Source organism: Syzygium oleosum, unplaced genomic scaffold (assembly GCF_021117445.2).
Source record: "Syzygium oleosum isolate NSW1041296 unplaced genomic scaffold, Sole_v2.1 Sole_v2.54, whole genome shotgun sequence".
Lineage (NCBI taxonomy): Eukaryota > Viridiplantae > Streptophyta > Magnoliopsida > Myrtales > Myrtaceae > Syzygium > Syzygium oleosum.
Genome location: NW_026607538.1, coordinates 42932 through 115020, shown reverse-complemented (window position 1 = coordinate 115020; position 72089 = coordinate 42932). Strand labels below are relative to the sequence as shown.

General features: G+C 41.5%; 2 protein-coding genes and 1 pseudogene across 2 annotated transcripts; all 3 read right to left on the bottom strand.

The window, feature by feature from the left end:
- Positions 1-20471: 20471 nt before the first annotated feature.
- On the bottom strand, positions 20472-49138 carry LOC115693832 (disease resistance protein RUN1-like). Its single transcript, XM_056307471.1, has 7 exons — positions 48602-49138; positions 47266-48394; positions 46820-47116; positions 45860-46722; positions 44327-45455; positions 35221-35520; positions 20472-21415 (listed from the first exon to the last, which is right to left on the bottom strand). Exons 1-7 carry the CDS (start codon positions 49099-49101, stop codon positions 20540-20542), a joined length of 5094 nt encoding a protein of 1697 aa, XP_056163446.1. The 5' UTR covers positions 49102-49138; the 3' UTR covers positions 20472-20539.
- On the bottom strand, positions 21478-23755 carry LOC115693833 (disease resistance protein L6-like). The gene is made up of 3 exons (XM_056307470.1): positions 23298-23755; positions 21960-23085; positions 21478-21810 (listed from the first exon to the last, which is right to left on the bottom strand). The coding sequence occupies exons 1-3, from the start codon at positions 23717-23719 to the stop codon at positions 21478-21480; spliced, it is 1881 nt and encodes a 626-aa protein (XP_056163445.1). The 5' UTR covers positions 23720-23755.
- On the bottom strand, positions 35529-36896 carry LOC130136900 (disease resistance protein L6-like; annotated as a pseudogene).
- Positions 49139-72089: the final 22951 nt, after the last annotated feature.

Below are 72089 nucleotides of genomic sequence, written 5' to 3'. Positions count from 1 at the left end.
ATTAGGCCACATTAAAGTCTTAGGTTTTAAACTTGTTATTTTTACAAAATAAAAATACATATATAGCTTTCACTATAGAATAAATTCATAGATTTCCTTAGGTCATTCATGCATGTTAATTAACTTAGAATTACATGCGCGCATTAACTTAGAGATAAAACTAAGTTTTCTCGAAATTAGGATTTAGATTGAATTTTCTCTAATCATGTAGATACAGGATTATGAATCATTTAATTTGTCGACTTTTAGGGTCATTTTGTATTTTGTGAGCTAATAAAGAATAATATAAAAAATTGGAATTAGAGAGTCTCATATAGATTGCATAGTAGCTATTCATCATTTCATGCACAAGATTCTTACATTCTGTCTGCATATTTCTTTGAGTAATAGTTTGCAAAAACCTCATGGTAATGGATAGCAATATGCGTTGCTTTGGCTTAATGAGTCAAGGTTCCTTAAATTTCGGCAATCTATTTACTGCTTCGATTATTATGTGTTACTTTCGTGAGTATGCACCTGCATGATCACCCCTCACATGTTAGTGGAATAGGATAAAATTGGATAAAGACTACATGCAAAACATTTTTGAAATAAAGATAAAAAGTACTAAAAGGGCGTTAGATTAATATAGTGTAACTAAGTTCCCGTAATCATGAATCTCTGGTTCGCGGAAGTAAAATGTACTCCCACATTTTACTTGGGTGTCTAATCGACCCATAACCGATTAGTGGCGGCTCCGAAAGGTAAGATAAATGTCATGATCGAATTGGGTGCCAAGTTGCGGTCGGATGGGCTTGGGAGAGTCCGCACTAAACACGAGTGATTGCCTCATTTAAAGAGTCTCTAGTAAATTCATTAGCCATCCCCTGGTGGTTCACCTCCGGGAAGGTCGCGACAACCCTTCGTTGTACTTGGGGTCAGTTCAACTGGTTCGGCGGGGCATTCCTTACAGGATGTCCTATCTGTTGCACTAGTCCTTGCGCTCCCGTGACTTGGCGTGGACAGTCCCTAATGTGGTGGCCGTGCTAGCCACATCCAAAGCAAGTTCCCGTCTTCATAGGGCACGGGGCTGATCCATGGTTCCTACGGCAAAAGTGGCACATACCGTTTGGATTGTATGCCAGCTTCTTCATGCCACCTTTCTTGTTAGGAGGGATAGAAAACGTACACCCTATCATCGATTTCTTCCCAAACCGATGATTATCCTTGTTCGGCACAAACCGCGATCCAGACGCGGTTGCCCTCTCAGCCAAGTTCCTCTCTATCAATTGCGCCCTCTCATATAGCTCGTCATAGTCTTTCAAATTCAGGGGTGCCAGTTAATCCTTGATCTCATGTTTCAGTCCATCCTTAAACCTCCTTATCTTATCAACCAGGTCTTCAACCAACCTCGGTGCATACTTGGACAGCTCAACAAACTTTGCCTTGTACTGGTCTACCGACAATTGGTTCTGCTAGAGATGCTAAAACTCGTTCATCTTCTATTCCCTAGCACAATCTGAGAAGCACTTATTGTAAAAAGCTTCCACGAAGGCACCCCACACCTGGGCCATACCTTCGGGAAACACCCTCCTTTGGGTAGCTTCCCACCAAGTACTAGTGTTACCTTGCAACTGGTAAACTGCCAGCATCACTTTATCTTCATCCGAACACTTCAGCAGGGCAAACACCTTCTCCAACTCCTTGATCCAGAGGGTTGCAGCCTTAGGATCACCTACGTCAATAAACTTGGGTGGCTTGAACTTTAGAAATTGCTCCACCAACTTATGCAAGGGCTGATTCCCATTTCTGCTTCCAGCCAATCGAACATCTATAAGGCAGCAGCAATGGCAGCAACTTGGTTCTGTGCTTGTTGCCCTACCAAAGTCTCTAAGGCCTACAGGATTCGGTCCAATCTAGGATCCTTTGGCACTCTCCTTCTAGCACCAGTCTGACTCGGCTCAGCCCTTCTCCTAGGGGCCCTTGGGTTAGGATTGCTTATCTCGTAGGATCTTTATAGAAACCTGTTTTCAAATTCCAACAAGGAATTAAAAACCATGAACAACTCGTTTAAAAACGAGAAACTAACAATCAAACACAGGTACAAAGTGTTTTCCTACTCACTATCCCAGAACCCCTCGCACCTTATCATTACAGGTCTCGACCAAACTTGGATCTGGCTAACCTTGCTCTGATACCAATTTTGAATGGAGATGTCACGCCCCGAACCCCATGAGCGCGCAACATCTCACAACGGTCGTTATTAATGATGCAATGTCCCAGGACTTCAGGAACATTTTTTTTTACAACAACAACAATAAATAGGGATAGGTAGGAAAACAAATCATAACAGTCAAACCAAAACACCACATTAGTTATTTACTTGATTAACCCCCGGGGAACATTTTTTTTTACAAGCCCACTTCGGGCATTCCACAAAAGCCTACAAAAAGATACCAGGCTGGGGCGAATCCACATGCCAACCTGTCAATCCAAAAAGTTGGGTTGTCTTAACCCATCACCAACCCCCATGTGGTCCCGGTGGCGACTCCGGATCAGATACTATGTAATCCGGCTCGGGATCCGAATCCTTCGAACTCGAATCAGACGGATCGGTGTCCAGATCGATCACCTCTCCATCCGGGGTATCGAGCTCCATGGGATCCAACAAAACCTCCTCGGTACCGCCTCCTGGGGGTCCATCAAAGCCACGGATCGGGCCAAAAATTTCATCACCCTCCTGAATATACCACGCTACATACTCATGAGCCTGCCAAGCGCCAAGACCTATATCTATCCAAATGGTAGACACTAGCTTTTGATAAACTCTGTCTGGACCTATTGAATACTCTGTATACTCCGAATGTATGTCCATCGAGGCGCCAAAATGTACGGGCAGACTATTCATGGTCGAGGGTCTGAAATGGTTAATAAAACAACAATGAGATAAAAAATCTCAATAAGTTAACAGCCTAGGCCCTGCTTATAAGGCCAACTTGCTTCAGGGTTCCTGTTGACACCTAATTTTTAGCTCATTTTTCTCATATTTTCAAAAATTTCAAAATTAGGTCTAGGGATCTTGGCCAAGCCTAGAAACCTATTTATAAACCAAAAAATAATTTTTTAGCATTTTTCTGTATTTTTTTCTTAATTTATTTTAGTCAAAATAACCAAGAAAATCAAGAAAAATAGTAAATGGAATCAGAAAATTCCATAAAAATAGTCACTAATCTTATTTTAAATAAAATTTCATAAATACACTGTCAATTTTAGAAAATCTCAATCGGGTATATGTTTTTCCCAACATTGGGCAAAATTAAACCCGAATTGAACCAAAAATGAAATTAAATTTTTTCTAGACATTTTTCAGTCATAGTGTCTTCACAACAATTGATTCTGGGACCTTTAATTGCATAATGGTCGGTCCAATTGCACAATTTTACATAAAAATAAAAAATCCCCAAAAATTGATTGAAAGTTAAGAATTTTGAACCCAAATTGGGAATCGTGCCCAAAATGAAATTACCGAAATGTGAGACTATCATTTCTAGGGTTAATCAAGGGTGGGTATTTCAATTTTGGCACCAATTTTTCCTAATCAGGTCATGAGGACCTCGAATTGAACAAAATCCTATTAATTCGAATATAAAAATGAGAAAATCTTGGGCACAATTATAATAAAAATTGGGGAAAATTATATGTTTGAGTTCGAAATATGGTGGGAAATTCAATTTTGAGGTTGAATTTAGAAAATTTGGTGGAAATTGGGTTTAATTCGCGAATTTAGGCAAAACCGGAACTTCCGGGTCGGGCGGGTCAACTCGACCCGACCCGAACAGTTCATCTTCTTCACTCGGCCACCCAATCCACGATAAACCCATAAAAAACTAACTCAAACCCGTGACTTTGTCAAACATTTCCAGCCATTTTAGCACGTTTTGATCAGCTTGGCCAGCTGGAAAATGTCCGGCTGGTACCGGTTAACGACCCCAACCGATTGGGAGTTGATTTCAACGAATTTTGAGCGGGAAATCAAAGAACAAAAAAAAGAGAAAAAATGGAAGAACAGTGAACAGAGGGTGTTTGAGAAAATTCCAGAGAAAGAGAGAGGAGAGAGAAAGGAGCGAAATTAAAGAGAGAGAACTAGAGAGAGAGGGTCAGAGGTCCCCCCGCGAGTGTTCGGCGCCGCCCTAGCGGGGTGCCGGCGAATCGCGAGTTGGTCGTGACCTCCCCTTGCCGTGCCAAGCCGGAAAATCTGACCGTGAAAGCTTGAAACCGAGTGCCGTCCGGTCAACTTGCACCTGTTCCGGCGAAACCAAAAGCACTAGGAGGAAGACTGAGAGTCGGGGAACAACCCTCGAGGCGCCGATCAGTTCAAAAATTTCATTTGATCGACGAACGAACCAGGTAAAAACTCTTCCCGATCAACTTTATCAAAATATTCCAGAATTTAGTTTTGTCCTCAATGTGCATGTTTGAGTGATTTCTTTGACTAATCTTGGTACTTTGATGTTCGAAACATGTTTCTGACCATGATTTATGTATTTGATTGCATTTGTGGATAAAAAATGGCATAAATCGAGTCGGCCACGTTTTAAAACCTCCTCGCCGGAGCTCCGATGACCTCGCCGGATCATCGCCGCGGCCATAAGGCCATTCAAGTTAGTTTCTCTGACTTTGTTTGATGTTTTGATGGTTGTTTGAACCGATTTAGATGGCTAGGGCGGCTAGTTTTAGGATTCAAGTTCTAAAAAATGAAAATCTAAACAGTGCAAGTTAGGTTTTTTGGACTGGTTTTTCTCCGTCCGGTGAACGTCCGCCGGCGTACCGAATAGGTTAGATTGAAAGTAGAATATAGAGACTCCGTTGTAGTGCAACCAGAATGGCCAAAAGGTCGCTGGAGGCTCGCCGGCGGTGAGCTCGAACCGGCAGTCTTGACAATTGAAAACATGGAATAATGCCCACCAGCCGTTTATGAAAATGCCTAAATGAAAAACACTTCAAACGACGCCGTTTTCGGTGTTGGGCTCGCCGGAGAGAACGACCGACGCCGGCACCGGCAACGGCCGGTTCTGCTGGTCCGGTCCGGTTCGTTCCCCTCGACGGGAAAAATTCAAAAAAATAAAAAATCAATAAATCAATAAATAAAAAAATAAAAAAGTAGAAAAATACTAAAAAAACTAAAAAATCACAAAAATTTAAAAAAATTAGATTTTCTTAGAAAATTTGAAAATTTTGCAGAAAATTCATAAAATTTCAAAAAATTACAAAAAATTCAGAAAAAATCAAAAAATTTTGAGAAAATCCATAAAAATTTCGAAAATTCAGAAAATACAAATAAAAAATTTCGAAAATTTTGGAAAATCAATAAAAAAATTGAAAAATTGGAAAATTCACAGAAATTTCCAGAAAATCATAAAAAATCATTTCTCGGTTTAAAGATATTTTTCCAAAAAACGTAAAGTAATAATAATAATAATTTCAAAAAATAAAAAAAATTCAAAAAATTTAAAAATTCACAGAAAGGTCCAAAATCATCGTGGCCAGCCATAAAAGATGAAATTTGAATTTTTGAAGTGTCCAAATGGCACTTAAATAAAAACAAAAAAAAATCAAAAATTTTGAAAATCCACAGAATGATTCAAAATCATTGTGGCCAGTCATAAAAAGTAAAATTTGAATTTTCCAAATGCCCAAGTGGCATTTTTTGGAAAATTCCAAATTTAGGGACAAAATCCCTAAAAATCCCTAAACCCTAAAAAATGAAATGAATAAGCTATTAGAGCTTCGTTAGGGTTTGAGTGTTCTGCTTGATTTTTATTTTCTAGTGGCCAAATTAGGGTTGCTGTAATTGATTTGCCATTGGTTGTGCATTTGATTTTTGGATGCTTAATTGTCTGTCTATGATTAGATTAGTGAATTGATCTTAGGGATCCGTGTGATACGTTAGACATGCCATATCGTTCTTAGGTACCGAAAGGGCGTTAATGGTTCCAATACGGGATCGTTAATGTAACCAAGTCCCTTATCTAGAATCTTTGGTTCGTAGGATTGCGGTACTTCTCCCGTACCTCAATTAGGTTTCTAGTCAACCTACCGTAAATGACTAGTGGCGACTCCAAGTTCAAATTTAGATCAAATAAACCCCGTTATCAAGTGAGGTATGGTTTGGGAGAGGCCCATATAGAAAAATGCCTTCATTCTAGCACGCGAGCACGTGGCACGACAGGCTTGGCAACTCCCCTGGGGATTCTTAAATTTCTAAGTGGACTTAGGCCTAGATAGAACGATATGCATGTGTTTGTGCTCGCAAGGACCCCAGGTACGTTCCACCAATGACGTGTTAAATGGTGATGCAGGTGGGAGGTATAAGGGGTGTAGTCCATGCTTACCTTTGTTTTGCAGGATGGTGTTGGGATTGAATGTGATTTTACCCAAATTTTAGAAGTGCTGTTTGGTTATAAATTGTTGTGCTTGCCTTTAAATTGCTTTAGCAGTTTACTTTTCGCACACACCACCCGTGGCCCAACCCCGGCTACATTTGGGATCACCCTTAGGAGGTATGTGTTTAGGCGAAACTATGAGCCGATTGCTCATGGGATCGTTTAAATACAATACCGACCACCGAGATGGAATAATATTTCATTACTTTAGGCTGATCGCCTATTGGAATGGAATCCCTTGTCCATTAAAGTGGTGACCTTGAGCCTTTAGTATATCCCACCCTTTTAGGTGTCAAAACCTCACTTGTTGCATATGTTTGTCTTTGTGGTTGGTATGCCTAAAACCAAGCAAAATGTGTCGGTAAGTAAGTGTCGTTCCACTTTTCTCATCTTTTCAATTATGCAATGTTAGTTGACACCATTTTGTTAAAAAATGCCCAAATGATAATCAATGTTTGATCAAAATATTTTTTTTATACTAGAATGAATGAATAGGGTGACATACTCCATTTGGTCACATTTTTCATTTCTAGATGGAATGTATAGGTCCATGATAATTTTCAATGTAATTCAAGTAGATTGAATGCTCAAGATGTGACAAGTACAATCCCATCTTGCCGAAAGTCTATTTTCGATGTATTCGAAGTTGTAAACCATAGGATAGGACTTTATGGTCAAAATGGAGCATGTCAAAAGGCATTTACATTAAACATTGGTTTCATTCACATTTTCAAGTATATGCTCTTTTAAGGCATAAATGGATTAAAGATGGCATTTGTATTATGTCATAAGTATGCAAATGTACTTTACCTCCATTTTTTCCATAAAAGGACATATAATTAAATGGGGGCATTTAAAATTGATGTGTAATCCATGGTGATTAATAATGAACTTTTTGCATGATTAGGCTCGATGGGAAAACTAGACATCCAAGTGGTTCCTATTCCACGAAAAGAGCTCATGGCTTGGTGGAAGGACATGACAAAAGATAACCAAGTCTATGTTCGAGATAAGTTGGGATACCTTCTTGACTTGATCCATGTGGAACATCAAGTCAGTTTGGTCCAAGCATTGGCGCATTTTTGGGAAATTTCCACCACCACCTTCCAATTTTGAGAGTATGAATTGACACCAACTTTGGAAGAGTACCAAGCCGCCATTGGAATTGATTCCAAGCCTAGGATCATAGAGCCACCCGTTGGACTTAATCCTATAAGCATTCTTGCAGAATTCCTTAACCTCAAAGCTTCTAAAATCGAAAAGCTAATCAAGTCAAACACTGGTAGATTTCCATTATCCTTTCTAATAGCCAATTTTTCCAAACTTCCTAAGGAAACGAGAAACACTTCGGATCGGGTCTTCATTCTAGCCTTCTTTGGCTTCGTTCTATTCCCCGTATCTAGAACATGATTCGACCCTTTAGTTGCAATAATCATGAGGCAAGCATGTCTCAAATGGGATTTTTCTAATATGCTTCTTGCCCAAACTGTCATCTCCTTAAACACATACCAAAATCGTGAGAAGGGTATCTTTCAAGCTTCTACTGGCCTTTTGTCATTATGGTTCATCTCACACATTCAACCTTGGTGTTGTTTCATGAACATTCGCGAAATTTGCTCGGCAATAAATCCAATTAAGCGATACATTCATATCCAAAACAAATTACCCAAACAATCTTTCTTAGATTGGGCCAACTTCATTAGGGCTTTAACTCCTAGTCAAATCCAATGGCGGATCAATTGGCCAAAGATTAGCAAGGCAAGGATTACAAGTCAAGAAGAGAATGCAGTATCATTACTCGAGTTGAATGGGGGAGCCGCCTATTGTCCCTTGCGAGTTGTCAAACAATTTGGGATGCTTCAACAAGTCTCACCGGCATGGAACCCTGAAGAGTTCGCTTTTGACATCCCAAATGGGATTATGCTCGAACAAGAGAAGAAAGACCTTCAAGCCAAGGTCCACAAAATCATCCTTTTTTTGGATAATTCACCTTCACAAGTAGTGGAATGGCCAAAGAACTTGGAAGAAGACATGGAGATTTATATGGCATCCAAGGAATACATCAAGTGGATGGAAAGTAAACGACCAATTGATGTAGAGCCATATATTCCATTGAGCATTATAACGGATCCCGAGGAGGAGTATGTCCCAAAATACATCGTCTCACATGTGCCTGGAGTTGAGCCTTACATCCCCGAAGAAGTCGTGATCGATGTCGAAGAATGGGAATCCCGAAAATCAAGTAGCCGATGCATTGAGTCGGAAGTCAAGCATCGCTCACTTGATGGTCAAGGAATGGACTTTATTGGAAGGAGTGCGAGACTCAGAGTTTAAGTTCGAAGTAAGTCAAGTCTCGAGCTTGTTTGCCATTTTAAGAATCGAACCAGAAATCTAGGCTAAGATTAGGGCTTTACAGTCTACGGACCAAGAAATTCAAAGGATTCTAGAAATGGATGCTACCAGGAGAAAGCCGGATTTCCAAATATCCGAAGACAGGATATTGAAGTTCCATGGACGATTGTGCGTGCCTGACGATGCGGAACTTAAGGAAGAAATTTTGTCGGAAGTACATCGTAGTAGTTATAGCATCCATCTGGGTAGTACGAAAATATATCAGAATTTGAGACAATACTATTGGTGGAATGGCACGAAGGTGGATATAGCTAAGCACGTGGCTAAGTGCCTGACGTGCCAACAAGTGAAAGCGCAACATTGTAAGCCCGGAGGATTGTTGCGACCTTTGGAAATTCCAGAGTGGAAATGGGAACATATTAATATGGATTTTGTAATGGGATTACCAAGGAGCCAAAGAGGCCATCATTCCATTTGGGTGATTGTCGATAGATTGACAAAGTCAGCACACTTCTTGGCCGTGCGAAAGGACTTCATATTGGATCGGTATGCTGAGTTGTACGTACAACAAATTGTTCATTTGCACGGGGTGCCAATGACGATAACTTCGAACCTTGATCCCAGGTTTACCGCCAACTTTTGGAAAAGTTTGCAGACGGCATTGGGATCCAAGCTGCAGTTTAGTACAGCTTATCATCCGCAAACAGATGGCCAGTCTGAGAGGACGATTCAGACTCTTGAGGATATGCTTCGGGCTTGTGTGTTGGATTTCCAAGGCAAATGGGAGGAACAATTGCCTTTGACGGAATTAGCGTATAATAATAGTTTTCAGCAGAGTATCGGGATGGCGCCATTTGAAACGCTATATGGCAGAGCATGTAGAACGCCCGTCTGTTGGGACGAAGTTGGAGAAAGGAGTATGACCGGGCCAGAATTAGTTCAACAGTCAGTTGAGGCAGTTAAAATAATTCGTGAAAGGCTAAAAACAGCTCAAAGCTGTCAAAAGAGTTATGTAGACAGAAGGCGAAGACTTTTGGAATTTCAAGTAGGGGATCACGTATTCCTTAAGGTATCACCCATGAGAGGATTATCCCGATTTGGTAAGAAAGGGAAGTTGAGTCCGAGATACATGGGACCCTTTGAGGTTTTAGAAAGGATTGGAGATTTAGCTTATCGCCTTGCATTGCCACCAAATTTGTCGCAAGTGCATAATGTCTTCCACGTATCGACGTTGAGAAAGTATGAACCGGACCCAACTCATGTGTTGAACTACGAAGAGATAGAGGTGGACGATAAGTGTCGTATATCGAAAGGCCAATAAGGATCGAAGATCGAAAAGAACGAGTTTTAAGGAACAAGACGATCCCGATGGTCAAGGTTGTTTAGGAACATCACGGGACAGAAGGCACGACGGGGGAAAGTGAAGAGTTAATGCAACGTCAATACCCCCACTTGTTTGAGTAGCTAGGTTGAATTATAAATTTCGAGGATGAAATTTTTATAAGGGGGGAAGAGTTGTGACATTCTGAAATTCGACCCACTTGGGATTTATGAAATGGATGATTTATAGACGTGCTTGTAGTTAGATCTCGCTTGGAATTGATCACTCCTGGGATACTAACCGTTAGAGAAAGGCTAATTAGGGATTTAAATTCGCGCGACCAAAGAAACTCGATTGTGAATCGACTTTCGACCATAAAAATTGTCGAGATGACATTTTGAGCTAATGTAAGCCGATCCAAGGATAGTTAGGGATCAATTCGCCGCTGTCATATTAGCGGATCGCGGGTGATTCCGCTTGACCACGAGATGAACTGACAAATGGCCCTAAACCTATACCAAACGATCGCGCCCGTCGGAACTAGCGATCGATCCTCGCGATTAAGTGACAATCGAGGTCGTCACGACTCGAGTGAACTTGAACGTGGCTTGATTCAGTATCGGCCACGGGTCAAATGTCGGAATTTTCCCAAAAGCCACCCGTTAGTTCGAGATATGCTCAAGTTACGTTAATTAAATTTGGTCATTAATTAACGACCAAGATTGGGCTTCGGAAATTATGAATGTCACGACAGGATAATTGGACAATGTTGTTATTGATTTAGTCAGCCTCATGTTTGTCCGGATTCTTCAGAAAATTCGAATTCTGGCGAGAAATGGAAAATGACCGTTTTACCCCTGGGATTATGTTAAGGCCAAGTATAATGTGAGAGGGGCATTTTGGTCATTTCACACCTACTTTAGAAATAGAAATTTTTGAACAATTTTGCCCTTCGGAATTTTGTAAAATTCCAATTTTGCCTATGGATATTTTTGGCAAGGATTAATCTAGACCGTCGATCTTAGAATAAGATCAAATTGTGGCCGTTGATTTGGAATATAGAGATAGGGGTATGATGGTTATTTTGCATGGGGATTAGATACCAATTATTGGCCTTGGACTATTTAATCCAATTTTTCTCTCTCTCCCCTCACTCTCTCCCACTCTCTCTCCCTCTCCCTTCCGGCCGAGCTTTTCCCTCTCCCCACCGTGACCGTGGCCAACCGCCTAGGCCAGTCGTCGCCGCCGTCCACACGCCGAAGCCGCCACCACCGTTGTGGTCGCTCACCATCACCACCACCACCGCCTCACGCCTCTTTCTCCCCTATTTTTGTCCCCACCAAAACACCATCATCCTCATTCGATCCTGTCCAGCCGCGGAAGACTAGCCGCCGTCTAGCCACCGCCGTCCACCGAGCCGTTCACCGTCGCCGTTTTCTGCCGTGTGACCGCCGGCCAGCCGCCCCTCCCCTTCAGTCGAGCTAGCCTAGATTTCCAAGTAAGTAGCATCCTAAACCTTATTTAGGATATCAGGTATCGATGGACTTGATTAGGGGCTGAATCGGGTTGATAAGTGGCGGTGTAGGGGTTATTTAGGGGCTGTTTAGGGGTTAACTTGGTGGAGTGATTTGGGGACTGGAATTGGCTGAATTGTGGATGAATTTGTGATGTTTCGGGACTGATTTGATGCTGAGTTGAATGCTGGAAATCGTGGATTGAAATGAGGAGCATACGGTCCGATTTAGGGACTATTTGTGTCGGTTTGGTGTGTTGTGATGTGGCTGGTTTGTGGTGATTGTTATAGCCGGAAATAGACTTGGAAATGCTGAATTTATATTCACGATAGTGGCTGTGGTTGTGGGCCTAATGGCAGCCTTATATGCTCGTTGAATGGTGAATTGATTGATTGAAATGTGGACCGTTGTATGCACGTATGGGCTGAATTGATTTGACTGGCAATTGGCCATGATTGAGTGTTAATTGAGCATGTGAAATGCGTGAGATTCGATGCGTGCATGGGCCGAATTTGATCGGCTGGTAATTGGGCATGTTGGGTGTTAATCAAGCGAGTGAATGAATGAGAAATTGCGTGATGTGTCGTGCGTGTGGTAACGAGAATCCCTGAGGCGTGTACTTTAACGCAGGGAATTGTGCCATCCTGAGGCGGTACTTTTACGCGGGACGATGCCCGATATTACCGGAAGATCGCCAACCTGAGGCGTGTACTTCAACGAGGGTTGTGCCGTAGGTGGTGGATGTTGAGCCTGAGGCGGTACCATTACGCGGGCAAGAGACATAGCCTGAGGCGGTACCATTACGCGAGCTAAGAAGTGTTATGAATATGAGATGGTCACAGTGGACCTAAGATGGTACTATTACGCAGGTCACTGGCGAGTTAAGTGAAAATAGTGTGATGAGGCATGAAGAGTGTGTGAAATGAGGAACTGGAAATGCCATGTGTTCGACTTGTGTTTTGGGCATGAAATTAATTTGGAATGTGCATGTGGTTGGAAATTGTATATTTGAGACTAACCTGCAGATTGCACGTATCAAAAGCCCAGGTAAGTGCAAATTGTGTGCTTATTATGTGGTTGCTGAGTGTTAGTGTGTTTGACTTGTCTGGAGGTATGTGTTAGCCTAGGTGGGGTTTAGGGTGTGTACTTGCTGAGACGTGTTCTCATGGTTGTTTCAACTAAACAATTTCAGAACCTCGACCTGAGCCATGAATCTACCACCGCTGCCACCCCAGCGTTTTGGGATTCCGATGCATACCGACCATAATGTTGTAGAGTATCCGATAGATGATAATATGACCCGAATCAAGCACACTACTGTAGTCTGGGTAGATATAGGGCTACCTCTTTGGCAGGCCCACACCTATACCGCATGGATGTTTAGAGACGGGATGGATGAGTTTGGCCCCGTCCGTGGCTTTAATGTCCCGTTTAACGGAGTAGGGGATTGGGATCCGTCAGCCATACCCCCTCCTGACGGTGAGATGACTAGTCTAGAGACTAGCCTAGCACAGTCCGGACATCAGCTCGCACCTGCAGCACCTAAACCTTCAGTGGCTGAGGCTGATCCGGTGCCGGAGGAATCATAAGCAGGGTATGATCCTATGGAAGTGGATCTAGGTGTAATACTAGAGGAGGAACCCGGAGAGGAAGAGCCCGAAGAAGAGCCTGAGGAGGCACCGGAAGAAGAACCCGAAGACGAGCCAGAAGAAGACCCAGGGATGGAACCAGAGGACGAACCAGAGGATGAGCCAGAGAATGAACCAGAGGAAGAGCCGGAAGAGGAGTCTGATAAGAAGGAGCGGATTGAGGTTCCGGTGGTGTCGGGTGATGAGGACAACCTGATTGAGATCGAGGCCAATTCAGAGTCATGAGAGGATCAGGTGGGTCAGGGGGATTCAGACTTGGGTTCTGAGTAGTTGGACTCGGAGTGGACGCCATCTAGAGGGCGTAAGGGCTAGTTTAGGGGTTGAGTAACGGATTTTGAGGTGTCCCATTTTTGGAATAGGGTATACCCAGGCTGCTGATCTTTTTTTATATCGGTGGTGTATAGTTTAGAAGTTCGGTATGCATGTATATTATGTGGATTGTATATGGTGGATATTGTATAAGTTTGAATAAGTAATGGATGTTTATTCTCCCTTGCACCCCTGGTCAAATATTGTCTGGGTGTTTGTAGTTTTCGCTGATGTTCTATATCTCTGATGAGTTAATTTGGGTCGGCGATATCTTAGAATATCGCGATATTCGACCAAAGAGGTGTATCGCGAGTTCGATGGGGTTCGGGGCGTGACAAAAGATCTTTCCCAGAATGGTACACCTGGTTCGGAATAACTAATGGCGCTGCAAATCATCTTCCTGTTTTGGGACCAACATCATCCTGTGCACCACACAGTTTACTTGCTCTTGTTCTTCATCTTCAAAATCATCGTCCTCACCATCCGGCGCACAGCAATATCCATCTTCCTCCTCTTCTCTCGCTGCTACATTTATGGTCTTTCTCTGAGGGCATTCATTAGATCGGTGCCTAGACTGATTACATTTGTAACACTTTATCGCGGCTAGTTTAGCATAAGGGTTAGGGTTTGCAGTTTTCTGTGCTTGCATTCCCTTATCCCTCGGCTCGTTCATAGGGCGTTTTTCTACCACCTTATCTTCCTGATTTCGCCCTAAGTTGTTGCGATTGTTGAAGCCGCTTTTCTCTACCGAACTGCTCGAACTGAAACCTCGATAATTTTTGTATGCTCTTTTTCCCTTGTCTTGCTGCATCAATTCTGCCTTCATCGCCATATTCTTTACTTCAGTTAAATTTCGTAGAAACTGCACCCCAATTTTATCTCGAATGAAGAATTTCAAACCATTGAAATATTTGGCCACTTGTTGTCCCTTCGTCTCCGATAGATTATTCCGCTCCGTCAATCTCATAAATTCGGCCGTATACTCATGTACAGTCCGATTGCCCTACTGGCAACGTTGGTACTGCTGGAACATAATCTGTTCATAGTCGGGTGAAAGGAACTCCTGTTTCAGCAACCTCTTCATCCTAGCCCAAGTTCGAACTCTATCTTTCCCTTCTCGCTCCCTCTTATTCTGCAATCTCTCCCACCATGCAGACGCACCCCCCTTTAATCTACAGGCTACTAATCGCACCATTTTCTCATCAGGGGTCTCCATATAATCGAAAAATCTATCTATATCAGCAATCCAATCCAGAAATTTTTCTATGCCCAGACTTCCATTAAAATAAGAAATATCGACTTTCAATTTAAAGTCGTTACCTTCACGATCGTCGTAACGTCATCTTCCATCTCTCCGATCATATCCTCTTTGAAATCCTCCATGACGACATCTGCTGCCATAATCAGCACGTTCCGCATCAAAATAATCGTTTTCTTCTTCTTCCGAACTCTCTAAAAACAGAGGGTTATTCAACCTGCAGATAGGAACAGTCATATCAACAGGATCACCGCGAGCAAGATCTGCACCCAACCTTCTGTCGTTCCGCCGATTCCGGTTCACATCAATGCCGAGACCTTCGAATCGTTCTATTAACTCGTCAAATCGTTCTTCGAAACGACGAAAACTTTGATCGAATCGTTGATCCAAGCGTTCCATTAAACGCTGCTCCAGACGTTGCAGCGCGTCGTCCCTAAGGGTTGGGGCTCTAGTCTCCTGAGCATCGTCACGAATACCACTGCCAGTTGCCATAGGCTTTGATACCACCTGACGCAGCTTCAGCGAGTAATTCAAGCAAAACCTTGCTTAGAGATAAAAATCTCGAAATTCAATATTGATGATAATGTTTTGTTCTTCAAAAAAACCCTAAAACAAGCTTCTATATCCCTAAACCAAACCCTACTAGGATTAGAAAACATAAAACATCAAAATTACAAAAACTGCCCTTAAAATTAAAGCCCATAAAAAATTATTAAAAAATAGAAAAACCCATGTAAACGATCTCGAATCGCTAAAATCCATCGTTAGTCACGGCCAAAGGTGGTGAGTTTTGTTCAGAACGCCGTTTCGCTTAAAACGACCTAATTTGAGCCCAATCTAATGTCGTCAACCGGGTCCACCAGCTCTAGTCGCATCACCGTTTCACCTTCCGTTTGGACTTCGGCCTATCCAACCGGTCCAGAAACGCTTCACTAATAGATTCTGCATCAAATTGCGGATATGGGAATTAGAAAACTCTAAGCTCCTGAGCTTCGGAAACGGTACAGGCCAAAGAAACTTCTGCTTTGTCGAAATGGATGCGGGGTTACGAGGAACTATTAGCTCCTTGGGATTCTCATCGTCGAAGCTCAATTCTTCCAATTCGACTAAATACTGAATGTTTAAGATTATGCTCATCTTCTTTGGGCTTATTCTCAGACAAGTCAAACCGGGGGAAGCATCCAACGTTTCAAGGTTGTCGCAAGGAAGTAAATTAAGGGCGCGCATGATAACTTGCCAAATAGTGATAATTTCTGTTTTTCTGTTCCCAGAAATAGATTTGGAATAGAAATCCGTTTGGTAACGCAATTTCATTTTTCTATTTCTGAAACAAATTTCTATTCCAGGAATAGGTTTGAAACAGAAATCAGAAGTTAAAAAAAATCTACTTTTCTATTTCTAAAACAGAAATTAGAAATTGGCAACTTTTCTCATCGCTCGCCTTCGCTACAAGCCGGCCACCCCCACCACCGCTCGCTATTGCCGCCAGCCTCCTCCTGCCACCGCCTGCCGCCGGCCATCGGCCACCTCCCGCCACCGTCAGCCGGCCACCGCCCAAAAAAAATTCCGAAAAATCCATAAAAATTGAAAATTTTCAAAAAAATTCATAAAAAATTCCAGAAAATAAAAAAAAGTCAGATTTCAGGAAAATAGGAAATTTGTCGAATTTTTTCCAAAAAAATCAAAAATTTCAAAACTTCACAGAATGGCTTAGAATACCTATGGCCACCCACTTTGAGTGAAATTTAAACTTTTTGATGTGCCAAAAAAAATAAAAAAATTCAAAAATTCAAAACTTTATAGAATGGCTTAGAATGCATGTGGCCACTCACTTTGAATGAAATTTAATTTTTTTGACGTGCCCAAAAAAATTAAAAAATAAAAAATTTCAAAACTTCACAGAATGGCTTTGAATGCATATGGCCACCCACTTTGAGTGAAATCCAAATTTTTTGAGGTGCCCAAAAAAATTAAAATTTTTTAAAAATTTCAAAACTTCACAGAATGGCTTAGAATACCTGTGGCCACCCACTTTGAGTGAAATTTAATTTTTTAAATTTTTTGATTTTTTTGGGCACCTCAAAAAATTTAAATTTCACTCAAAGTGAGTAGTCACAAGTATTCTAAGCCATTCTATGAAATTTTGAAATTTGTGATTTTTTTTGGAAAAAATTCAACAGATTTCCTATTTTCCCAAAATCTGACTTTTTTTATTTTCTGGAAATTTTTATGAATTTTTGTGGAATTTTTCAATTTTTATGGATTTTCTGAATTTTTTTTAGATTTTTAGGAATTTTCTAGATTTTCTAATTTTTTTATTCCATTTCTAAAAGAATAGATTTTTGTTCCGGAAACTAGAAATTTGTATTGTTATCAAACGAATTTCTATTTTGGAAATAGAAATTTTGTGTCGTTATCAAACACACATTTTTCTCAGAAACTCGTCCACGAAATAGAAATAGAAAAATCTATTTCTGGTCAGAAATTGATTTCTGGAATAGAAATGTTACCATGCGCGCCCTAAGTGTCTAGAGACGGTTTAGCGACTGGATTGACTGTGGTAGTCTGGAAACACCACTATGTCCTAGGATCGATATTTTCCAGAATTGTATATTGTGAATGTCATTAGGAATAATTCCCTCCACACTCGTACAATGGGAGGCATGGATCTCTTCAAGCTTCCTTAGCTCGCCAATGGCACTAGGAAACTCTTTCACAGGACAACGCTCCATCTTAAGAATTCTCAGTTGCTGCAGATTTCTCATGGAATCGGGCCGTTCCGAAATAGGTGTAGTTGGAGGAATCGAGAATTGGCCAGAATATGGCCACAGAACTAAGAGTCCTAGTGATCAGCAAAACGGGAAAGTACATGGGAATACCCTTTGACTAAAGGGTGTCAGAACCGAACCGGAACCGAACCGAAATTTCATGCATTTTCGGTTCGGTTCGGTTTTTGGTTCAGATAATGAAAAAATATCCTTCTTTTTTTTCGGTTCGGATTATTTCAGTTTGGTTTCAGTTTGTAAACCGAACCAAACCAAAAAAGTTGAAATCCCAGTCATTCTTTTTTTACGGTTCGGATTATTTCAGTTCGTCCTCGCCATCCAAAGCCCAATCCCCTTCCCTTTCCCCGTTCCTCTTCACCTCCTCACAAATCTAGAAACCCACAAACAGTTTTCCTCCTACCGATACCAGGTATACTAGCAACGAACCGGCGAGATGAGATTCAACGTGAAGACCTCTGCCCGAGCTCTCCTTCTGCTTCTTGGGTCAAAAACGAAGAGGAGAGGAGGCTTTAGTGTCTGCTTGTGATCTCAGTGGACCAAACAGGTGAGGATCTTGCCTCCGGTAGAGCTCAACCGAGCCCTAGATCTGAGAATCTAGTGTTCGAATCTAGGTCGATTCGGTGACGACGGGTCGTATCGACCCCGATCTGAGGTCGAAAGGGTAAGAGGAAAGAGAGGTACGACCGGGTCTCTAGGGGACTCAATTCTTACTGTCGAGTTCAGAGGTGGGCGTGGGGTCGCCGGCGACATTTGGTGCGAGGGACAACGGCTAGAGCACGGCAGATGATAGAGAGTAAAAGAGGAGAGAGAAAGGGGATGGTTTTCTGGGTTAAGAAAGGGAGGAGAGAGAAAAGGAAATGTCAGAGAGGGGTTTCGTGAGAACTGAGAAAGAAAGAGAAATAAAAAGAAAAATTGAAGAAAACTGAAAACCGAACCGACCCGAACCACTTTTTTTGTTTGGATATTTTCGGATCGTGTCTCGATTTGGTTCATAACAAACACTTGTCCTTATTGGTTCGGTTTGGTTCGAATATTACGGAAAACCAAACCGAACTAAACCGTTGACACCTCTACCGACTGGGGACAATCCAAGAAGCAAATGTTTGCTTGGAACCCGGCAAGAGTGAATACGAAGTTGGAGGGATGGAAGGAAAAGCTAATGTCCAAAGCCGGAAAGGAAACATTAATCAAGACTGTTGTGCAAGCCTTGCCTCAATACGCAATAGCCATCTTCAAAATCCCAGTCTTTGTTTGTAGAGAAATCGAGTGAAGGATAGCTTCCTTCTGGTGGAATCAGAATGACACGAACTCCGGGATGCATCGGAAGAAATGGGAGATTCTTAAAACCAGAAATGACAGTGGGGATCAGCTTTCGCGATCCTATTTCCTTTAATAAGACAATATTGGGTATACAGTATTAGAGACTTTCACAATCACCATCGGCCCTATGGAGTCAATTGTTCAGAGGAATTACTTTCCCAGAGGAGATTTTTGAAATACGAGGAAGGGTTCGCGACCTTCATTTGGTTGGCAAAGTTTGCTTGTTGGCAGGGAGTCCATTAGTGGAGAAATTAGATAGGCAGTGGGAAATGGAAAATCTATTAAGTTCCGAGAGGGCAGATGGCTGGAAATGGATGTCAATGGAGGACCGGCCAACCTAGGTGAGCCCCAAAGAGTTGAGGACCTGATTAATCAGGAAGACAGGGCCTAGAATGAATACGGGCTGCAGAATCTTTTTGATATGAATATAGCTAGCGAAATTCTAGCTATCGCTTTAATAACGAGTCTAGAGGAGGATAGGCTGGTCTGGATAGGGAATAAAGCCGGGACTTACATGGTGAAAAGCACCTACAATCATAGCGAACACAAGCTTCCTGAGTTGGACTTAGGGAGCGAAAACGAACAGGTTGCAACAAACTCAATTACTTTCAATTTGGCAACCACCGGCTAGAAGATCCCTCAAGATCAACATCGATGGCTCAAAATCAGAAGGCTTGCCGGAATGAGCAGTCGCCGAAGTGGTTCGTGACTCGAAGGGTGTGCTGATTCACGGCTTCGCGAATTCTGTTCATGCTGGTTTGGTGATGGCGGTCGAAACACTAGCTCCGCTCGGATGTCTGAAGTACTTGGAGGAAGTTTTGGACCGGCAAGGACATTCTACAAAAGTGGTTGAAGTGGAAAGCGACAATCTTGCCTTGGTCAAATGCGTGATGGCGCTGACCAAGGCCGGTGGGACACCAGGCCTGGACCGAAGAATGCAAATTGAAGCTGACCCGTCTTAGTTTTGTGCGTCTGAGCCATTGTCCAAGAGAGGCAAAGAAGTTAGCAAATTGGGTGGCAAAAGCCCAATCGAAAACAGTAACTTCATTCTACTTGGCTGTCTTATCCCTGCAACCTATGATGGATATTTTATGTTCTGATGTTCACAAACTTTTTTTGAGTTAATGAAATTTTCAGTACTTTCGACCAAAAAATAAAAACATTTGTTTCAAGTTAGTGATGATTAGTGCGATGGCGGAGAGATTGAAACTGAATCCAAATAATGAAATCAGGTTTCTCGTGATAAAATAGAAGTAGTTGAAGGAGGAAAGATAGAATATCTACAGGAAGTCGATTTTGTGATACCTGAAATGGACGGATCTATCTAACAAATTTGGTTGGAATCTTTTCTCAAAGCAAGAGCTTTTGATTGATTTCGTAGATGTGATTCCGAGAGATTTGCTTTTTACTGAAGGCGGTAAAAATGAGTAAACATGAACCAGACCTTGTAAATACGCATGAAGCGTAACAGAGAAAAGCTCTCAATTTTCTATTAATTCAAAGGACAAGCTCATTGCAAAGAGAATAATACAAATATAAATAGTCTAAATTTCCTAATGATTCACCAATAAAAGATAATTGAAAAGCTATTAAAATATTGTCTAGAATCTAATTACCCAGATCACAAAAAACATTAACCGAACAGGGCAACTTGGATACGCTCTGAAGATTGTCGCATCTGGAGATGTCGAGATCCCAGAAACGAGAAACGTGGGAAACACTTGCGGGCAGGCCAGAAATCCGAGTGTCGGACAGGTTCAGGATTGCCAAAGACTTCAATCTCCAAATGTCGTCGGGGATTCTCCCCTCTAAACTCCCGCATAACGAGAAATCTATCTCTTCCAGCTTCTCCAAATTCAAAATAGCTTCAGGAAACTCCCGTATGAAAGTACCCCTCATCCTGAGCACTTCCATAGCTTTCAAATCCTTAACAGAAGGAGGTAACTCTTGAATCACAGTGTCGGATAAATCTAAGAATTGCAGTGACCTAAGGTGTCCTATTCCATCTGGAAGACGGGATAGCCAACGGCAGTGCTTCAGAGACAGTGTCTTCAGTTTCTCCAGCAATCCAACGGACTCCTGGAGGGTATTGATTTCAGAGCCGTCTAAAGCAAGATATGTGAGAGACTTTAAGTACCTGATCGAGTCGGATATCTCAGTCAGTTTTTTACAATTACAAGCACTGAGAGTTTTGAGCTTCCTCATGGAACCTTCTTGGACATTAATCCGAGAAATGGAAGTTCCATCGATCACCAGCTCTTTCAAGCCTCTCATGGGACCCAAATCTGGCAATTGACAGAGGAGACTGCATCCCTTCATGTTCAAAGAAACCAACTTCGTCAGATTACAAAATGATGGATTGATAACTGCTAAGCTCGAGCAACCTTCCAGATTAAGTCTTTCCAGCTCCATTGAAGCAGGAAATTCTGGAGTGGCTGTCAATTGCACACAACCAGTTAGTTTCAAAACTTTCAGTTTCTTTGCCTGCAAGATAATTAGGATATGTTAGTAAATGTTTAGTTCCTGAGAAATACGTAGTCAAAAAGTTAAAAATGTTTGAAGATAGTAAATTCATTCCACACCTGCTGAAGTAGCTCCCAACCTCTCCAGTCTTTGTGAACCTGACTCCGCGAAAAATCAAGAATCACCAGGTTTTGCAAATTCAGATTTAAATGATCCATAATGATTGTAAGGCACCCTCGCCAATCAAGCCACCTTAAACTCAAAAAATGATCCCGAAAGTTTCCCCGAATATCAGCCTGATCCATCTTGAGGAACCTCAAGTTCTGTAAACCAACAAATTGATCACATTCAAAAATGATATTCTCTTCAGATCCGTCAGCAAACTCCAGCCCAAGGGCTTCAACGGACTTAGTTCCCTGTCAATCAAGCAAAACAAAATTATTTTTAAAAAATGGAGCTGTCTTTTAGCATCACACTTGACGAATAATTGAACAACAACAATCAATAACTGTATCAATTGGCATCTAAAGAAGAAACGATATGGCGCAGTACTCGCAGAAGTTACCTTCCTTTTTTTTAGTACATCCAATGCTTCTTCATGGTTGCATAGCCTACTGCGCCTCCAAGGTTCATCCTTGCTTTCATTCTTGACAATTTCCCGGCCAAAGGTCTTCAGTATTTCATGCATGCATAGTCTTTGATCCTCTCCAATTTCTACCAAAGACATGGCTTGAAGAGATATAATCGAGTTAGTAGGAAAAAATTTACAGTCATCCCACATGTAATACGGGATTCTCTGGTCCTTTCCATTGAGGAAGCATGCTATATCAAGAAATATCTTCTGTTCGTTTTCTTCTAAGGTGTCATAGCTCTTCTCCAAGGCTGCTTGGACACTCTTATCAGGAGCTTCTTCCAATGCAGTCAGTTTTTCCGTCCAAACTTTCTTACTTATTTGTCCGAACAGAGATTCACCTACCTTCTGGAGAGCTAAAGGAAGCCCGTCAGTAGTAGCAACGATATCTGTTGCCAGTTGCTTGAATTTCTCAGGGGGAGAATCCGTTTCAAAAGCATGCTTACAGAATAATGTCAGAGCATCATCTTGTTTCATCGTTCTAAGGACACAACTTCCTGCACCACTGACTTTTTGAAGGACGTTTTTCCTTCGGGATGTCACAATGACCGTGCTCCCTGGGCCAAACCAATCAAGCTCTCCGACTAATGCGCTGAGCTGTTCGTGATCCTTCACATCGTCAAGGAGAAGAATGACCTTCATGGCGAGAAATCTGCTCTGAATATATGTCAGAGCATGGTCAGAACAATCGAACTGTTGGGCACATGTCTTGTGGAGGTGGGAAATTAGTCTGTTTTGCACAGACACGATGCCGTGATCTCTAATTTCTTCTTGAATCTTTTCAAGAAAGCTACAGGCATCGTACAGATGATGAAGTTCATTATAAACACATTTCGCCAGGACTGCCTTACCGACCCCGGGGATGCCATAAATTAACACCTTTTCACGTGTGTTTCCAATTCTAACCGCTTGCCCATTGCGGTAGTCAAACTTCAGCTTTGCCTTTATTTTTTGCACATGAGGATCGACTCCAACTAAATGTTTCGGCACAATTAGGTCCCTCTTCTTCAGCTTCAGCTCAACTTCACGGACAATTTCCTTAATGACTTTGCCATGATACCTGCCAAATGTATGTGGAATAAAGAGGACATGGAGGAGAAGGATTGAAAGCGGAAGAAAACCTATTTATGCATGATGCAATTGCAGCCGTTGTCATTGTTATAATAACAAATATATAATTGGATATGATTTGAACCTATTTAATTTTAACGCAAAAGTAGGCAAGATATATGAGAAAAGTAATCTCTGGCCAGAGAGTGTCATGGAAATTACACTTCACTTCTTTCGAGGAGATGGTGTCCCTTCAAGTCTCCAATCCGACTGAGAGCGCACTTCTGGGGTTCATCCAAGGCCAACTCAAAAGGGCCCGTGCACTTGCGTACATCCGACGGGTTGACATGGTAGAAGATGGGGATGATGGTCTGTTCATTGTTGTCCATGCACTCCACCATTTGCACCAATTCCATGAGACAGCTCCGGCTGGACGCGTACTCCTTGGAGATGACGGGTATTGATATCTTGGACTGCTGTATCGCCCCCGTCAGATGGGGTAAGATTTCGCTGCCTCTCAACAGCTCTTCCTCGTCTCTAAAGACGCGAATCCCAACACCAATCAGCATGGTGTACAGAAAATCCGCAAAGTGATTGCGCGTGTCTGGCCCTCTGAAACTCAAGAACACTTCGTAGCTAGACATTGATTCGTAACGTGACTGGTCGGTGGAATAGCTCGGTCACTGCGTATGCGCACGTCCTTTGGATGGACAATCCTCACACTTATATATAGACCAGGGTTGGTTTGGTCTTCGGTGAGCAAATCGACCGTTGACTGGTCGGTGGCAGTGGCGCTTGATGATCTTCTCCTTTGGTAGGTTCTGTTGTGTATCCGGATTAGTTTTTGAACATTCCTTTCACCCTTTTCATTTCAGTTGTTTTCATTTTGTTTTGTTTTTTTCTCCGAAATGACGACACTATTAATGAAAAAAGAACAATTAAGCCAAAAACCTATTCATTGTTTTATTTGTGAGAAAAAAAGGCAATATATCCTAAACATTGTGCGGATGTTAATTCAGTCCTAAACTTTTCAATTTTACCAATCTAGTCCTAAATCTTTATACAAAATTCCAATATAATCCTTCGGCTAATTGACACTGGAAATTGATGACGTATCACCGGCCGTCCTACCTGTCAAACTGAAGACAGGGTTTGTTTGTCCACCAACGAAGTAGGACAACGCGGCAGAGAAAGGAGAACTCCCACCTATCAGTATCTTGGTGTTAAAGGGGGGGATTCTTGATTTTGAAGGGCGAATGCCATCTGATGAACTCATTGATTGGCTCCACATAGTTGAACGTATTTTCGAGCTTAAAGAAGTGCCCCATGACAGGAGTCAGATTAGTTGTTGTCAAGTTCAAGAAGTCCTTCGACCAAAAAAAAAAAAAAAGTTCAAGAAGTCCGGCTAGGCAAAAAGAATGAAGAAGAAGAAGAAGAAAAAAAAATAATTTCTTTTTCAATTCTAATTCTTGTTCCCAGAATCAAGAATTTTTTTTTTTTTTGCTTCTTGATTCTATTACAAAACTGATTCTGGGAATAATTTTTTGCAAATTTGTGCCCGGGAATAAAAAGTTTACTAAATTTATTAAACGGATTTTTGTTCCAAAACTGATTCTGAGAACAAAAGAATAGAAATTTTCATTATTTGGCAAGTTGCCAAAAGGGACCTTAAAGTGCAGTCACTTTCTTAAAAGATGTCCCTAATTGAACATTGCTTCAAATAAGAGCCTAAGTGGCCAAGTTAGTCTCAAAAAAGGGCTTTTGAGCTCGTTGGCCGGCCAAATTTTGGGGCGCTTGATTTTTCCGGCAGCTGAAACAGGGCATTTTTGTCCAAAATAAAATCTGGAGTTATTTGAGACAGACTTTTCTGGTGAGCACTTGATTTTGCTCTGATTTTTCCAGCAGCCGGCCAACGATTTTTCCACGTCGTGATCGAAGAAGAAAACAAAAACAGAGCAAAAAAGAGTTTATGTCTAAAGATCGAAAATGTACGAGGATTTTTAGCGACTGGGACGAGGTGACAACTACTGCTTCTTCCCGCTTCTCAACTCGCTCTCTCCACATCTGAATCTTGTACCGCGGTTTGCGGCGACTTGGGGGGAGAGACTTCTTCTTCGACTTGCCCCTTTCCGCGTAGCGACAAGATTCGGTTTGCTGTGATTTCTTGGTCGAATCAGAGGTCGCGCTTATTTATAAGTTCGCGCTTGAAAGATTCGCAGCTTCAGTTGTCGCAAATCTGGAGTCGAGCGGCGAAGCAAGTCCGGCTTGAGCTTTGCCACTCGACTCCAGATTTGCGGTCGAGCTCCGTCCAAACCTCGAGTGTCAGCCGACCCCAGCGGGGGTCGACGGCACTCGCTGGCGAAGTTGGAACGACGTGGGGCACATCCCTGACCATGCTCCCCGAAAAGAGAATTTGGGTTCTCCAAGTGCAACGAAGAAGGAAGAAGAATTTGGTTTTTCTTTTTTAATTTTGTTTTTAGGAATTGTTAGTTTTTACCCGTATATTTTTTGGACAAAAATGCTCATATCCTAGCCGTCGGAAATATCACATGCTCGAGCCTCACCCGAATGGCGACCTCGCCGGTCACAATAAGAAAACAGAATATAAAAAGGCAAATAAAGAGAAAAAAATAAAAAATTTTAATAAAATTTTAAAAATTATCAAAGTCAGCGGTTTTCTGGCAAAATTGGCCGGATTGACTGAATTGATAAATTATCAAAATGTTTAGAATTAAATTGATTAAATTAAAGTGTTTAAGATTGAGACATAATTATAATAGGTTTAAGATTTCTTTGATAATTTCTTCGACGAAATGATGACGTTTGGTTGAGCTTATGATTTTGAGTGGGAAATCTCTTTCAGCGTCTCGTGATGGCATCACGATGGAGTAGAAAGAGAGGCGCGCACCCATGCACGCGTTATTGCGGCCAACACCAAGTCCAATTTTCGGGACTTGTTAGGATTTGATTTACCGAGTCATGGTGCGGCGCTTCATCAGCTGATATGATGTGTGACTGTCCCACTCGACCCGTCACGGACACAGAGGTCGAGCTGTCATTGGTTGTTGGAGGCGCAACTCGACCGGATCGTCAAAGCTGTGGCGGTTCCGGGACTCGTTGCCGCGGGGCTTAAAGCGATAGCAAGGACCCCGATGCGACGCTGAACCCTCGTGCTTGAGCTTCGTGGAGCTTGGCCATTGCACTATGGTGGCTGGTGGGTGAGTTTTTTTTTTTTCATATTTTTTTTATTCTTATCCTTTTTCTTATATCATCTTTTCTTCTTTTTTCAAATTTATTTATCATTTTCCTTTCTTTAAAGTTTTAGTTTTTTTTTTCTGATGTGGACGGGTGTCACGCCCCGACCCTCGAGCACGCTAACATCCCACCATAGTCGTTATAAATGCGACGTCCTAGGACGCGTCGCCGACCCAATCGAATCACTAACGATTAAATGCATGCGAAAGCGAACTAAAACTCCCAATCAAAACAACAGGGATAGTCAGGAAAACACACCTCAATTTAAACAACATCAACAATACATAGGGTTAACATATTACGAGCCCGCCACACAGATCTATCCGATTGCAACCACAAAAGGTAGGGGTTAACCTAGCTCCTCTATCTACGAGGATAACCTCAAAAAGGTGTTTCCCCTCGAAACAGCCAGTTCCCTTGGAACGCAACGCGTACTCATACCTGAACACCTGAAAAGTGGTTAACAACAACGAGTGAGATAAAATCTCAGTAAGTTAACGACCTAAGCCTCGATTAGGAGGTCAACTCATCTCGGATGTACCTAAAACATGCAACGATACATCGAAGGTGGATATCTCAACATAATACTCACAACATTTCGCCACACAGTCACAGGCAACCTTACCTTGCCCCGGGCACATGCACACGCTGTCACGCCCCGTACCCCACTGGAACGCAACATCCCGTCATGGTCGATTATGGTGCAACGTTCCCAAGAAACGTCGCCGACCCAACACCCAATCAGAGATCAATCGCATACGGAAGCACGTATATAAATATATATATATACAACCGTACAAATAAACACATGAGACCAAGGTAGAACAACCAGCAATCAAACAACTCTGAAAATATATATACACTGGCATTGCCATAGAAAACTTTTTACAACCTTCGACTATACAACGATAGTGAAAAGCACACACCAGCAGCTACTCGATCAAAAGTGGGGGTCCGGTCACGCCATCAGCCCCCTATAATACCAAGCCACGTACTCCTGGGTGTGGTAGTAATCCTCCCCCACGTTCACAACAAAACCGAGTAATATCTCACATAGGCTGCTCCGTCTCTATAGGGATGTACGCTAGACGACCACTGGATATGATGCGGTATCCCAAAAAGAAGTGCTGTCCTCGGCATTCTATGGCTGGGGGTCTGAAAATGTGGGTTATTACAACCGTGAGACGAATCTTAGCGAGTATAACCCCCTAAATCTAGGTTAGGCTAACATGCAATTCTCCTGACCGATAACACATAATCACATTGCAAGTTTACTCATAAATAATTTCTGACCTAGGCCCTCTGGCCCAGATTTCTTACCTGGCTGACCCTGCAAGTTATTCAAAATAATAATATAGTCCAGTCGCATATACGAGCACTCAGTTCACGTGTACGTCAAGCGTATGTTCATGCTCAATAATGATAACATCACGGACTATTCACCGAGTCCCGCACACTCACATTTTGGCCCACGCATTCTTATGCATGCAAATGTCCACATTCATGTCTCGGCTCACTAGCCCACACTGGCACACTGGGACTTTCTCAATTTATCATTTAATATGACCCGCGTAAAATGCATCAGGTCTCTTTATTTAATCACAACACTTCGTGGCCATCGTAAATACGCCCCCAGCCCAGTGTCTCTAGCCCACGTTAAAACGCATTAGGCGCAACACCGATCTCCTTACGAATCAGAGCCCGCGTAAAACGCATCAGGTTGGTCGTCTTCCGAACGTACCGGGCATCGTCCCGCGTAACACGCATCAGGACGGCACACCCCGCGTATCACGCATCAAGGCAAAATGTGATCACACGAACATACAGCCAATTATTATCTGAACCCCGCGTAAAACGCATCAGGGCATAGTTAGGTGATCACATGCTCATAGCAGGCACGCATTCTCGCACTATTCATCACTCGTCTCATTCTCGGCACTCAAAATACGTATCCGTGCAATGCAGTATGATGCACCATGAGCATCAAATATAATCAGGCACTCAGTCAATTTCATGCCGCAACAATCATTCACTAACCAATTAATACCGTGCGGCCCAATTTCACAATGGATAATTCAATAATATTCAATAATCCAATCAAGCCATTAAATGGCCAATCACACTCCGCACGAGTCGGCCACGCAGTCACGCGACATGGAATTATTCAAATTTCCCAACAATTGGGTACCGAATCAACAAGCCAATCAGTCCGGGCATACCCGGTAGTTCAATCATAAAATCCCCAACTCATTCGTACTAATCCAATAATTATCTCTAACAAACCCACTAAATTCCTTGAATTTATTCCACCAATTGGTCCTCAATCCAGCACGAATTATATACCGATACCACCTAAGCCAGTACAAAATACACTGATAACACCTAGTCTAGTCTAGAAAAACGCACTATCAGTCCTAATCCGAGTTTAGGAAATATACTCACCTAATTTCTGGACCACGGTAACGGGGAACGGACGGTCGATCACCGACGCGCGGTAAGGATCGACGGTGGCGTTCTGGGTGCAAGTCGGCGGTCACGGCGACGACGGAAACGACGATCCGCGGCTGATTCGGTTACCTTCGGGGCTGGAACAGGGGGCCGTGGTGGCGAACAGGTGAAAGGGAGGTCCAAGGGTTTGTGGCGACGGCTGGTGGGCGGCCGCCGGCTCAGGCGTACTTGTTTCGCGTGAACGCATCGTAAAATGCGAAACCTGGAACTGAGAACAAGAAACGGAGAAGAAGAAGAAAATGCACGGGGAAAATGACCGAATAGGCTAAGAGGAGAGAGAGAGGGTCTAGTCAAATAGGTCAACAAAGTGTGGGTGGAATCCAAGTGTCAAGATCTAGGCCAATTGGACAATTTTGCCCTTGATCCAATGGCCAAGATTAATCCATATCCAATTATTTAGGGGTAAAATGGTCATTTGCCACTAACCCAAGGCTGACCAGACCTGGATTAACTCTAACCAACCTTGGTTAATCCCAAAATTAAATCCAAAATTCGGAATTGGCCAAATTAGCCCTAGGGGCATTTTCGTAATTTTTCGATCCCGAACCGAAATTCCAATTTTCGCACATACGTGTTCCATATGTGCGTGGACAACATAATATGGCGTCTGATCTTTGAAATTCATTCTTTAAGCCCTCGAAAACTGACTGCGAAGTTTCGAGAATAAAATAATATTATTTTTCTAATTTTTGTCGAAATTCCAATTTTTGTCCATAACGACTCCCGGTATGCGTGGCCACCCAAAAATGGCATCAGCCTCGAAAAATAACCTCGCTTGGCCTCGGAAATGGACATCGAGGTCCCCAGGGGCAAAATTGTAATTTTCCCCAATTTCTGTTGAAATTTCCGTTTTCATCCGTATTACTCCCAAACATGTGTGGCCACTATAAAATGATGTCCGTCTTGCAAAATAGTCGTAATTACCCTTGAAATTTTGATATTGAAGTTCGGGCTCAATATTGCGATCAAAATAACTCGTTTCGAAGTCTTAAGGCCTCTCACTAACGGGCGGCTGTTTAGGTGTTACGCGTATCGACCTAAGATTGTCCGAGTCATGATGGCCTCGAATTTTGAGAGAACAAGAGGAACTATCACTCGCACCGGGGGTCGCGATCGTTTGGATTAAAATCGGGGTTCGTTAGTCAAGCGTACTTTCGGTCGTGCGGAATCACCCGCGAACCGATCGTGCGTCGCTGACTATATCAACCCATCATTCTCCTAAGATCGGCCTATATTGGCTCAAAATATTCCCTCGACGTTTCTCGAACTCGGCGCTCAATCGCGATCGGGTCCTTGGTCCACGTACCTGTTCCTATTTAGCCTTGCCCATTTGGTTAGTATCCCGTGATTGATCAAGTCCGGGCGAGACTTACTAAAATCAAACGAGAATTAATGCACACTTTATTGGTCCCGGTAACGGGTCAAAATTCAGGATGTTATACACGCCCTGTATGTTATGATTCACCGTATGCCATAATAATACAATAAGCATATAATACAATCAGAATACGCATCAACTTTCTCAAGCACAATGCATTCACACGTGTCCTGATTATAAGGTGAAACCGCTTCGGTCCGTCCCATACCATGCCTAACAATTTCATCCCATAATCAAGCGCAATGCCACCACAATCTTTCACGCATATTCCAATTACTACAGCCACACTAGGGGCTACAGCACAACCCGCGTGATTCGCATCAGGTTGGCAGTCTTCTGGCATAACCGGGCATCGTCCCGCCCCGTCGAGCACGGCATCGTCTCACTCAACCACAATGACGGCATATCCCATAAATGGGTTCATTCGGAATCCGATTCGCGAATGACTACGTCTCCCCTGCTACCAGCGACGGCTTCCAATTACCAAATTGGGAACACCCGTTAGGGCCACGACCAAACTCTAGGTTGGCGATCATCCGGTATACGGTTTTCCGGTATAACCGGGCACGAAAGGAATCTTTAGGTGATCATGCACACATAGTAACACTCAAGTTCCATCATTATATTTATCAATAGCCAATGTAAACATAATCCATGCTAATACGTTGAAATATCGCAACTTCCACACATAAAAATGTACTAAAATATTCGCACGTGGTTATGCACATATCAATAAATTCCCAAACTTAGCATGCTTTTATATTCAAGTATCCACAACATATTCCTCATATAAAACTTAACAAATAAACCCGACACCTCAGGGTTTATTAATTAAATACCCGTAATTCTATATTTCACCATAACCAAACAATTTAATTTGGCAAACAAACCGATATATAAGGCAGATTCTAGCTTAGGCATCACAATTTAAGCCTAAAATAAACACTATTTAATTTCGGAATTTCCACAAAAATATTAATAAAATAATAATATTTTTAATTCCGAAAATTAATAAAATATTATTATTTAATTCCCGAAAAATTAATAAAATAATAATATAATTAATCCAATAGATCATCACTAATCCCTAATCAATTAGTACTAAGCGCAATTAACTTAAACTAATCCATCCTAAGCAAGTTTAACATACTAATCAAAGGATTAGTGCGAAAACTCACCCGTTAGCGAATCCGACGACACGAGCGCGACGGCGGCGGCGAGGGCTACGCGTTGCACGGTCCGAAAACAACACGGAACGATGACGGTGGCTGGGTCTCGGCTGGACAGCAGATTTGGGGCGGCTGTTTTGGTTCGGCGAGGCTCGGTTAACGGTGGAAATGGCTTGGATGAGCGGCGTTCGGCTCCGGGGCGGTCACGGCTTGTCACAGCGCTCGACGGTTGGCTCCACGGCAGCAAAAATAGCAGCCAAGGGGCTGTTCTTGCTGCTTCAGCCGAACCAAAGAAAGAGGAGGGAGAGTTGGACGTGAATGAGGGGGGGAGGAAAGAGAGAGTGAGAGTGGCCGGTTGGGGGGCGGGGAAAGAGAGAGAGAAATGAGAGATATTTTCTCTCATTAAAGCATGTCTCAAAGTCTTCTTTCATGATCCAAAAAATGCACAAAAGTCCTCTCTCTTAAATGCTTTTGTTTCTTTGTCTTAAAAGCTAGAAGGGTATTTTGGTAATTTCACAAGGTATAAAAAAATTTATACGTGTATACGAGCTAGAATTTTGTACGGACTCATATAAATCAAATTTGGACTCAAACGGATTAGGAATGGGCTTGAAAATGCTAATGGGTTCAACTTGGGCTTGAAATTAGGCTTAATGGCTTAATGGGCCTTATTGGCCCACTTGGGCTTGCCTTGGGCCCAAATGGCCGAATCACATTGGGCTTGAGGCCCAATGTGCCTTCATCCGGCCCACTTCCTCGTGGGCTCAAATTCTCGGCCCGTTAAATCCTTTTCCGAGAATTTCGAGCAAACCGATAAACGAGCAAATCAATGAGATGGTGTCCAATAATTTAGTTTTGAAATCCTCGGAGATTCAACATCAAATTTGGATTCTAATTCGTGGTAAAAATCAATCAATTGCGACTTTAGTATATCTTAAACTAACGGGCGGCTTTTAGGAGTTACGCGAATTCGACCCGTGGTTGATTCAGTATCAAACCACGTTTAAGTTTTCTCGAACCATGAATGATCTCGATTGTCATGTAATTGCGATGGGTCAATCACAAGTTCCAAAGTACGCGATCATCAGTCAATGGGTTTAGGATCATTCGTAATACATACAACGGTGAAGCGGAATCAACCGCGATCCGATTGTATGCTATTGGTGAATCGTTTTATAACCATCCCTTGATCGGTCTATAATGGCTCAAAATTGTCCCTCGTCAATTTTTATGGTCGAATTGTCAATCCCTGGTCGAGTTCTCAGGTCGTGCGTACTTAATTCCTCAATAGCCTTTCCCTATCGGTTAGTCTCTCACGAGTGATTAATTCGGAGCGAGATTTACTAACAGTACATCAATTAATATTATCATTTCATTACATCCCGAATAGAGTCGAATTTCAGAATGTCACAACGGGTGCCCCCGACGCCATGTGTCTTAAAAGAATAAAAAAGTCATGTCATCATTTTTCATAAGTAAAATTGAATAGAGAGAACAAAGGGATTTGATTACACGAATTTGATAAATTTTAAAATTTGAATGTATTTTTCATAAATTTTAGTACTCAAAACATATTTTCGCGACAGATTTTACGGTGTCTGGCTCACTTATCCCTATTTTTTACTACACGGAAGGAGCAACATTTGAGAAAAAGGCAAATTTACGCATCGTGACTTGGTCTTAAGGTTGTTAAAATGTCGATTTTTCCCTAGGGATTACCGAGAGTGTTTGTTTTTCAAGAATTTCGAAGATCGAGCAAATCCATGCATGTTTCGAGTTAGTGATGATGGGTGTGATTTACGAGCTCAGAATGTGATTTACGAGCCTCAACAAAAAGATAATGAGATCTTCCAATTGTCATTTGAAAAGGTAGATGATTTTGAACTTGAACATTCATTTCAAGTTAGTGATGGTTTTTGCGATAGCGTAGAGATTAGAATTGATCCAAATCATAAAATGAATAAACACGAGTCAGAACTCGTAAATACGCATAAAGCGTAATGGAGAATAACTCTCAATTTTCTACTAATTCAATAGGATAAGCTCCGAATACAAATAGTCTAAATTTCCTAATGATTCACTAATAAAATATGATAGGAAAGCCTTTAAAAGAAGTCAATAACTTTTGATGATTTTGGTTGAAATCTTTTCTCAAAGCTAGAACTTTTGATTGATTAGGTAGATGCGATTCCAAATTTTGAGAGGATTGCAAGAGATTTGCTTTGTGATCAGATAATCCGATATTTTGAAAATTGACACACGCAAACACGAGTTGCAACTCGTGAAGCACAACAGGAGAAAAACTCACAATTTTCTATTAATTCCAAGGTTAGGCTCGCTACAAAAGAGCATCACATGAATATAAATCCCGATGATTCACTAATAAATGATAATTCGAAATCTATTCAAAAGAGAAAATAAAGTCTCTATTGTGCAGAACCTATTTACCCAAATCTGGAATGACTTTAATCGAACTAGAGGTCGACTCAGGTGGGTTCTGAAGATTGTCGCATCCGGAGATGTCGAGTTTTTGGAGATGAGAAAGGCGGGAAATACTTGCGGGCAAGCCAGAAATCCGAGTCTCGGACAAGTTCAGGATTGCCAAAGACGTCAATCTCCAAATGTCGTCGGGGATTCTCCCCTCTAAACTCCGGCACAACGAGAAATCTATCTTTTCCAGCTTCTCCAAATTCAGTATCGCTTCAGGAAACTCCTGTATGCAAGTATGCCTCATCTTGAGCACTTTCATAGCTTTCAAATCCTTGACTGATGGAGGTAACTCCCTAATTGGAGTGTCCGATAAATCCAGGAATTGCAGTGAGCTGAGCTTCCCTATTTCATCTGGAAGATTGGATAGCCTCTCGCAGTTATTCAGATCCAGCGTGTTCAGTTTCTCCAGCGATCCGATGGACTCTGGGAGGGTACTGATTTCACTGTAAGACAAATTCAGGAGTTGCAGTGACCTTAGGTTCCCTATTTCATCCGGAAGATTAGATAGCCTACTGCAGCTCTTCAGAGATAGCGTGTTCAGTTTCTCCAGCAATCCGATAGACTCCGGGAGGTTATAAATTTCACTGCCAGATAAATCCAGGAATTGTAGTGACCTGAGGTTCCCTATTGACTCCGGGAGGGTATCAATTCTATTGTTAGATAAATCCAGGAATTGCAGTGACCTGAGGTTCCCTATTGACTCCGGGAGGGTATCAATTCTATTGTTAGATAAATCCAGGAATTGCAGTGACGTGAGCTTCTCTATTCCATCTGGAAGACAAAATAGAGTCTGGCAGTTCTTCAGAGACAATTTTTTCAGTTTCTGCAGCAATCCGATGGAGTGGACGGTATGGATTCCACTGCCATCTAGGTTGAGATACTTGAGAGACTTTAAGTACCTGATCGAATCGGATATCTCAGTCAGTTTTTTACAATTACGAGTACTGAGAGTTTTGAGCTTCCTCATGGAACCTTCTTGGACATTATTAATCCGAGAAATGGAAGTTCCATCGATCACCAGCTCTTCCAATGCTGTCATGGGACCCAAATCTGGCAATTCACGGAGGAGACTGCATCCCTTCATGTTCAAAGAAGCCAACTTCTTCAGATTACAAAATGATGGATCGATAACTGCTAAGTTCGAGCAACCTTCCAGAATAAGTCTTTCCAGCTCCATTGAAGGAGGAAATTCTGGAGTGGCAGTCAATTGGACACAGTCAGTTAGTTTCAAAACTTTCAGTTTCCTTGCCTGCAAGATAAACAGGATACGAGAGTACATGTTGAGTTCCTGGGAAATACGTCGTCAAAAGAGAAATTATATGAAGATAGTAAATTCATTCCATACCTCCACAAGCACCTTCCAACCTCTCCAGTCTTTGTCAACCTGACTCCCCGACAAATCAAGAATCACCAAGTTTTGCACATTCAGATTTAGCGATTGATCGTCAAAAATCTTAGGGCACCATTGCCAATCAAGCCACCTTAAGCTCGAAAAATGATCCCCAAAGTTTCCCCCAATATCAGCCTGATCCAGCTTGAGGAACCTCAAGTTCTGTAAACCTTTGAAGTGATCACATCTAAAACAGATATTCCCTTCAGTTCCGTCACCAAACTCCAACCTGAGGGCTTCAACTTTCTCAGTACCCTGTCAATCAGGCAAAACAAAATTAACTTAAAAAAATGGAGCTGTCTTTTAGTATCACACTTGATGAATAATTGAACGAAATGGATCAATAACTTTATCAATTGGCATCTAATGAAGAAAAGATGTGGCGCAGTGCTCGCAGAAGTTACCTTCCTTCCTATTAGTACATCTAGTGCTTCTTTGTGGTTGCATAGCCTACTGCGCTTGCAAGGTACATTCTTGCTTTCATTCTTGACAATTTCCCGGCCAAAGGTCGTCAATATTCCACGCATGCATATTTCTTTATCCTCTCCGATTTCTACCAAAGACATGGCTTTAAGAGAAATAATCGCTCTAGAAGGAGAAAACTTACAGTTATTCCACATGTAATACGGGATTCTCTTGTCCTTTCCATTGATGAAGCATGCTATATCAAGAAATATCTTCTGTTCATTCTCTTCTAAGGTGTTATAGCTCTTGGAGAAGGCTGCTCGGACACTCTTATCAGGAGCTTCATTCAATGCAATCAGTGTTTCCGTCCACACTTTCCTTTTTTTCTCTTGAAACAGAGATTGACCTACATTCTCGAGCGCTAAAGGAAGCCCGTCAGTAGCAGCAACGATATTTTTTGCCAGTTCCTTGAATTCCTCAAGGGGAGAATCCGTTTCAAAAGCATGCTTACAGAATAATGTCAGAGCTTTATCTTGTTTCATCGTTCTAAGGACATAACTTTCTGCACCATTGACTTTTTTAAGGACGTCATGTCTTTGGGATGTCACAATGACCGTGCTCCCCGGGCCAAACCAATCAAGCTTTCCAACTAACGCACTGAGCTGTTTATGATCCTTCACATCGTCAAGGAGAACGAGGACCTCCTTGTTGCGAAACCTTCTTTGAATATATGCCAGAGCATTGTCATGACGATTGTAGTTTGGGGCATTTGTGTTATGGAGATCGGAAATTAGTCTGTTTTGCAAAGACACCGTGCCGTGATTTTTATTTTCTCCTTGGATCTCGTCAAGAAAGCTACAGGCATCATACAGATGATGAAGTCGATTATAAACACATTTAGCCAGGACCGTCTTACCCACCCCGGGGATGCCATATATTCCTAAAACCTTCACACTTGTGTCCCCAATTTTAACCCATTGCCCATTGCGGTAGTCAAACTTCAGCTTTGACATTATTTCTTGCACATGAGGATCGATTCCAACTAATTGTTCCGGCACAATTAGGTCTTTCTTCTCCAGCTTCTGCTGAACTTGGCGGACAATTTGCTTTGTGACTTCGACATGATTCCTGCCAAAATGTTCATGGAATAAAAAGGACATGGAAGAGGAGGATTGAAAGCGGAAGAAAACCTATTTATGCATGATGCTGCCATTGTCGTTGTTATGATAACGATTATGTACTTGGATATGATTTAAACATAGTTGATCTTAACGCAAAAGTAAGCAAGATACATGAGAAAAGTAATCTCAGGCCAGAGCGTGTCATGGAAATTACACTCCAATTTCTTCGTGGAGATGGTGTCCCTTCAAGTTTCCGATGCAACCGAGAATAGACATGTAGTGGCTAATGAACTCGGCATCTCTGCCGCGCTTCCTGTGCTCAGCAAAGGCCCCCTCGAAAGGGCCCCTGCAGTTGCTTACATCCGACGGTTTGACATAGTAGAAGACGGGGATGATGATGTGATTCTTGTTCTTCTTGCACTCCACCATTCGCTCCAATTCCATTAGGCAGCTCTTGCTGGACGCAAACTCCTTGGAGATGACGGGTATTGATATCTTGGACTGCAGGATCGCCCCCATCAACTGGGGGTGGATTTCTTTGCCACTCTCCAGCTCTTTGTCATCCCTAAAGACGCAAATCCCAACATCAGTCAACATGGAGTAGAGGAAACCCGCGAAGTCCCTGCGAGTGTCCGGCCCTCTAAAACTCAGGAACACTTCATAATTTGGCTGCCCAGACATCGATGAGGAATGATCGGCAACGTGCAGCACAGCAGATCTTGATAAAACGTATGAAGGAGCTCCGTCACTACGTACCCGCGCGCACTTTGGACGGACAATCGTCCCACTAATGGACCAGAGTTGATTTGGTTGTTGGTGAGCAAATCGACTGTTGACCGGTCGGTGGCAGTGGCACTTGATTCACTTTTGGTTGGTTCTGCTTTTAGTTTTTTTTTTTTTTTTCAAATGATGAAACTATTTCTGAAAGAAGAACAATAAAGTCCAAAAGCCTATTCTTTGTCTAGGCAAAATTTCAAATAAAAACTCGAAGAGAAAAAATGACTTAAAATAAATATTGTCTTAAATAAGGATTTGAGGTAGTTAACTTAGAACCCGAATTTTAGGCTCTGTAACAGCCCGAATTTCGACGAAATTCCGGGATCAATAAAATTGACAATATTTCGCATTTCATTTTAGTAAGTCTCGCCCAGAGCTGATCACTTTCGGGATACTAACCAAAAGGGTACGGCTAACTAGGAAAATGGTACGTGGACCAAGGGCCCGATCACGAGCCAAGTACCGATCTTGAGAAACGATGAGGGAATATTTTGGGCCAACGTGGGCCGATCTTAGGAAAAGTGACGGGTTTGGTCTGGCCAAGGCCAACGATGTACAAACGGATCGCGGGTGAGTCCGCAGGTCCGAGAGTACACGTGGCCAACCGGCCCCGAGCTTGAACCGAACGATCGTGACCTTTGGAACTAATGATAATTCCTCTCATTCTTTGAGTGATCGGGACCGTCATGACTCCGGATAACTCTAGGTCGATACGCGTAAACCCTAAACAAATTGCCTGTTAGTGAGAGACCCGAAATTGAAAGTTTAGCGAGCTTTGTTCACGGAATTGGACCCGGATTTCGAGGTCGATTTTCGAAGGCTTAAGAGATTATTTTGGGGAATCTGACATCATATTACGCTGGCCACACACGTTTGGGGTTAGTACAAGTGAAAATTGGAATTTCGGTCCGGGGGTAAGAAATTACGATTTTGCCCCTGGGCTATTTTTGTTCCGAATTTTTTTAGGATAATTTGGGATAATTATGGATAATTACCAGCTGCATTTTTTTGAAAACCATTGACCCTTTTGCCCCTCCCTTTTTGGATAAGAATGCATAGGAACCATTTGATTAAGGGCATTTTAGTCCTTTTTGTCAAATTTTGACACATGGCACCCTAGCCCTATAATTTGACTAAGTTGGACTGAAATTTCTCTCTCCTCACTCACCCTCCACGACCAGACCAGCCTTTAGCAGATTTTCTCTCCATTTTTCCCACACTTTCTCTCATTTTCTCTCAAATTTTCCCTCATTTTCTCTTTCGCCGGAGCTTCGCCGGAGCACACCGCCGACCGCCGTGCCTCGCCGTCGACCCTCTTGGTCCCCAGCCTCAGCTCAGCCTCGGTTCTGTCCATTTCTCTCTCCCTTCCCCCCTCTTTTTCTCTCTTTTTCTCATTTTCCATTCCGTGAACAGTACCGCCGGAGCTTCGCCGGAGCTCCGATCGCCGTTCCGTTGACACCCGGCCGTTCAGCATGTCCATACGTCGCCGTTCAGCCCGTCCGTACAGTGACCGTACGGTTACTGTTCACGCGCCCCGTACGGTCACTGTTCATCCAGACCGTACGGCGCGTCTCGGCCGTCACCGGCACCTCGCCGGCCACCGTTCCCAGCCGTCCGTACAAGTGTCCGTGCGTGTGGTACTGTTCACGCCGTCCGTACGGGGCGCTGTTCACCCGCCCGTACACCGTCGCCGGGAATTCGCCGCCGGTTGCACTGTTCACCAGTGATCGGCCGCCATTCCCCGTCGTCGTGACCCTTGATTGAGTGAGTAAAATTCCTAAACCCGGATTAGGACTGACAGTGCATTTTTCTGGACTAGTTTAGGGATGTTAGTACTGGCAGTGAAAAATATTGTGTACCGATCGATAGGAATTATTATCGGGAAAATTGTGGTGAATCATTGAGGATTCATTGGGGAGAGTAATTAGGTTAAATGACCAATTTAGGAGCCCATTGGAAAATTACCGGGTATGTCCGGGTTGACTGGTGGTACGTAATTTGTACTTAAGTGTGATTAATTGTGTACTGCCATGTCGCTTGTTGTGTGGCTGATTATTGTGGTGTGCGATTGGCCACTGTTTGGCTTGCAATTACTTATTGATTTGTGAATCGCATGTTAGGCCACACGGTATTAATTGGGCCAATTGAGCACGTGTTGTGATATTGAGTGTTTGAATTATGTTGGTGCTCGTGGTGCATTACATTGCATAACATGGACACGCATTGTGTATGCCAAGAGTGAGGCATGTGATGAAGTTGTGCGAGAATGCGTGTCTCGCCATGAGCATGTGATCACCTAAAATACCCCGGCGTTTCTGGCCGGGTTCGAATAATAATGAGTTGTGTGATCACCTAAGGGCCTTCGGGTCGTGACCTTCGGGTCGATACCGTCCTCATGCACTTTGAAGCAGGACGATGCCCGGTACATCCGGAAGGCGACCATCCTCATGCACTTTGAAGCAGGCTCTGGTTCGCAAGGAGAACAGTGTTGCGCCTCATGCACTTTGAAGCAGGCTAGAGACACTAGGCCAGATCGGTTGCTGCGCCTCATGCACTTTGAAGCAGGCTAGTCGCACCGGGCCGTGAAAAATTAATGACTCGAGTCGTAATAATAATGAATTAGGCAAGTGTGCCAGTGTGGGCCAGTGGGCCGGAGAAATGCGCATGACATGTCGACGACATTTGCATGCATGAACATGCATAGACTGGCATACGAAGGTGTGAGAATCAGTGCATGAGCATGTGATTGGCATACGGGTGATCATGTGTGCCACGTATGTGCCGTGATTATTATATGTTGATCCGTCTAACTTGCAGGGTCTGAGAATGGTTTGATTATTGTCGTGTTGTGATTATAAATATTTGTTTCCGGTCAGGAGATTGCATGCTAGCCTAGCCTAGGTTTAGGGGTTGAACTCACTGAGATTTATCTTATGGTTGTGTAAACCGAAACATTTCAGACCCCCAGCCGTAGGATGCCGAGGACACCACCTCTTTTTGGGATACCGCATCATATCCAGCGGTCGTCTAGCGTACATCCCTGTGGAGACGGAGCAGCCTATGTGAGATATTACTTGGTTTTGTTGTGAACGTGGGGGAGGATTACTACCACACCCAGGAGTACGTGGCTTGGTATTATAGGGGGGGCTGACGGCGTGACCGGACCCCCACTTTTGATCGAGTAGCTGCTGGTGTGTGCTTTTCACTATCGTTGTATAGTTGAAGGTTGTAAAAAGTTTTCTATGGCAATGCCAGTGTATATATATTTTCAGAGTTGTTTGATTGCTGGTTGTTCTACCTTGGTCTCATGTGTTTATTTGTACGGGTGTATATATATATATACGTGCTTCCGTATGCGATTGATCTCTGATTGGGTGTTGGGTTGGCGACGTTTCCTGGGAACGTTGCACCATAATCGACCATGACGGGATGTTGCGTTCCAGTGGGGTACGGGGCGTGACAGGCTCCATTCGTTTCGCATAAAACAATTTTTTGGAAAATGTTTTTTGAATTTTTCGAGGTTCAGTTCACGGAAAATAAACTATTCAAGGAAAATATTTTTCCTCAATGAAAAAAAAACACCAGTGAGGAAAATGTTTTCCTCTTTCGAAGAGAAAAAAATATTTTTCCCTCTTTCTTCTTCTACCATTCATTTTAATTATTTTATTTTAATTTTCTTTTCTTCTTTTATTAAAATTCTAATTTTTAATTATCTTTTTTACTTTTCTTTTCTTTTCTTTTTTTGACTTTCTTCTCTGCCAAGTCGCCGGCCACGACGAAGGCCGGCGACTGGCCGCAGACGAGCTTAAGCCTTGCCACAAACCAGCAAGGCTCGAGTGTCGCCAAAGAGCTGCCTCGCGAGTCCATGGCTTGGAATAGTCTTTTTTTTGTTGTTTTCATCGGTTCAAGCAAAAAATTTTCCGCACCATTGATGTTTCTAAGGATGACCCTGCTCCCCGGGCGAATCCACTCAAGCTTTCCGACTAATGCGCTGGGCCAATCCGTTCAAGCTTCCTTTTTTTTATTATTAATATGAGGGAAAATCTAAACCGGATATCTATAATAAATTTATCTCAAATTAATTATTTCGCCGCAAAAAAACATCAAACTGATATAACTGTGACAAAATTACTCTCCGTTATTTTTCGCTAAATTTTATCGTCAAATTGCTGAGTTTGATGACACATGGTAATTGACGGGTGTACCAGTTTAGGGTTTTACCCTCCGTTTGTCACAAGTGTACTAGTTTGTGATTTTCGTGGTATTAATCCAATTTACGAAAACTGACGGATGGTAAATCTGTTAGAAATATACCATTTTGGGGTTTTTGGTGGTCAAAAAATTAGTTATAAGTAAATTTGTCATAGGTGTATCGGTTTTGGATTTTCGATGGTCAAAAAATTAGTTTTAGGTAAATTTATTACAAATATACCAGTTTGGGATTTTTTATAGCATTGTCCCATTTTTTTCTGACTAATTGAGTGTCGCAAATCGTGCTTAAGCTTTGAGGGGCTTGGCCATTCGACTATGGTGGCTACCGACCAAAAAAATAAGAGAATATGGTGGCTGAGGGATTTTTTTTAAATTTTTTTTATTCTTATCCATTTTCTTATATCAACTTTTTCTTTTTTAAAATTTATTTATCATTTATTATTTATCTTTTTTCTTTTAAAGTTTTAGTTTTTTTTTTTCTGATGTGGCATTTGGCGGGCGCTCCATCGATGCCATGGGTCTTAAAAAAATAAAAAGTCATGTCATCATTTTCCATAAAGTAAAATTAGGTAGAATTAACGGAGGGATTTGATCACACCAAATTTCATAAAATTTAAACCTTGATTGCGGTTTTTATAAGTTTAGGACTCATATGTATTTTCGTGACAAATTTGAGAGTGTTTGATATACTTATCTCTATTTTTTATTACACGGAAGGAGCAATGTTTAAGAAAAGGCCAATTTACGCATCATGACTTGGTCTTAAGGTTTTTAAAATGTCGATTTTGCTCTAGGGATTACGAAGAATATTTGCTTGATCGTCAAAATCAAAGGTATGTACAGCTAGAAAAGAGCAGCGGTGATTATACAAGGCTTGTTTTTCGAGAATTTTGAAGATCATGCAAATCCATGCATGTTTCAACTGAGAAAAACTCACAATTTTTTATTAATTCAAAGGTTAAGCTCGTTACAAAAGAGAACCACACGAATATAAATCCTGATGATTCACTAATAAATAGTAATTAGAAAGCTATTCGAAAAAGTAAATAAAAATCCCTATTGTCCAGAACCTAATTACTCGAATCTCCAAGAACATTAATCAAGATAGAGGGCAACTTGGGTAGGCTCTCAAGATTGTCGCATTTGGAAATGTCGAGTTCCCGGAGATGAGAAAGGCGGGAAATACTTGGAGGTAGGCCAGAAATCCGTGTGTGGGACAGTTTCAGGATTGCCAAAGACGACAATCTCCAAATGTCGTCGGGGATCCTCCCCTCTAAACTCCGGCAAAATGAGAAATCTATCTCTTCCAGCTTCCCCAAATTCAGTATCGCTTCAGGAAACTCCTCCATGAAAGTAAACCTCATCCTAAGCACTTTCATATCTTTCAAATCCTTGACCGATGGAGGTAACTCGCCAATTAGAGTGTCCGATAAATCCAGGAATTGCAGTGACCTGAGCTTCCCTATTCCGTCTGGAAGATTATATAGACTCCGGCAATTGTTCAGAGACAGTTTTTTAAGTTGCTCCAGCGATTCGATGGACTCCGGGAGGGTACAGATTCCAGAGCCATCTAGAGCGAGATTTTTGAGAGACTTTAAGTACCCGATCGAACGGGATATCTGAGTCAGGCTTTTACAATCGCGAGCACAGAGGGTTTTGAGCTTCCCCATGGAATCTTCTCGGAAATCAATCCGAGAAACGAAAGTTCCATCGATCACCAGCTCTTTCAAGTCTCTCATGGGACCCAAATCTTGCAATTCACGAAGAAAACAGCACTGCTTCATATTCAAAGAAACCAACTTCGTCAGATTACGAAATGATGGATGGATAACTGCTAAATTAGAGCAACCTTCCAGAATAAGTCTTTCCAGCTCCATTGAAGCAGGAAATTTTGGAGTGGCAACCAATCGGACACAACCTGTTAGTTTCAAAACTTTCAGTTTCCTTGCCTGCAAGACAAATAGGATATGAAACAGTACTTGTTTAGTTCCGGTGAAATACGTTGTCAAACGAAAAATTGCATGAAGACAGTGAATTCATTCCATACCTCCACGAGCACTTTCCAACCTCCCCAGTCTGTGTCAACCTGACTCCGAGACAAATCAAGAATCACCAAGTTTTGCACATTCAGATTTAGCGATTGATCGTCAAAAATCTTTGGGCACACTTGCCAATCAAGCAGATTTAGCGATTGATCGTCAAAAATCTTTGGGCACCCTTGCCAATCAAGCCACCTTAAATTCGAAAGACGATCCTTTAAGTTTCCCTGGATATCAGCCCGATCCAGCTTGAGGAACCTCAAGTTCTGTAAACCATCAAATTGATCACATTCAAAACTGATATTCCCTTCGGATCTGTCAGCAAACTCGAGCCCGAGGGCTTGGACTTTCTCAGTACCCTGTCAATGAAGCAAAACAAAATTAATTTAAAAAGATGGAGCTGTCTTTTAGCATCACACTTGATGAATAATTGAACGGAAAGGATCAATAACAGTATCAATTGGCATATAAAGAAGAAAAGATGTGACACAGTGCTCGCGAAGTTACCTTCCTTCCTTTTAGTACATCCAGTGCTTCTTCGTGGTCGCACAGCCTACTGCGCTTGAAAGGTTCATACCGGTTTTCATTCTTGACAATTTCCTGGCCAAACTTCTTCAGTATTTCATGCATGAGTAATTCTTTGTCCTCTCCGATTTCTATCAAAGACCTGGCATGAAGAGCTCGAATTGATCTAGAAGGAGAATACTTACAGTCATCCCACATGTAATAGGGGATTCTCTTGTCCATTCCAATGAAGAAGCATGCTATATCAAGAAATATCTGCCGTTCATTCTCATCTAGGTTGGAATAGGTCTTCTCCAAGGCTGCTTGAACTCTCTTATGAGGAGCTACTTCCAATGCAGTCAATGTTTCCCTCCACGCTTTCTTCGATTTCACAAGAAACAGAGATGAACCTGCCACAGTGAGCGCTAAAGGAAGCCCGCCAGTTGCAGCAACGATATCTTTTGACAGATTCTCGAATTCCTCATGGGGAGAATCCGTTCCAAAAGCATGCCAACAGAATAATTTCAGAGCATCGTCTTGCTTCATCGGTCCAAGGACATAACTTTCCGCACCATTGACGTTTCCAAGGACGTCTTGTCTTTGGGATGTCAGAATGACCTTGCTCCCTGGGCCAAGCCAATCAAGCTTTCCGACTAAAGTGCTTAGCTGTTCCTCACCATTAACATCATCAAGGAGAAGGAGGACCTTCACGGTGCAAAACCTGTTCTGAATATATATCAGAGCTTTGTCAGAACAATCAAACTTTGGGCCATTTCCTTTATGGAGGTCAGAAATCAGTCTGTCTTGCACAGACAGGACGCCGTGATGTTCAATTTCTTTTTGGATCTCCCCAAGAAAGCTACAGGCATCGAACAGATGATAAAGTTGATTATAAACATATTTGGCCAGGACCGTCTTACCCACCCCGGGGATCCCATATATTCCTAACACCTTTTTATTTGTGTCCCCAATTTCAACCGCTTGCCCATTGCGGTAGTCAACCTCCAGCTTTGCCATTATGCCTTGCACATGAGGATCGACTCCCACTAATCGTTTCAACACGATTGGTTCCTCGTCCTTCAGCTTCTGCGGAACTGCGCTTCCAATTTGCTTTATGAGCTTGCCATCAGACCTGCCAAATGTAATTGGAAAAAAAAAAAGGACAGGTAAGAGAAGGATTTAAAGCAGAAGAAAAACTATTTGTGCGAAATGCAGCCGTTGTCATAGTTAGAATAACGAATATGTAAATGGATATGATTTAAATCTAGTTAATCTCAACGCAAAAGTAGGCAAGATACATGAGAAAAGTAATCTCAGACCAGAGCGTGTCATAGAATTCGAAAATTTGTCACAACTCATAAATAGACAGGAAGCGCAATAGAAACAAATTATTGATTTTCTATTAATTCAAAGTATAAGCTCATTAGAAAAGAGAATAATACGAACATCAATAGTCTTAAAATTCTTATGATTCACTAATAAAAGATGATTAGAAAGCAATTCAGAAAAAGTAGATAAAATCTCTTAAGCACGCACCCCAAGACATTGATCAAACTAGAGGGCAGCTCGGGTAGGCTCTGAAGATTGGAGCACCTGAAGATGTGGAGTTCCCGGAGACGAGAAAGTTTGGACATACTTGGAGGTAGGCCAGAAATCTGAGTGGCGGACAGCTTTAGGATTGCCAAAGACGACAATCTCCAAATGTCGAAGTGGATTTCCCCCCCTAATCTCTGGCATAATGAGAAATCTATCTCTTCAAGCTTCTCCAAATTCAGTATAGGTTCAGGAAACTCCTGTATGAAAGTACCCCTCATCTTAAGCACTTTCATAGCTTTCAAACCCTTCACTGACGCTGGTAACTCCTGAATCACAGTGTCAGATAAATCCAGAAATTGGAGTGACCTGAGCTGTCCTATTCCATTTGGAAGATCAGATAGCCTCTGGCAGTTCTTCAGAGACAGTGTTCTCAGTTCCTCCAGCGATCCGATGGCCTCAGGGAGAGTATGGATTCCAGAGCCATCTAGAGCGAGATATTTGAGAGACTTTAAGTACCCGATCGAATGGGATATCTGAGTCAGGCTTTTACAATCGCGAGCACTGAGGGTTTTGAGCTTCCCCATGGAACCTTCTCGGAAATCAATCCAAGAAACGGAAGTTCCATCAATCACCAGCTCTTTCAAGTCTCTCATGGGACTCAAATCTGGCAATTCACGAAGGAGACTACATTGCTTCATATTCAAAGAAACCAACTTCATCATATTACCAAATGATGGATCGATAACTGCTAAATTAGAGCAACCTTCCAGAATAAGTCTTTCCAGCTCCATTGAAGCAGGAAATTCTGGAGTGACAGTCAATTGGACACAACCAGTTAGTTTTAAAACTTTCAGTTTCCTTGCCTGCAAGACAAATAGGACATGATAGTGAATGTTTTATTCCTGAGAAAAACGTGGTCCAAAAGATAAAATGTATGAAGATAGTGAATTCATTCCATACCTGCACAAGCAGCTCCCAACCTCTCCAGTCTCCGTGAACCTCACTCCCCGACAAATCAAGAATCACCAGGTTTTGCCAAGTCAGAATTAAATGGTCGTCAAAAACCTTAGGGCACCCTTGCCAATCAAGCCACCTTAAGCTTGAAAGACGATCCCCAAAGTTTCCACGAATATCAGCCCGATCCAGCTTGAGGAACCTCAAGTTCTGTAAACCATCAAATTGATCACATTCAAAACTGATATTCCCTTTAAATCCGTCACCAAACTCGAGCCCGAGGGCTTGGACTTTCTCAGTACCCTGTCAATGAAGCAAAACAAAATTAATTTAAAAAGATGGAGCTGTCTTTTAGCATCACACTTGATGAATAATTGAACGAAAAGGATCAATAACAGTATCAATTGGCCACTAAAGAAGAGAAGATGTGGCACAGTGCTCGCAGAAGTTACCTTCCTTCTTTTTAGTACATGCAGTGCTTCTTCGTGATCGCACAGCCTACTGCGCTTAGAAGGTTCATACCGGTTTTCATTCTTGACAATTTCCCGGCCAAACTTCTTCAGTATATCATGCATGAGTAGTTCTTTATCCTCTCCAATTTGTACTAAAGACCTTGCATGAAGAGCTCGAATCGCTCTAGAAGGAGAATACTTACAGTCATCCCACATGTAATAGGGGATTCTCTTGTCCATTCCAATGAAGAAGCATGCTATATCAAGAAATATCTGCCGTTGAAACATATCAAGATTGGTGTAGCTCTTCTCCAACACTGCTTGGACTAACTTATGAGGAGCTACTTCCAATGCAGTCAATGTTTCCATCCATGCTTTCTTTGATTTTACAAGAAACAGAGATGAACCTGTCACCTCGAGCGCTAAAGGAAGCCAGCCAGTAGCAGCAACGATATCTGTTGACAGTTTCTCGAACTCCTGATGGGGTGAATCTGTTCCAAAAGCATGCCTACAAAACAATTTCAGAGCTTCATCTTGTTTCATTGGTTCAAGGATAAAACTTTCCGCACCATCGATGTTTCTAAGGACGTCTTGTGTTTGGGATGTTAGAATGACCCTGCTCCCCGGGCTAAGCCCATCAAGTTCTCCGACTAATGCACTGAACTGTTCATTATTATATATATCATCAAGGAGAACAAGAACCTTCATGGTGCGAAATTTTTTCCGAATATGAGACAGAGCTTCCTCAGAACGATCAAACTTCTTGGCATTGCCTTCATCAAGGTCAGAAATTAGTCTGTTTTGCACAGACACGATGCCGTGACAATTAATTTTGTCTTGGATCTCCCCAAGAAAGCTACAGGCATCCACCAGATGATGAAGTTGATTATAAACATATTTGGCCAGAACCGTCTTACCCACCCCGGGGATGCCATATATTCCTAAAACCTTCACACTTGTGTCCCCAATTTGAACCGCTTGCCCATTGCGGTAGTCAACCTTCAGCTTTGCCATTATGCCTTGCACATGAGAGTCGACTCCAACTAATTGTTCCGGCACAATTAGGTCCTTCTTCTCCAGCTTCTGCTGAACTTGGCGGACAATTTGCTTTATGACTTCGCCATGATTCCTGCCAAAATGTAAATGGAATAAAAATGACATGGAAGAGGAGAATTGAAAGCGGAAGAAAACCTATTTATGCATGATGCTGCCATTGTCATTCTTCTAATAACGTATATGTAATTGGATATGATTTACACCTAGTTAATTTTAACGCAAAAGTAGGCAAGATATATGAGAAAAGTAATCTCAGGCCAGAGCGGGTCATGGAAATTACTCATCACTTTTTTCGCTGAGATAATGTCCCTTCAAGTCTCCAATCCGACGGAGAGCGCGCTTCTGGAGCTCATCCAAGGCCCTCTCAAAAGGGCCGCTGCAGTTGCATACATCCGACGGGTAGACATAGTAAAAGATGGGGATGATGATGCCATTCTTATTGTCCATGCACTCCACCATTTGCTCCAATTCCATGAGACAGCTCTTGCTGGACGCGTACTCCTTGGAGATGATGGGTATTGATATCTTGGATTGCCTAATCGCCTGGATCAGCTGGGGGTAGATTATTTTGCCTCTCTCCAGCTCTTCCTCGTTCCTAAAGACGCTAATCCCAACATCAATCAACATGGTGTACAGGAAATCCGCGAAGCCCCTGCGCATGTCTGCCCCTCTGAAACTCAGGAACACTTCGTAGGGTGGCTGTCCAGACAATGATGAGGAATGATCGGTAACCTGACTAATGTCCATTGTGCTTTCTTTTTTTTGGTCGGAAATGTCCATTGTTTGTGTCGCAGATCTTGAGGAAACGTCCGAAGGAGCTCCGTCACTCCGCGCGTACTTTGAATGGACAATCCTCACACTTATAGAACAGAGTGGGTTTGGTTTTTGGTGAGCAATCGACCGTTGACTGGTCGGTGGCGGTGGCACTCGATGATCTTCACTGCTCTGTCTCCGGATTAGTTTTTGAACATTTGTTTGGCTCTTTTTATTTCACTTGTTTTTTTTTTCCAAATGACGAAACTATTTATGAAAAAAAGAACAATAAAGTCCAAAAACCTATTCATTTTTTTATTTGTGAGAACAAAGAAGACAACACCTATTGATGATACGATAATAGCAATTACTCTATCCATAGTCTACTATCTTCATGCTTCAAAGGAAGGAGTCCACGACCTACAATTTTAACAAAGCATTTACAGTCCACCAATGGAGCCAAGCACCATTTGAACCAATAGATTGTCATGCACATGCCAATTGAATTACACAATATCTACAAGCTTGCATCATAAAAACTTCTTAAGGAAAGTGATTGCCCTATATACGGAACCAAAAGCATAAGCAGCAATATGATGGATGACAGCACACAAGTGCCTTATATGCGCCAACGATCGTGACGTTTGGCCTTTCGAATGCTCCAGGTACTTTTGTGCGCCTAATGAATAAAATACGCAGACTTTTCATTGGGAGATTTGTTATTGTACATTTCGACAATACTCTTATTCGCGATAAGGATAAGGAAGAACACTGGAAAATTACCAAAAATATTGTAAACCTATTGTAATTGTATCAATTTAATCCTAAACTTTTTTTCATTAATTGAATCATATACCTTTTGCATTTGTGTCAATTCAATCCATTCGCCCAATTTTGGACGAAATTATTGACATGGACATCGCCCATCCTACGTGGCACAACCGACATTGATGTGAATAATTTTTAATAATATTTAAATATTTTTCGATTTTTTTGTTTATTTTTTATTTTCTTTCTCCTTCTTGTTTTTTCTTCCCTTCTTCCTCCTTCCTCTAGCCTATCGTCGGACCTTGGTGACTGGCTAAAGGCAAGGACTGGTGAGGGCAAGTCTCGTCCGCCCGTGGTGAGGCTCGACCTCGCCATTACTAGGTAAGGTTGGCCTCACCAGTGGCCAGCAAGGTCAACCTTGCCGGCCTTTGCCTCTGGCCGGTCGCCGAAGTCCTATGGCCAACTAGAGGAAGGAGGAAGAAGGTACGGATAAAAAAAAGAAAGAGAAAGAAAGGGAAAAATAAAAGAAAATTAAAAAACTATTAATATATTATTAAAATTGTCCACGTAGTGTCGGCTGTGCCACGTTGGACGGCCAGTGTCCATGTCAACGATTTCTGATCAAAATTGATCGAATAGATTGAATTGACACAAATGCAAGCTTTAGGACTCAATTGGTAAAATAAAGGTTTATGATTGAATTGACACAATTGCAATAGGTTTAAAACTTTTTTGGTAATTTTCCCGGAAGAACACATGACATCTCCTATTCATATCACGAGATTCGAGAGAGCAAAAATTATTTGCTATGTCACTTCTTGGCTGACGAGGTGATTTTCCTTGGATATGTGATGAGCTTAGGAATAGAGATGGATCCTAGTAAATTGAAGCTATCATTTCATAGCGAAAGCTGCAAACTCTTCGTGAGATTCGAAGCTTCATGGCGTCGCTTCTTTCTAGAAGAAATTCATAAAGAATTTCAGTTCCATTGCTGCATTAATTACTGAATGCTTACAAAGAGAGAGGCTTCAGCGAGGCGCAAAAGAGTTTTGAGCTCCTAAAGAACAAAATCGTTGAGGCTCTAGCGTCAACGCTACCAAACTTTGATTTGGTTTTTGAGGTTCACTGCGATGCTTCAAATGATGGCATCGGTGTTGTGCTCAGTCAAGAAGTCCGTCACATTGTCTTTTTCAGATGGAGTCACTATTTGCTAATAAAATAATGTGTTCTGGACTCTGACCATGAGGCACATAAGCACCTGAACTCTCAACAGAAGCTTAATCGCTGACATGCCGCTTGGAGTGAATTTCCACAATCTTTTCTGTTTCTCCCCAAACATAAATCTAGCGATCTGGCGCTTAAAATCGAGTCAAGGATGCTTTAAGCCACCGACATACGCTCCTCTCTACTATGCAAATCAAGGTTGTTGGATTTGAAGCAGTAAAAAGATATGTATGAAGTCCAGATTTTGAAAGTCCAACTCCTCAAATTTCACATTGCGCAGTTTCACCGTCAGTGGCGTGTTTTGCAACGTTCATTGCATCAAGCTATTACTTTTTAAGCCCATGATGGTGGACTAGCGGGTCATTTTGGTCCCGAGAAGACTTGGGCGCTTGCTAGAGAGAACTTTCATCGGCCAAAAATGGAAAATGATATATGGCGGCATATCGAGTGATACAAAATTTGCCAAATTGCAAAAGCTGGAGGCCAAAACATTGGTTTATGCTTGCCGTTACCTATTCCACTGGGGCCTTGGGAAGATATGAGTATGGACTTTGTCCTGAGTTTGCCAAAGACTCAACGCAACAGGGATTTGTACCATATAGTAAGAATCTTGATGCATCACATATCGTTGAGCTTTTATTTATAAAATTCGACGCCTACATGGTATTCCAAAGACAATAACTTCTTATCATGACATCAACTTTATGAGTTACTTTTCTACATTATGGCAAAAAATTGGGACTCAACTTCAATTTCGTTCCGCTAGTCTTCCTGGTACTGATGGACAAACAGGCTGTTAGCAGACCCTTGGGCAATTAATTAAGAAGCTTTATTGGAAAACATGTTAAATAGTGGGATTTGTTATCAGCTCAAGCTGAGTTTGCCCTTTATAATTAGGTGAGTCAAACTACCCGGAAAAAGCCCATTTGAAGTTGTGTTCGGAAAGCAACATTTAAGTCCTCTTGATCTTATAACATCTCCCACAAAGCGTCAATTTAGTGGAGACGCTGAAGAAAGGGCCTAAGGAAATCAAACAGTTATATGAGAAAGAAAAGAAAAGAATTTCAGAGAAAATCGACAAGTATTGCCGTCAAGGAAGCTAATCTTATGTTTTCAATTTTCACCGGGTTGTCATGGAAAGTTATCTCCTTGAGGGGATGGTCCTTCTCAAATTTTGGAGTGAACCAAGGATATTGGCTAGAACATTGAACTTCCTGGAGGGCATGGTGTTTCTGGTACATTCAATGTTGCTGATCTATGACCATATCATGAAAACCAAGAGCTTGATGAAGATTGGCCTCAAGGACAGTATACTCCAACGAAGGAAAATGACATGGGTAATATTTTGGAGATCTCAAGATTATCTCTTTCTATTAGAATATTAGGAATGATAAATATTTTCCTGATTCTCAATTTATTTTTTGGATTTCTAAGGATTATTTTATTTAGATTAGGAATTTAATAACATTTTTGCTTATTTGAAATTCATATTTTTGATGTTATATTTTCTTTTCTTAAGTGTCACGCCCCGAACCCCCATCGAGCTCGCGACATCCCCTGCTGCGGTCGAATAGTTGCGACGTCCTAGGAACGTCGCCGACCCAACCCAAACATCAGAGCCACATGCGGAAGCGAATATAAAAACCCCCGGACTAAAATGACGACGACGGGTTAGACCACCATAACAATCAAACAACAACATATTCATACAGCACCAAATATACAAACATTGTATTACAGACATGTTTAGCAAAATAGCATCAGAAAATCACCATTATAACAAAATATCAGGGGTTTGGTTATCTTAACTTCACTATCGGATAACCCAAGCTATACAACCCCTAAAATGCCCTAGGGAAAAACCTAAGGGTCGCCCTTCTCCATTCTGCTCCTGATTCTTCGGGCTTGAGCCTCCGGACACTCACCTGCAATTCCACCGGGCACCAAAGGCGGTTCCTCGAACTTCCAAAAAGAGGAGGCAAACTTCCCGAGTCTAAGGCTGGGGGTCTGAAAGTGGCGGTTATACAACCGTGAGACGAATCTCAATAAGTGTACAACCCCAAACCCCACATAGGCACTCACGTACCGCCAGACGAAAACACACATAACACACAACCCATCAACCAAACTAACAATCACACACGACCCTACCTAGAATTTATCATGCACGTTCCTGCACGTTAGACAATAACACAGCCAATACACCACAGCGATGGATCACAGTCACGCACGTGCCTCGATTATAAAGCAAAACCTACTTGGACACGTCCCATACCGTGCCTAGTAGATTTTACTCCATAGTCGAGCACCATAGTACACGATACCAACCACACTCACACACGAACTCACGACATGCGTCACTTTTCACAATCCTCTCACATCTAGCTAAATCCAGCTCATTCTCAACCATTCCACCACTACCGCGCCCGCGTAAAACGCATCAGGCCAACGGTCTTCTGACCTCGTCAGGCATCGTCACCCCGTCGGGCCGGGCATCGTCACCTCGTCAAGGACGGCATCGTCCCGCGTAAACGTACACGCCGCAGGACGGAATCCTACACACACTTTCCTTCTACCGCGCCCGCGTAAGAACGCATCGAGACCAACGGTCTTCTGACCACGTCAGGCATCGACACCTCGTCAGGCCGGGCATCGTCACCTCGTCAGGGACGGCATCGTCCCGCGTAAACGTACATGCCTCAGGACGGATCCTTTCCAACCAATCTCACATTTCCATATCCTCGTTCCACTCAAACCATACTTACACACGGTCAACAGTCGCACGACCAAACATACACACCTCACACGCATTCATAGCCACACACCAATTCACATATCACGTACACTTCACAAACACACGTTCTCGTCATACGAATACACCACACGACCATACACATTTAACACGCGAATTCAATGCGCATTCACACTACCACACCGCCACACCTCACGGCCACATACACACGGCACACAGCCACGCCATATTCAGCCCAACACATAATCCCGATCCAGCCAACAAATCACAAACAACACAATTGATCAATTAAGCACAATCAAACCATAACAATCCCACTCAATCACACAAATGAATCCCGATCGATCCACAATATCACTGCCTTATCCAAATCTACTAAACCTCAATTTTTCATTGCCAAATCAGTCCGTAACCAACAAATATCCAGCCTCTAATTCAGTCTCCAAACAGTCACAATAATTCCAATCAATTATACAAATTAACTGCGATCGCTCCACACATCACAGCCATCATCGAGCCTACAAATCCTCACCAATTTCTTCTCCAAATCAGTCCCCAAATCAGCCCATGACAACCAAATACCAGCCTTCATCTCAGCCCCCAAAACAGCCACATAAACCCCTAAACCGAACCCTAAACAGTGACCGAAATCCCATCAAAATAAATAGTAAACGAACTCCAAAAATTCTAAATTTTGGATATATCGTAAAACACATCTTGATCAACATTTCTTATGAAGAACACGAAATCCGGTTCAATCTGCAACCATGCCTTTTTGTCCCTCGAAATCAGACCAAAATCAGTTCGCTCTAACAGACTATTCTGTCCTCAAAATACATTTCTTTCAACACACAACTCACCTTGAAAAGCTTTGAAATTTTGATATGTTATAGCAACAAATGTCCCCAACAATTTTTGTGAAGGAAGTATTTTGAAAATAGGCGTGGAAAAATTTATAAAAATTCGAACAGACCCGAAGGTCGGATGAACAGTAAATCAGGCAGTTTTATTTCGGTCCAAAGATGGACTTCCGAATGGCATCAAATGATTTCCAAAAATTCCCAAATTAAAATATGTTATACTTCAAGATGTTGGGAACAACTTTCATGAAGAAAACTTCCTCAAATTCTGCCCACAAAATTTTCTACGAAAATAGTAAACCGGGCGGGTACAGTAACCGTGAATCCGCGATTCACCCCGAACCTCATGGATTCAAACCCGAACCGATTTCTACCGAATTCCAACCGCCAAAACTCATTTCCCGACATCTAATCCAACCCGCAACAACCACTAACAGCCATACTCAGCCGCCAATAACCATGATCAACCACCAATAACCATTATCAACGCCTTAATCAACCTCTAAATCCCCTAAACCGAGTCCTAACCGCGTCTAGCAATACCCGAGGTCCTAGGTAGTTTTTGGGGGAGACACTTACCCTACAAAGATGGGACAAACTAGCTGGACAAGGAGCTGGAACAGCCGGACCAGCAACAGCAGCAGCAGCAGCGAACGACGGCCGGCGGTGCTCCTCCGGCGGCGACGATCACGGCAAGGAAACAAGAGAGAAAAAGATAATTTCAAGAGAGAAAGAGGGAGAAAATGAGAGAGGAGGGGCTGATCGTGGGAATGGTGGGGGAACCGGCAGTGAGGGCTGGAAATGAGGAGAGAGAGAGAGAGAGAAAGTTGACTAATTGGACCAACTTTTCCAAAATGCCCAAAATGCTCTTGAACACTTGGCCCACATTAATCCTTATCCAATAATTGAGGGGTATTTTGGTAATTCACTAGGCTGCATTATTGGGCTGATATTATCCATAAAATATCCCCAAAATAATTTTCCAAAAATTCGGAATCCCCAAAATAAGGCCTAGGGGCAAAATGGTCATTTTCCGGTCCTGGGTCGAAATTCCAATTTTTGTCCAAATCAACCCCAAATGTGCGTGGCCAACATACTATGGCGTCGGAATCGCGAAAATAGCTTCTTAAGCCCTCGAAAATCGACTGCAAAGTCCTGGGAATAAAATAATATTATTTTTTGCTTCCGAGCCAAAATTCCAATTTTTGGCCGTAACTACTCCAAATGCGCGTGGCCACCCCAAAATGACGCTAGCCTCAAAAAATAACCTCAAACGACCTCAAAATCCAACATTGGTGTCCACAGGGGCAAAATCGTAATTTTCCCGGTCCCGAACCGAAATCCATTTTTTTGCAGAAATGGTTGGCCCCAAGATTGGCCAAGCCAAAAACGTCATCGGCCGTCCAAAATTGTCACTTTCAAAATTCTCGATTCCCCGGCCCGAATTCCAAGAAATGACTAAGATCGAACAATCGCGATTTTAGTTTATCTCAGGCTAACGGGTGGCTCATTGGGATTACGCCGCTCTCGACCAGCGACCAACACTAAGTCAAATCACGTTTAAATTTGCTCGAGCCAAGGCGACCTCGATTGTCATATAATTGCGAGGGTCTGTCACTAGTGCCCTTCGGACACGATCAATCAAATAGACCGGTCTCGGTTGGCTCAAAATATTCCCTCGTCAATCGATATGGTCGAAGATCGAACCAAGGTCGAGTTCTTTGGTCGTGCGAACTCAATCCCGTACTAGCCTTACCCCTAAGGTTAGCATCCCGTGAATGCGCATTTCCGGGTGAAATCTCACTATAGTGCATTGATCAATATTAATTTCCTAAATCCCGGGAAAATGATCGAAAATTCAGACTGTTACATTAAGGGTCCGTTTATTTGAAGAAATATTATTTTCGGGAAATTATTTTCTGACTTTATGGTATTTGGATGACAAAAACTAATCGATACGTGGAAAACACTTTTTATGAAATGAAACTAATAAGCTTAGATTGGGGGAAGTCCTTTTCAGGAAATCTTTAAATTAAAAACGGCTAGTTTTCATTTGTTTGTTGGTTTAGATTGGGAAAAAAAAGAAGGAAATATTTTCCTTTATCAAGAAGTTTTCGGTGAATGAAACGCGCCTTTAGAGGTTACTCAAAGGGCTCTAGGCTCTCAACTATAAATACCCCGGACCTTCATTGAAACACAATAGAGTTATTGAATAAAGTTTCATTCTTGGGATAGGTTCCCTGTCATCTTTCTTTTTGTTTTATCTTTTCTTCCTTTTGGTGGATTCCTATGGTTCGTGAGGGCAAATTTGGTGAATAGACAGATTCGTATGGTTCTTGACCGATCATGTTGTATCATTTAAGTGGCCTACCAAGGTGATGATTTAGCGAAGGGAGACCTAAATTATCTAGTCCCTATCTTCCTATTCTCCGTAACAAGATTTCAAACCTCGCCAAAATTGAAGGATTCTTTTATTTATTTGTTCATTGAACAACTAACTACTCGATAAATTGTCTCACGCATACGCGACAACGCCATGTTTGAAATCTTCCTCAACCATATGTTTCGGTCATGCATAAATCTCGATCATTAGTATATGACTTTACTTAACAAAGTCTATTTTGTAAAAAAAAAAATGACAAGGCTACCAAGCAATCTGTCTCTTTCTTCTCCCTCGTCGTTCAGCTGTATTATTGTCGCCACTAAAGTCGTCGTGTACCTCTTATAGTGAGCTAGTAGCTAGTAGGAATAAAAAGAAAAGATATGAAGATTTTCATATGGCCTGAATAAGAATGATTTATTTTGATAACCAACCATATATTATTTGATGAAATTATAGCCCACGAAAATATGTTACTTAATTACTTATCCCTTTTTTCCTATTAAGCCCTTAGACAAGTATTTGTAAGAAGAAATGGATAGAATAATTGTTTTGAGAGATACTAATCATTAATAACGCCAAAGAGAAATGCTTTAATAAATTCAAAAGTAAATGGCAACAATAAATAAACTCGTGAACGTTCTAGGGAACGGTTTTTTAAGCACTATCCATTATACATACATTTATTTAATTTAGAATGAAACTCTGGTATTTTAAGTTTCTTTTTAAAGAAAAAAGATATTATAACAATGACCGCAATGCTATATATGTGGATAGTTACGATTAGCGCATGTTACTAAATGCTTTTGTCAAAATTGGCTTGTAAAAGAGAACTTTTGTGAATATTCAGTCAATGAAAGGTAAGGACTATTGCACTGGTTGATGGGGTTGAGGATTTCTGCTTCTTGGGGTATATACTTAATGACATGCATCATATTCCAACCCTATAGTATTGATTACAAAATTTTGATCCTTCGATGAGTTAATTTAATTGATTAAAGTTTTAAATATATTGAGAATGTTAACAATTTAACGAGACCCAAAAAAGAATTGCATCAAGTCAAAAGTTGTGAGCCTAGGCTTTTGTATTTGGTAACGTTGGTTAGCTCACGAATTGCATTAGAGTGATATCTAAATTAATCTCTTCAAGTTCCTCATGGATTTTGACCGGTTTTGAATGTTCAATGAGTGAATGGGATGGACTCTTGAATTTGATCATTTTCGACCAAAACAAAATTTTTGTGATCATTGAACTCTTCATGCATTTCAAATTTGGTGCCTGTAGAGAAAGTTGAGGTATGTCGTACAGTCAAGCGAGTAGCTCCATTCACAAATTTGAAAACTGTGCTCAAACAGTTGACCGCCGTATTTACAATATTCTACTGATGTCCATGTCCTGTGTTTGGAAATTACCTGAAACTTGAAACTAGCATCATATAAGGAAAATTACCAATAAAATTTTAAACCTATTATAATTATGCCAATTTAGTTATAAACCTTTATTTTTGCCAATTGAGTACGAAACCTTTTTGTATTTGGGCCAATTCAGTTTATCCGGTCAATTTTAGCCGGAAATTGCTAACATAGATGCCAGTCATCCTATGTGGCGTAGTTGACGCCGGGCATCCTACGTGCCGAGTTCCGGCCACCGGCTAGAGGAAGAAGGGAAGAAAAAAAAAAGAAAGAGAAAGAAAGAAAAGAAAAAAAAGGAAAAAATAAAAGAAAAAATAAAAATAAAAATCGAAAAAAATTAAAATATTGTTAAAAAAATTGTCCACGTCAGCTCCGGCTACGCCCCGTATGATAGTTAGCATCCATGTCAATGATTTCTAGCAAAAACTGGCCAGATAGACTGAATTGGTACAAATATAAAAGGTTTATGATTCAATTGGCCAAAAAAAAAAAGTTTATAATTGAATTGGCACAATTGCAATTGGTTTATGAATTTTTTGATAATTCTCCCTATATTTCTTCTCTTTCTAGTTCTCACTCAGGTGATTTAAATCTAATGCTTGCTCCATGTCATCTCTCTACAGGTAAAAATGTCACGCCCCGTACCTTATGAGCACGAGATCATCCCTCGATGGTCGATCATTAAATGCGACGTCCCAGGCACGTCGCCGACCCAACCCAAACATCAGAGATTAGGCACGGGCGGAAACAAATAGAAACAACCCAGACAATTAATAATGACAAGGGGTAGCAATAGCATGAAACAATAACTGTAATTCCTACACTTGGCAGATACATACGACGCTCACAAAAAGACAATCCCCGAGCTAGGCCACAACAACATAACCACATTCCTCGAAAGAGACAATAGTTCGCAAACTTAACTCCTCTACAAAAGGGAAACTCAAAAATACCGGGTACTTGACCCCATCCTCGATCTCCAAGATACCCTTGCAGCGTCTCCAATCACTCATGGTCGCGGATCTGAAATGGTTATATAATAACCGTGAGAACGAGTCTCAATAAGCAACCTCATATACCCCACGTAGGCCAATGCGTACCCAGACAAGTCATACATGCAATCTACCCCATAACATATAGAATTCTCATCATTATACTTACCTTGCCATCAAGCCCATGTAAACTCTGCACGTTAGTCGTCACGTGATAATGCAATAATAGTAATTAAATAACACATCACAATCGCTCAAACACCAACCACACTTGTACTCAATCAATCCAACTAATTCAACCAACCAATTCAATCACACGTTCAACCAGCCAATTCAATCACACGCTCAATCAGCCAATTCAATCACACTCAATTCGCATGCGTGGCCGAACATCTTTCTCACGACCCGCGCCACTGCGCCTCAGGCCCACTTGGCACACCGGCCATTCATGCTTTCACACGGACCGCCGTCAACACGTCCCAAGTCCGTAGTCCTCTTATCAATCCGGGCTCAATTCTAATGACCGACGTAAACACGTCCCGGTCCAACCCACCTTTAATGGGCCACCGTCAACACGTCTCAAGCCCGCATCCATTTGGCACACCAGCCATTCATGTCTTCACACGGACCGCCGTCAACACGTCCGAAGTCCGTAACCCTCCTATCAATCCGGGTTTAAAATCGACAGGCATGCACACGCTATTCAATTCAATCAATTTCACGCCAATTGCATCAAACGATCCATATTCACGTCTCAATCCAACTCACAATTCGCCACATCAATCCACAAATCCGACGTTCAAGTCGGCCACGTACGATCACCCAAATCATGCATATTATTTTATCCAATTAGCACAAATAAATCATAATATAATTAAATTAAATCACGCCCTAACCTTTTTAAATCCGAGACAAGTCTATAAAATACCCAAAGTACTAAATAGGGTTTAGAAAATCACTTAGTTGGTTTTGGTCCGGAGAAAAACGGCTCGGGCCTAAAATGGCCCAGGTGAACAGTGCCGAACTAGGCGAGGGCGCGAGCCAACGGGCACGCTGGCCGGCCAACACGGGCACGGTGGCCGATCGGCGTGCCTAGCGCGCGGCGCGGTGGCCGGACGGCGTGCCGGGGCGCACGGCCGAGCGGAATGGGCAACGTGCCGGGCGATGGGCCGGGCTGAGCAGGCAACGCGCTGGGCGACGGGCACGACGGGCGACGGGCGCGCGGCTTGGTCGCGTGGGCAACGGGCCGGCCATGGCTGGGCAAGTCCGGGCACGGGCTGGGCTGGCTGGCCGGGGCGGCGACCGGCGGTGGCGGCGACGGCGGCAGCGGCGGCGAACGGCGGAAAGCTAAGGGGAAGAAGAAGGTGGCCGAGGCGAGTGGCGCGGCTGGGGGCGGCGTTCGGCGGAGCGGCAGCGGCCTTCCGGGCGTCGGGGCGGTCTTTGGGGAGTTGGCCGGACAAGCTGGATCTGCGGCTGGGACTCGCCGGACGCGGCGGCAAACAACGGCGAGCCGAGCTCGCGCGCTTGGGAAGGGAGGAAGGCAGCGTCAAGCGGAGCTGCCGGGCAACGCGGCGGCGCGACTACAGCGCGAGGAGGACGGCGGCGTCAGCGGCTGGTGGGGCGGCGTCGGGCGGAGGCGGAGGGCGGTCGAGCGGCGGGCTACGGAGGCGGGGAGGAGCTGCGGGCAACGGTCGGGCGGAGGGAGAAGCAGAAGCCAGAAGCTGTGGCGTCGGGGGAGGAGAAGGAGGGAGAAGGAAGAAAGAAAAGGGAAGAAAAAAGGAAAAGAAAAGAAAAGAGAGAGAGAGAGAGGAAAAGTCAAATCGCAATAATCGCGATCCAACAGTCACGATTCGAATTCAAAAATGATCTAACGGTTCCCGAAAAATCCTAATTAAAATATAGGAAAAAGGTCCAAAAGAAAATAACCCAAAACACACTACGAGGGAGGTCTATTAGTCCAAATCCACACCCGGTCAAAAATTCACTTTCCACATATTCCGGATAATCTCGAGGCTGGCCACAATAATATCGACACCGTCTAATTAAATTCGTCCCGAAACTCCGAGAAATTCGACACCAAAGTTTGGGTTCTAAATAAATACCAAATTCGATCGAGCGCGATTCTAGCGAAATCTCAATTTTAAAACAATAACCGAGAGTGATCAGTTCCCGGGCGAGATTTTACTATAAGCACACTGACGAATTACACGTTTTATAAATCTCAAAAATGGACCGAAATTCGGAATGTCACAAAAAAGGTGTTTCTCCTATTTTATTTCGAGTCCGGAAACATATTCATCATGGTGATATGGTAAGAAATGATCCGTTCAATATCAAGGTTTAACAAATTGTAGATCTTGATGGTCTATTGCCATACTTATGGGCTTTATCGAAGGAAAAAGAGATTTCAAAAGCCAATTATATTCTTATTGTTGAATGCAGATTTTAAGGAAACTCCATGTTATGGAGGTTGAATGATTCTTCAGGTTTATGTGTATTTTCACTTTGATGGCATGCCCTATATGTTTTGTAATTTAGTTATCTTACGAAATTATATTATCTAAAGCCTAGACTCCTTGAATGTAACTCAAATGTTGTTCTTGGAGTATAAAATGCATTTAAAATTATTATCTTATTAATTAAGAAACTTTTCATTGGCGTCTACTAGGTGCATATGAAAACGTGCAGAATCGGTTAAAAAATACATGACATTAAGTTTAAGTTCTTGCACATGTTCACTCTGTTTATTCTCCTTATTTAAAATGTATTGTGAAATAACAAGAAAGCTAGCGGGTCTTGCAATTCAAGTCTAACATAAAAAGAAGTAATTACCAATAATAAAGAACACCAAAGATTTTGTTGATTCGATTCGAGCGTCGGAATCTATTCCACGGAGATAGCCAGTGACAAAGAAGTCCACTATGAATCCGGAGAATTACAGAAATACAATTACTCGATTGCTCAAGTATTTCGCAGTCCTACATTACACCCAAATCGAATCTACAAGTATTATCTCATAATTTCTTAAATAGAACTCACAGAGAAAACTCATAGAGAAAAAATCCAAACACTACTCATGTTTTCTCAAATTTGTAAAATTGAAGAATTCCATTTTTGCGTGCTCTTATGTGACTTATTGACTCAAATTAGGAAATCTTGATTTTTTTTTCCTTTCTATTTTAATTTAAGACCGGACTCAAACGAATTTTGAATTCTATTGAATTTTCTTGGAGAAAAAGTCCAGTCAAAGGACATCCAAAGTGTGGACCAGACTTCAACCTAGTCAAGTCTCGTACGAGGGCTCAAACTCGAGAAGTAAATTAACAATTCTCCACCTAGACTCGACATTTGTAGCCAAGTCATAGTGCTTATTATCGAAGCCTACTCTCTTAATGCCCCGATGGGTGCTCAACTATCACAAATGTCTATCAAGCCCAAGCTAAGCTCAAACTTGTCCAGATGAATGCGGTCCACATCTCCACAGGATTCTTAGCCACAAAAAACTTCTTCACAGTCACATCCTCTCTTGACATGTTCTTCCTAATGCAAAAAAATCAATTACCAATGAATTCGATCTTCTCGTGATACCTCTAGCTTTCACTGTACACTTTATCAACCTAAGTCCTACGTCAACATCACCAACCAAGTGATCTGACCACACTCTCTTCAACCCATTTAATTGTTACCATTCAATCTTCAATTGTTGATGAAACCATCGTGTCTCTCGATGACACCTTCCAACTCACAGCACGACCTACATAAGTAAAGGCATGACTGCTAAAATAAACCATCCATCAAGTTCTTTTTAAGATCTAGGTTCACAAACACACTAACTGAACATCCAACAAAACATACTCAAACGTTTGTCGTCCCCAACAAAACTAAGAAGATCTCCTTCACAGCATCCCAATGTACACCTGAATTAAAATCACACATTCTTTGGACTGTATGTGAAAGATAAAGCCTAGTACTATCCACGACATAATGTCACAAAACTAACTAGCATGTGAAGTGTGGGACAAGTGTTTGACCTCCATTTAAGCACACGATCATAGTCTAGACAATTTATAATATGCGGCAAGTGGGGGTACCTACAGAGTTTCTCAATTGCATGTTAAAGCACCTCAACGCTTTCCCGACATAGCTCTTTCAAGTTACTTGCAACATTCAGTCTTCACTCTTCGTATCTCCATATCGAAAACTGTCGCCACTGTGCCCAAATCATCTCTCTCATTATCTGCATCTAGTTGTTGCTGTAGCCCATCCACTTTGCTAACCACCTTGACGCTTCATCAAGTATTACCTGGCACAATTGTTAGTTGCTAGGGATTCCAGCAACTCAGTAAACACTATCATATCGAATACACGTTGAACACTGTCTAAATCTTTAAACACTATCATCTCTAGACTCTCTCTAAAGTTTTGCCTATTTTTTAGCACTGTCTAAATCTTTCTCGGCAATCAAACCATCACTTCTCTTCTCAAACTGAACAAAATTGTCAAAAGTTATATCTTCATTCAATCTAAACTGGGCTGAATCTCACCGCATGTTTCCCTTCATCCCATGCATAGCCCAAGAATATCTACCCCTTGTCGTAGGCTCCAGCATGCCATTAGTCATATGAGCATAAGTAGGGAAACCGAACACTTTCAGTTCAATGTAATCAACAGACTTACTCGACCATGTTTCCTTGGGATTTTTCCAATCAATTGTGGTGACATAATCTATCAAAACCAAGAGGCAGTATTCATCGCTTCGACCAAATATCTTCGGTTAATCCAGCATTTGAGAATAAAGAGAGAACTCTCTCCAAAATAATTAATCAGTTCTGCAACTCCATTTAGCTATGGTATGTTGTCATCATTGCGATGTTTCATATGCCTTCCTTTACGCAAAATTGGCTAAGCTCCTCAAAATAGAATTCGAACCCTTTGTCAGTTCTCAAGTAGTTGATCTACCTTCATATCTACTTTTTGATCATTGCTTTTCGCGACCTGAACTGACTAAGCACCTCATTGTTATTCTTAAAAAGACAAATCCAGATCCTCCACGAAACCTCATCACTAAAGAACAATACATACCTGGCACTACCCTTGGACAGAACATGAGAGATCCCCATAAGTTTGAGTGTACGCAACCTAACAAATTATGAGGTCTGGTGATCTACTGTGATAAAATTCACTCTCTGCACTGACTACCGATGTCACAATGTTCACAAAAGTTCACCTTCTCAGTCCGGTGACTTCCTAGTAGATTGATTCAGAACCATCATCTATCTCTCGTTCATGTGTACGAGTGTTATGTGCCACAATTGTGTCTTGTCCTAATCTGAAGCCTTCGAGAATCTAGTAAATTAGCTATCAGTGTCGTTCCCTAGAGGAGATATAGCCTTCGAGAATCTAGTAAATTAGCTATCAGTGTCGTTCCCTAGAGGAGATATAACCTACAACCTATCTTCCCTTGCATCACAATTAGCATATTTCGATAGACCTTCAAAGCTCCACATTCAAATAAGATCCAGTATCCGAATTCGTCAAGAGCACTCACAAGATAAGGTGAACTTATCTTCTCAGCAATCTTCTCAATCAATCTTCACAGTATCCGAATTCCTTACATTAGTCAATCTTCTCAACACTCCAGCTTGCATCATAATCTGAACTGGTTCGATCGCTACCACTTCAAAAGCAACACCGTTTTCCATGAACACCTTGCCAACCTCGGTATACTAATAGGTAGTTATTTTATGCTCATGAAAAGTTGCATGTTAAGAACATTCAAAATCAAACACCTAATCATTGCCTGATGAACTCGTGGTGACTGCTAGCACATTATCATAATTGCTCGAACTATTATCTACAATATTAACAACATTATCATCGCCGGCATACTCTACCTTAACTCATTTACCTTGTTATTCAGACAATTTCTCATGTAATGTCCACCTCATTGCAACAATAACATTGCTGATTTCGAAAGTTGGCCTTGATTTAAAATGGCTCTCTATCTGCTACCTCGGGACCTTATGCATTAGTCTCTACCTCAGATAACCAAACCATACACCATATCCTTCACTAAGTTATATACTCGCAATTTCTTTTCCCACTCCTCAGCAAACAAGATGGACTTTACCTCTTCTAAGATAATCGTAGTAAGCCCTTTGTAATAATGAATTAGTAAAGAACTCAAAAGAATCCGATAGAGATGCCAACAACATCATGCCTTCTTTCTCATTAAGCAAGGCCTCATTGACGTTTTTCAAGTCTATCATAAGTTTGTAAGACTCTTTTACATGGAATTTGATGAATATGCCTTCAAACACCCTACTGAAACGTCATTTTCAGCTGAGTGATTGTTCAAACCTTTCATTTAACAACAGAGACTCCAAATTTGCCCACAACGCTAGGGCATCCTTCTCTTCAGCCACTTCAAGCGACACCTCATTCGATAGATTTAACAGTATTATGCTTTTCATCTACTCCACCAACTCTGCCTTATCGGTCGCTTTCATCATTTCTAGCAATTTATCCTTGCCCTTCAACTCCGTCGCCAAGTCTTGGGTTTTTAACAAGGTAAGCATCTCAATGCTCTGCAATCCAAAATTATTCTTCCCTGTTCAACTTCTCAATCCCAACTCTAGCTCGAGACATAATTGCAAATACGTTTCCAGATAGTGATCCGAATAATAAGAATAATGCACATGCTCGATATAGAAGTCTTGAGAATATTAAGCATAATATAGGCCTGCACACTCTGAAAAAATGACTAACAAGAATAATAAAGAACAATTTTGGATTGAGAAGTTGAACGGTGTTAATTCTCAAGAACATTATAGACCATCCTACGGTTGGGGCATATTAAGCATAATATAGGCCAGCACACTCCGAACGAATGAGAAGCCTCAACAAGTGGGAATGACTTTGATTTATATCAGTTTTCACTAAGTCCATCAATCTTAACTACCAAAAAGTGAAAAATGTCCTGTCCCTCCAGCAATAGAGTGGCAGAGAACAAAACCCTCAAGATTATCACTACCATCTGCTTCTCTATCGATCATGTCCATTAGATCTTCTTCGACACCCTAACCCTATTTGCAATTCAAGTTTAACGCGAATAGAAGAAATCTTCGAAGAGACTAACAAGAATAATAAACAACAGTAGATATTTATGTGGTTTGATCTGAGTATTGGTACTTACAGTACTAGGAAGGCCAACAACAAATAAATCCATTATTAATCTAGAGAATCACAAAGTTACAATTGCTCAATCGTTCAAGTGTTTCCCGTTCCTAGATTACACTCAAAGCAAACTCTCAAGTGTTATATCACACACAGAAAGAAAACTCTAAACACTCCATTTGTTTGCTCTAATGTGTAATAACCGAATAGAATTCCGTTTTCATATGTTATTATGCGAATTACCAACTCAAACTAGGAAATTTTCATTTTCTTCCTTTTTTATCTTTAATTCACGATTAGATTTCACTAAATTTTGGACTCCATTGAATTTTCTTGGACATGAAGTCCAAGTCCGAAGACATTCAAAATCGGGGCTAGACTTCAACCGGGTCAGATTTCGCATACACTCAAACTCGAGACATAAATTAACAAAATATATAAATTATGCATAAGTTAACTGAGATAAACGTCCTAATACATTGGGAGTAGGGAATTCCTAGCGTGTATAATGGCAAAATTAGGTGAAAACCAGATTGCATGGACTGTACAGCCATAATTATTTGGAGATAAACAATTGATCGATATCTTGAACTTGATTCCACATTTGAATAAGTTCAAAGGTCTGATCTTATGCTGCATCTGATTTTTAAGTACTATAAACTTTATTACGAATATTACTACTACACTCAAGTGCCCTATGATAAAACAAAAATTAAAATAAGGAGCCAATCAAGGCGACAGTGATGGGCGTAGAAATCGAAGTTTGGCGATAAGAAAAGAAGAAATTTATTTTTAATACGAACATAGTCTTGGAAAGAGCAAGATATTGCTTTTTTGTTTGCACGTTTTTTCATAAAACTTGCACGAAGCAAAAAGCCCAGTAACCTTCCTTTCTATTCGTCACTAAGCATGGATATGCATGCGATACAAAACGCAACTACGCATGGATATGCATGCGATACTAACCATCATAATATTTTTTGTTTTTGTCAGAGAACAATTGGCTGGAGCAAACATTAACGGCCTGGCCAAGAATCTTTGATTACTATAACTTGATATTTAAATTGAGTTAATACCACGGAAAACTCTAAATTAATACACATGTAACAAATTTATCTCAAATACAAAAAATTCACAAACTGGTATACCTATGACAAATTTACCCTCCGTTGGTTTCCATTAAATTGGATTAAAATCTCAAATTGGTACACTTATGACAAATGAATGGTAGAATCCCAAATTGGTACACCCATCAACTGTCAAGTGTAGTCCAATTCAGCAAATTTACGGTAAAATTTAACGAAATTTAATGGAGGGTAAATTATCATAGGTGCATCATTAATTTGGGGTAAATTTATCATAGACGTACCAATTTGAGATTTTTACCATTTTAAATTTGAAATGTCACTAGCTTGGCCAAGAATCTTTGGACACACATACAAGCGTTACACTAGAGTCTCCTTTGTCTGTCTAACACGCGAAGAAGTGACATTCCTATTTTCTCTGCCATGCGTCACATGAAAACTTTTATGCTGGCGTAGATTTTGCACGTCATGTAAAGACGAAGCAAAACAGTTCTCCGATGTATGAAAAAGTGTATCCGACGAAAAGGTCTAGAAATTGATTGTGGTTGTGCACCTGGTTTCTGTAATTCTGAGGTTTGATGGAGAGACTATAGGTTAGACCGACCGTTCTTAAACGAATGATAATTGTTCCTGATTAGATTTTTTTTTCATTTAGACACGTGCATTTGACTTTTAGAAATTGATACAAATAGTCTCTGATTTTTACTTCAATGTGTAATGCGGTCCTTAAATTTTTAATTTGTTGAATATGATCCTTGAACTTTTACCCAATGTACAGTGTGATCCCTGAACTTTTAATTTGTTTAATGTGGTCATTGAACTTTTGGTACATGTTCAATTTTGTCTATGGACTAGATAATCCAAGGACTAGATGAGTCCAAGAATATAATAATTCATGGAATAGATTGAACATTTATCAAAAGTTCAAGAACCATATTGAACAAATTAAAAGTTTATGGACTATATTACATATTATATAAAAGTTCATTAATCATATTGAACAAATTAAAAGCTTAGGGATCACATTGCACATTGAGTAGGACTTATAGTTCTTGAAAGAACGATTGTTGGTCTAGAATTGGATTTTTTTTTTTTTTGCCTTTAAAAACATGCATTTTGCTTTTAAGTGACAAGTATTAATAGGCTAATCACTCAGGTAAAACTGATAATTCTTGAAAGAATAGTAGTTGTTCCAAAATTATATTTTGCTTTAATATGAAAACGCGCATTTGACTTTTAAATACCAATTATTAATGAGCTAATCACTCGTGTAAGATCGCTAGTTCCTCAAAGAATGATAGTTGTTATAGAATTAGATATTTTTTATCTGAAAACGTATGTCTGACTTTTAAGTCAAAAAGGGTCAATTACTCGGGTAAGACTGGCAGTTCCATGAAAGAATTGTAATAGGTCTAGAACTACATTCCGAAGGCCAAATGGGTACTGAGTTTGGTGCTTTCTATCCACTAAACAACAAACGTTGATTCATCATTTAATCAATTAGATGCGACTGTGTGGACCTCATGTGACTTTGTCGTCCTTTCTGCATTGTGATCCCAAAAGCTAATTATTTTTTTCATCACCAGTTTGGCCTAGAATCTTGAGTACACAAACATGAAATATACTAAAGTCTTCTTTGAGTGTCCTTGGCGTGAGATTGTTGTTGTCTCTCCCACGTGTCATATAGAAACTTTTACAGTGGCGTGGATCCTGCACGTCATGTAAAGACAAGCAAAATAAATCCTTCAAGGAGAAAAGTAAGTTTGACTTCGGATCTTATAGAATTTTATCATGGTTGTGCACTTTCTCTAATTCCGAGGTTCCAATGATCATAGGAGAGAAAGTTTGGTTAAGACCGACACTTCTTGAAAGAATGGTAGCTACACTAGAACTAGATTTTTTTTATCTGAAAACGTGCATTTCACTTTTAAGTACCAATAATTGATGGGATGATCACTCGCAGAGACAAGAGACTTAAATGGGCCATACTTAGCAAAGGCTTTATGAAGGCCAACTGGGTACTGAGTTTCGTGCTTTCCATCCACTAAACAACAAACGCTGAGTCATTATTTAATCAATTAGATGCGATTGTGTGGACCTCATGTGACTTTGTCTTCCATTCTGCGTTGCAATTCCAAAAGCTAATTATTTTTTTCATCATCAGTCTGGCCAAGAATCTTGAGTACACAAACATGATATACACTAAAGTCTTCTTTGAGTGTCCTTGGTGTGAGATTGTTGTCATCTCTCCCATGTGCCATATAGAAACTTTTATAGTGGTGTGGATCCTACACGTCATGTAAAGACAAGCAAAATAAATCCTTCAAGGAGAAAAGTAAATCTAACGTCGAATCTTGCAGACTTTTATCATGGTTGTGCACTTTCTCTACTTCCGAGGTTCCAATGATCATGGGAGAGAAAGTTTGGTTAAGACTGACACTTCTTGAAAGAATGATAGCTCCACTAGAACTAGATTTTTTTTATCTGAAAATGTGCGTTTGACTTTTAAGTACCAATAATTGATGGGATGATCACTCGTAGAGACAACATAATTAAATGGGCCGTATTTAGAAAAGACTTCTGAAGGCCAACTGGGTCTTGAGTTTGTTGCTTTCTATCCACTAAACAGCAAACGCTGAGTCATTATTTAATCAATTAGATGCGACTGTGTGAACCTCATGTGACTTTGTCGTCCGTTTTGCGTTGCGTTCCCAAAAGCTAATTATTTTTTTCATCACCAGTCTGGCCAAGAATCTTGAGTACACAAACATGATATACACTAAAGTCTTCTTTGAGTGTCCTTGGCATGAGATTGTTGTCATCTCTCCCATGTGTCATATAGAAACTTTTACAGTGGTGTGGATCCTGCATGTCATGCAAAGACAAGCAAAATAAATCCTTCAAGGAGAAAAGTAAATCTGACGTCGAATCTTACAGACTTTTATCATGGTTGTGCACTTTCTCTACTTTCGAGGTTCCAATGATCATGGGAGAGAAAGTTTGGTTAAGACCGACACTTCATGAAAGAATGGTAGCTACACTAGAACTAGATTTTTTTTATTTGAAAACGTGCATTTGACTTTTAAGTACCAATAATTGATGGGATGATCACTCGCAGAGACAAGAGAATTAAATGGGCCGTATTTAGCAAAGACTTTTTGAAGGCCAACTGGGAACTGAGTTTGTTGCTTTCTATCCACTAAACAACAAAATGCTAAGTTGTTATTTACTCAATTACATGCGTATGTGTGGACCTCATGTAACTTTGTCATCCTTTATACGTTGCGATCCCAAAAGCTAATTTTTTTTTTATCTCCAGTCTGGCCAAGAATCTTGAGTACACAAACATGATATACACTAAAGTCTCCTTGGCTTGAGATTGTTTTCATCTCTCCCTTGTGTCATATAGAAACTTTTAAAATGGTGTGGATCCTATACGTCATGTAAAGACAAGTAAAATAATCTTTCAAGGAGAAAAGTAAATCTGACTTCGAATCTTACGTACTTTTATCATGGTTGTGCACTTTCTCTACTTCCGAGGATCCAATGGTCATGGGAGTGAAGGTTTTGGTTAAGACTGCCACTTCTTGAAAGAATGGTAGCTGCACTAGAACTAGATTTTTTTTTTATCTGAAAATGTGCTTTTAACTTTTAAGTATCAATCATTGATGGGATGATCACTCGCAGAGACAAGAGACTTAAATGAGCTATACTTAGCAAAGACTTTCTGAAGCCCATCTGAATGCTGTTTGGACACTCCAGCAGTAGAGCCTTCGGGAGATCAAAACGTTGATTGAAGTGGTGGGCTAAGTTCCAAATAGAATCGCAGAATTAAAATAAATGAGTAAACAAACATGACGACCCATAATCAAACCAGACCGGACACCATAAGGTCTGTTCATTTGGAATTATTGTTTTGGTTTAGGGTCGAGAAGATTTCCTTAGTTGCGGCGAGGGAGCTACAAATCTTATCAATGCGGCGATTAATTGATCTTTTTTTTTATTTTATGAAATTGACTGAAACTTTCAATTGATCCTTTCAATTAGGGAGTGAATCCAGCAATGCCGTGTAACACATAAATCCAAAATATTGAACAATAAAGATATTCACCAAATTAAAATATTCGATTTGCTTGATCCGACAAATAATGGAAGAAATTTTCACTGAAATAATCTGATTTTTCACATGCTTAGAAATTTTATGAGACGAAAAGACCATAGAATAATATAGTTTAGCTACGATTACGAAGTTCTTTTAAGCTCTGCTTTGTCAAGTTCATTATCTACAATGCAAATATAATGAATCTTCCTATAATGATATCTCAATTAATACAGAATCATTGTATTGGAGATTCTGAGTTCTTA

Bases quoted from the DNA above. Each gene is read 5' to 3' on its own strand.
- LOC115693833 (XM_056307470.1), bottom strand. From the start codon at position 23,719: ATGTCTAGCTACGAAGTGTTCTTGAGTTTCAGAGGGCCAGACACGCGC. The intron at 23,086-23,297 runs GTAATTTCCATG...TACATTTGGCAG, and splicing joins CTCCTCGAAAGAAGTGAAGT to GTATCATGGCAAAGTCATTA. The intron at 21,811-21,959 runs GTAACTTCTGCG...CTTGATTGACAG, and splicing joins ATGTACTAAAAAAAAGGAAG to GGAACTAAGTCCGTTGAAGC.
- LOC115693832 (XM_056307471.1), bottom strand. From the start codon at position 49,101: ATGGACATTTCCGACCAAAAAAAAGAAAGCACAATGGACATTAGTCAG. The intron at 47,117-47,265 runs GTAACTTCTGCG...CTTCATTGACAG, and splicing joins ATGTACTAAAAAGAAGGAAG to GGTACTGAGAAAGTCCAAGC. The intron at 35,521-44,326 runs GTAACTTCGCGA...CCTGATTGACAG, and splicing joins ATGTACTAAAAGGAAGGAAG to GGTACTGAGAAAGTTGAAGC.